General features: G+C 38.6%; 1 long non-coding RNA gene across 1 annotated transcript; it reads left to right on the forward strand.

Moving 5' to 3' along the window:
• The first annotated feature begins 9997 nt into the window (after positions 1-9997).
• On the forward strand, positions 9998-51275 carry LOC140510663 (uncharacterized). Its single transcript, XR_011969326.1, has 3 exons — positions 9998-10090; positions 47235-47363; positions 51087-51275. It is a non-coding gene; the product is annotated as an uncharacterized lncRNA (long non-coding RNA).
• Positions 51276-72089: the final 20814 nt, after the last annotated feature.

The following is a 72089-nucleotide window of genomic DNA, read 5'->3' on the forward strand; positions in this document are numbered from 1 at the left end:
CATCATCATGTCATTGTAATAATTATAACAACTGACATTGACATAGGCTTTAAAGTTTGCAAAACATTCTCCTCCATTACTTAAGTTAAGTCTTACAACTCTCTGAAGTCCGTGGTTTGTTCTTGGTCACATAGCAAGCATCATAGATGGGATTTGAAACCAGGTCTTCCTTACTTTGAGTCTAATGCTCTACCTGCTAGGTCTTTCTGCCTCTGTATTTTCATAGCTTAATAGAAGGCAGAAGAAATTCCTTCTCTAATTTCTCTTAGATTAATATGTATATTTGAACAGTTTGCTGTTAATGGTGATTTAACTCTACTAGAAATACAAACATATCTAGTATCTTAATGCTTCCCTACAATTTCTTTATTGAATAATAAATAGTTCCATATATAAAGATTATGCTATTGACTCACCACACATAGGACTTCAAGTGGTTTTTCCAGTAATAGTGATGGATTATGCTGAACCCATCATATGTTGATTGCCTGTTCCTTAATATGACCAATGGCATACATTGCATCAGATAGCTAGTTTATGTTTTAGGTCTGTAGTCTCCAGCCATGGACTATTTTTTTAATTACTAACATGAGATTTGACTAGATGATCCCCTAAAATTCCTTCTGGCTCTAAATACCTAAGTCTCTGAATGTGGAGGAAAACAAATCTAATTGACCCATATGATAATCAAATCCATAATCTTTGGTTTCATTAGTCCTGACTATAAGTTTCTACTAAATGTTTAGATAAAATCAATTCAGGGATAAGAGAAATAGACAAACTTGATTTGACCATATCCTTTACCTGTTCTTCTGGAAACTGCTCCTGAAAAGAACAACAGGTAAATCATGTCTTTTAGGAATCCTTTGTTGTCATTGTTGCTTGGTAATTTTTTAGTTGTGTTCAACCCCTTTTAGGACTTTCTTGGCAAAGAGCGGTTTGGCCTTTCCAACTCCAGCTCACTTTACAGATGAGGAAACTAAGGCAAACAGGGTTAAGGGACTTGCCCAGGGTCACATAGCTATTAAGTGTATGAAGCCAGATTTGAACTCAGGAAGATCTTCCCTATTCCAGACCCAGTACTCTATCTACTCCTCCACCTAACTACATTTTGGTGATCTTAGGTTATTGTGCTATAAGGGATGGCTGGAAAATAAATCATACAATCTCTTATTCCAAACTCTTCTCTCTCAGGTTTTTTGCTAAGGTTGATCCAATCCTCCCCAAAGATGCTTGGTTGCAGATTTCAGTGGCATAAGCAGCTTTATCATCACTGTATATCTTGCAGGTAAATTGAGACTTGAAACCTTGAGACGTGATTAATTGGACTCATCTTATTTTCAGTGACAGGATTGAGTTACAGGATCTTAGGCTTTTGAGCTGGAAAGAAGAGCCTTGTAATAATCCAACTCCCTCCTTTTTAGATGAGGAAAATGAGGCCCAGTGACTAGAGTGACTTGTCCAAGGTGATTAAATTTTATTTTTTTTTAGTATAGGTGCGTGATAGATTTTGGTCCCATCTTAAGTGAGACCACATTGCCCTTCCAGAGTTAGAACTGTGTTTGACACCATACTTTTGTGTGGCTTCTAGTTACTTGGTCAGTGAGTAATGTCTCCCCTAAAAGGGATCATATATTATTTTTTTAAAATTAGTTCATTAATTTCTTTTTAGTTTATGTTTAATTATGTTGTGTAACATTCAAATTTTCACCCCTCCCCTTCCTCTCCGCCTCTTCTCTCCCCTCTCCTCCCCCTCTGGCATGCAGTCCGATATAGACTCTACATATAAATTCACATTAAACATATTTTCACCTTAGTCATCTTGCAAAGAAGAATTAAAACCAATGGGATGAACTATGAGAAAGAAAAAGCAAAACAAAAAAGAGAGAGAGAAATAATAGTGTGCTTAGATCTGCATTCAGACTTTATAATTCCTTCTCTGGATGTGGATAGCATTTTCCTTCATGAGTCTTTTGGAGTTGTCTTAGAACCTTGCATTGCTGAGAAGAGCCCAGTCTATCAAAGTCAATCATTGTACAATATGGCTGTAACTGTATACAATGTTCTCCTTGTTCTGCTCGCCTCACTCAGCATCAGTTCATCTAAATCTTTCTAGGTTTTTCTGAAGTCTGCCTATTCATCATTTCTTATAGCACAATAGTATTCTATCACAATCATATGCCACAACTTGTTTAGCCATTCCCCAGTTGATGGGCATCTCCTGAATTTCCAATTCTTAGTCACCACAAAAAGAGCTGCTATAAATATTTTTGCACATGTGGGTCTTTTCCCTTTTGTATGATCTCTTTGGAATATAGCCCTAGAAGGTATTGCTAGGTCAAAGGGTATGCACATTTTTATAACCCTTTGGGTGTAGTTTTGAGACACATAATAAAGAAGAGATTCTCACAATTCACTATGTGATAGGGTTTGTAGGAATATAGGAAGAAAGCTTTAGATCTGGATGTGACCTTGCAGGTCATCTGGAGCTGAGGTCTAGACTAGAAATAGTCACTTACTATAACTGTAACTTACCCAAGGTAGTCAGCCACAGAGCCAGGATTCAAAACCAGTTCCTTCGACTCCAAATATAATTTTCTAAAACATATACCATGCTCCCTATCACTGATTAAGCTGCATAAAGATAGATGTGCCAGGAAGGATTAGAATGCATATAAGTTTCTAATATTTGTGAAGTTAAATGAGCTCTTCAAAAAAAAGTCTCCATGTTTCAGTATTACACTCTGTAAATTAATTTTGTCATGTTTTTCTATAGCAGTCCACAGGCAAGTAACTCATGGTTATTTATGAGACTTTTGTGCTTGTTATAATGATGTATGGCTCATTTTCTATACTTACAGAAAGGCAGGAATACAAAGATTGCCTCCATTTCTTGTTTCTATTCGCTTATAAATGTTTTTTAACTGACAATAAGAAAAGACATGTAGTCCTTTAACAAAGTGCGTATATATTGGCAGTGTCTGACTTGAGCCTAAATGCTTCCAAGGAAAGACTCCTGCTGAAATCATTGGGGAGTTTTCAGACACAAAGATTATGGGGTGAAGCCCCATACAGGGCTTCATATGGGGTAGCAAATACATGAGGGAGAAACTTCAGGTTACACATGCAGTCTGAGTTCTAGGCTTTCTTCAGGTAGGGTGTTTTGGGGCTTTTGTTCCCCTTAGTGGAAACAGTAGAATCCTTCTAATCCCAGGAAAGTCTTATGGTACGTGACAAACATGTAAGGATGAGGCCCTCCTGTCTGCCTTTGGGAGTAGGCTCTGTGTGTTCAAGACCCATTGATAAACATGAAGAGGGTAACCACAGAAATGCCTGCTGATAATACAGTGGGTGAAACAAACCAAGGCATTTTTGAACTGTGGTTCCAGTTCTCTCCATACATGAACAAACTAAAGGAAAGAGTTGCTTTTGTTTGTTCTTGGAAAAGACACTGGAGTGGTCTGCCATTTTCTTCTCCAGCTCATTTTATAGATGAGGAAACTAAGGCAAGATGGGTTAAGGGACTTGCTCAGAGTCACACAGCCAGTAAGTATCTGAGACCTGATTTGAACTCATGAGGATAAGCATGAGTCTTCCTGATTCCATGCCCAGTGGGCTATCCATTGTGCCACTTAGCTGCCCTCTTTATGTTAAGTGTATATCTATATGTAGAGTTCCTCCCTTCTGGTTCCTACTCCACCAGCAGGTATCACCTTTCCTTCCACCCTCAGTGTCTTCCAAGAACTCAAAATCATCACTTGGTCTCTTTATCGCCTCTATAACAGAAGTCTGACATTTGTTTTCTGCAATTGTCTATAACTATCTCTTTTTTTAAAGTAAAAATTTAAAAAAAGGGGCAGAAAATGCATTGATCTGGGAAGGAGGAAGAAAATCAGTATTTATTAAACACCTCCTATTGCTAGGCCCTGTGCTGAGCCCTTTATAAATATTATATCATTTGACCCTTATAATCACCCTCCCTTACACATCCTAGTTCTTTTTCCTTCCCTGGCATATCATCTCCTGCAATGATCTTATGGTCTACTTCAATTGAAGAATCTTTGTTTCCACAGGGCAATGTCTTTGAGATTTCCCTCGTCAAAGCGTTCAGTGTCCTGAGGTCCAAGGTCACTCTTGGAGATCTCTGTCACTGAGACTGAATTTGTCTTAGTAATTACCTTGGGCAGGAATATTTTGTAGTCCTTTCCCTAGGTGTCAGAATTGCTAGTTTTTTGAATTCTTCATATACTTATATATGTGTGTACATATCTACAAACATGGAAATTATTTTGGGTAAAGAACTGGTGTCAGAGTTAGGAAGAACATATACTGACTGTGTGACTAAGTCTCTGTTGGAGTAGGTGCACACCTGATTGGTAGAAGGAGCTTCCTCACTGGGAATCCCTCACTGGGAATTCCTCACTGGGAATTCCTCTCTCTCTCTCTCTCTCTCTCTCTCTCTCTCTCTCTCTCTCTCTCTCTCTCTCTCTCACACACACACACACACACACACACACACACACACACACACACATACATACAAACACACACACACACACAACACACACACATACAGACACACACACACACACAAACAAAAGAGCAGTTCCCTTCTCCACCCATCCAATTCTTTCAAGGATTACCTAGAATGTTTTGCATTTGGAATTGTAAACCCAAACAAGACAAATGTGTATTCCTCTCTTTCCTCTCCTCAGCAAATTCAGCCTCGGTGAATCCTTGTTTAGTCAAGTGATACACTTTCCACGTTAAATGCAAGAAGAGAGTCCTGTATATCTGGAGCTGTCTCTTCTATTCATGCTTGGAATTGCCAGTTGGCTGGCTTACTTTCCAATTGCATGGTTTGCTCCAGGGCATTCTCACCCCTAAACATTCGTCCATCAATTATGCAGTGCCTCCTCCCTCCACTAATACCTCTAGGGGTTAAGGCAATAGCAGTAGCAGTACTGGGGTTGCTAGGTGGTGTGGAGGAGAGAGTGCCAGGCCTGGAGTAAGGACAGCTCATCTTCCTGAGATCAAGCCTGGCCTCAGACACTTAATAGCTGTGTGACCTTGGGCCAGTCACTTAACCTTATTTGCCTCAGTTTCCTCATCTGTAAAATGAGCTGGAGAAAGAAATGGCAAGCCACTCCAGTATCTTCACCAAGAAAACCCAAAATGAGGTCACAGACACAGCAATGACTAAGCAGCAGCATCAGTGCTATTGGTGGATTTGACCATATGAGACTTATTTCACATATAAGGCTATCCTAGTAATTCTTTGAATCACCCATATAACATCATTGTTTTTAGAAAATGGGCCAGAACAAATAATTGTAGTTTCTCTAATTTTTATTATTTCAATATCATTGTCAATAGCAACACAGACAAGAGCAAAACAGGCTGGTTTAAACTAAGGATCACTTTTCATCTCATAGCAGGGGAATCTGTCCTGTTTGTTGAAAGTCTGGTGGAAATGAAAGGTTGTGATCTCACTAGCTCTGTTCAGTCAGTTTTTCCTGGTAACGGCTTGATCGCTAACATTTGCAATGAACTTTCATGATACTAAATTTAGTTTTCAAAATTTCAAAGTGGTATCCATCTAAACAGCATTATTATTCTTTTTAAGAAATAAATTTTATTGAAGAAGGTTTATTTTTGCAACACTCATTTCTGGATAAACCAACTCCTGCCCCATTCCTTACCACACAAATGAGCCCTCTCTTGTAAAGAAGAAAAACATTTCAGCAAGATGAACAAGCATTATGTCTGACAGTTTATGCTACATAGATCCCTACCTCTCTACTGAAAAGGGAGAATTTCTAATTGTTAGAGTTGGAAGGAACTTTAGGGGTCATTTAGCCCAATTTATTCATTTTATAGAGAGAGAAACTAAGGCTCAGAGAGGTGACTGACCTACTCAAACCATATAGTGAGTAGTTGGTGGAGTATGTGTTTGAACCCAGACACTATGCCTGTAATGCCCTCCCTCCTCACCTCTGCCTCTTGGAACCACTAGCTCTCCTCAAGGCTCAATTCAACTATGATTACCTCATTTACTCCTTTTCCAAATTACGGAATATTATTTATAATAATGATAATAATGGCTAGCATTTATGTAGAGCCTTATGATTTGTAAAGTACTTCACAAACACCTCATTTTATCCTCAGAGCAACTCTGAGTGCTGGAATTATTATGAGGAAACCAAGGCAGAGAGAGGTTAAGTGACTTTCCCAGGTTTACACAGATACTAAATATGTGAGACTGGATTTGAACTCAGGTCCTCCTGACTCTGGATCCAAAGCACTATCCCCTCTGTTACTTAATTGTCACTTCTATATAATTCTGTTATATTGTAAACATAGTGTATCCCTTTAGTAGAAGTCAGCTAGTTGAGGGCAAAGATTGCTTCTCTGTCCATCTTACTCATCCTCCTCCTGCCAGAACCTGGACTCTGTTCCTGGGACACAGAGCTTTGCCTCATCTGAACCAGAACCTGGTTTCCCTGCACCATAGGAGTAATCTATCTTTCTCTTCCCCTTTGGTAGTTTCACTTAATTGTTTTCCCCTGTTAATATGTAAGCTACACAAGGGCAGGGGCTATTTCCCTCTAGCTGTCCCAGCAGAACCTGGTCCCTGTCCTTGAGATACTGGGCCAGAACCAGGCCCTCCAAGCTGTATGTACCTCCTATACCTCTTTGTCTCTTGGTCAATACCCTTTTATATTTTCTTCCCCATTAGAATAGAAACCTCTTTGAGAGCTGGAATGGTCTTGTTTGTATTTGTATTTTCAATGCTTAGGAGAATGCGCAGCACATAGTAGGCACTTAATAAATGCTTTTTCATTCATCTATTCACTTTTGTGCTGACATCCAGCATGATGCCTGACACCTATTAAGTATGAAACCAATGTCTGAAGACTTGAGTTGAGCCCTTGAGAGAAGAGAATGTTAAGCTATATCACTTCTGTTACAAAATTAACCAAGGCAAGATGGAGGGGTAGAACAGGACTTCGTGGTTCACAGACTGGGTTTCTTTCTCCTTTTACATAGGAGGGATTGTGTTTTGTACTGGTCTCTTTAAATAGTCTTGGAAACAAGGTAATCATTATTAGTGGAAGAAAATGAGATTAACATTGTACTTGAGAGCCAAGAGGAAGCCAGTGAGAGTCAGAGAGTGGGAAAGTGCCCCAGAGGTCTATGAAATCTCACCGATATGGTTTTGGCAAAACCCAAACCAGCCTGGACTCTCCTGCTTGCAATAGGGTTTGTTAGTTTTTCCTGCCTCTGAGCTTGGAATCAATGAGGGTTCTCACAGCTGAGCTGATTGCTATGGTTACAGGCAATCTGTGTGTTACATCTCCTAGAAGCAGAAATGAGGGTAGTTTAAGGTAACCATGACTTCCTCTTACAGGGAAAACCTCCCTCTCTCCTTACTGCACCCTCTGGTTGCTGTTCCCACTGCAGACTAAAGATGTTAAGGGGTGATTGGGATTCATCCCTGCCCTCCGTGCAAAATCTTGACCCTGACTGATCCCACATGTCCATTTCATCTTCAGAAATCTAGTTAACTTTAGTCCCAGGTGTGTGGTGGCGGGGCTGGGAAGGTGTGCAGGTCTGGTCTAGACAAAGAAATCTGTGAGCCAGGCAAAAGTCTTATTTGTTATGATAAAGCATCTGGTGAACACTGGTATTGTCCTTGGCACATTGAAAGCAACTGAGTCCTAAATACTTCCGATGTTGTAATAGCTGCCTTTTGGCTTCCAGAAATACTACAATTGCCCTTCCCTTGGTCATTCTAGATTTTAGAAACTCCTTTTTTCAGCCTTTGCGGGGATTTGGGTCTTTCAGTGCTGGTGTTGAGGGGCTGATGCATATCCTGCCTAGATCAGTGAGGGAGAAAGCCTACTGTGTGGATTGATTCCAGGGTGGTATGGTGGAGAGAGCTGCTGGGTTTGGTAGTCCAAAGACCTGGGTTCAAAATCACTCTCTGCCTTTATTTCATGTGCTACATTGGGCTTGATCTCCTTTCTAAAATGAGAGGAGGGGAGAGAGATGATCTCCAAGATCCCTTAGAGCAAAACTTCTGGTGCTATTAAAAGGAGGCAGGGTGATTGTAAATGGAACATTCCCTAAAATTATATTTGTTTGAGATTTCCCTATAACTTTATTGGGGTGGAAGGATACCTCCAATTGGTGTAATTAAGAGAAGTGTTTCAAATATTAGGAGTTGATGATAAAATTTACTTTATAGAGCTCTGGACTTGGAGTCAGAAAGACCTGGGTTCTGATTCTAGGATGCATGAGATGTATAGATATATACATGTATAGATGTATAGATGTATGACTCTGGGTAACTCACCTTACCTTTATGACCCTCAATTTCATATGCAAATGAAGGAATTGAAACAGATGACTTCAAGGTTCTATGTAGCCATCTCTCTCTAAGCAATGATCTGAGTTGGAGGCTGGTAACTTCTTTTATTTTTTTATTCTGCATTTTATAGATTTCTTCCTAGACATTTGACCTTAATTCTGTCGGTTTTGTTTTGTCTCCTTTTACTCTTGTACATTCTCTTTGCCTTGTGATGAAGTGCTAGATTTGCACCTTTTTCAGATAGGATTATTGAGGTAGACCTCGGAGATCATACAGCTTTCACATACAGTGGATAAAGTGCATTAAACCTCAGATCAGGAAAACCTGAATTCAAATTCAGCTTCAGACACTTGGTGTCTGTGTAACCCTGGACAAATTATTTAACTTATCTAAATTTAATTTCCACATCTCTAAAGTGAGGCTAATAATATCACCTACCTCCCAGGGTTGTTGTAAGGATCAGATGAGATAGTATTTGTAAAGTGATTTGCAAATCTTAAAGCAATTTTTAAAGACTTGTCATTACTGATGAGGAAACAGACTTACCAAAGGGGAGCTTTTTGTTCAAAGTGGTCCTGGGATTTAAATCTGAGTATTTTTGTAAAGATAATCCTCATTCCACATTGGCTGTTCTAAATTAAATTAAATATGAAAAGGGAGAAGTCAATGTGAGCATTTGTTATGAAAGGGTTAATACTTAGGTTTGCCAGAAAATTATACTAAATGACAGGCACCTAGCTGCCTGCTTTGCTGCCTGTAAGGGAGGTTTTTTTTTTTCCTCCCGAGGTCTCAGATTCGATCTTAGGGCTGAGTTTGCTATGTCTTTTACAAGCCCTTTTAAGCCTAATTCTGTTGCTGTTCAGGAAGTAATCCAAGGACAGCTAAGGCATTGAGGTTTATTCTGGTCAGTACCATATCTGGCTTGAGATATAGTTACAGTTCTCATTGTTGGTTAGGGGAAGCATCAGACAGATAGTCTTAGAGCAAACTGTCATACTCCAGATGTTCAGAAGCTGGCTGATACTATCTGGAATCTCATGCTTTCTTTCTGCCTTTGGAAAGTCTCATATTTTAGAAGCAGGAGACTTTTTACATGTCTAGAAGAATGTCAGATGTGAGACTATACACAGGGTTTATAGTCCTCACACCTGGACTTTCCCTTTGCTAGAGCTAGGCAGGTTTGGATATTGTGGAGAAATAATTCAAACATAACGTTGGTGTTTTTTTTTGCTGATTGTTATAGCATGTGAGTTTCACTTTCCAAGGCAACCCAATGTAGTAAAGGGAGGACTGGCCTGGGGGAAAAGGGAGACCTAGAGTTGAATTCTGCCACTGATACAAGTTGTGGGACCTTAGACTCAGTTTCCCTTCTGTAAAAGAGGAATACTTAACTCAGGACCTGTTGTGAGGCTTAGAGGGAAAACATGCCTATAAAGAATTTTGTGAATATGAAAGTACTGTGGAAATATCAATTGTTATTACTATTATTATTTTCTGTCAAGTTGTCTACAGATGCCATATTTTTTTTTTAAAGAAATGCTTTTTGATGTATTTTTGTAGAGATGCAGAATAATATTGTATGCAATGAGCAGACTGTTTTCTTTTATTCCTTCTTTCTTTCAGACATTGTTTGGGTCAGCAATAACCTCTGCCACTTAACACCTGGATGTCCTGGGGCAAGTTACTGAATATCCCTGGGTCTTAAATCCATCATGGGTAAGAATGGAGATAAGGGAGGCAGTGTGGTACAATGGAAAGAGAACTAGCTGTGGAATCAAAAGAGTTGGACTCAAATTCCGCCTCAGATATTACCTATGAGAACTTTGGCAATCTTCCTGAACATAAAGAATATGGGGATTGATCTGAGGTCCCTTTACATATCAGTCAGTCACTACACATTTATTAAATGCCTGCTATGTGGCAGGCACAGTGCTAGGCTCTGGTGATACATAGAAAGGCAACAGATGGCCCCTTACCTTAGGGACCTCACAATCTAATCTCTTCTCAAGATGTAATAATCAGCACTGATTTCATTACAACTGGCCCTGTCAGTTAGAAAATGAAATATTTGCCACAGAATAGAAAGGGAGAAATCCTCAGAATATGGCTACTTAAGACTATAGAGTATACTTATTTAAAATATCTTTTAACAGTAATAGTAAGTAGCAAACTTCAAAGAGTTAGACCAAGCTCAGGATTCAGTCAAAAATTGAAAAGAACATGATAATCCATTCCAAGAAAGGGCACAGGGATATCATTACAGTATGATAAACACTAAATATGCACTATGTGCAGGTAATGGTAATAGGTTGAGGAAATAAAAAGTTTAGATCACATACCCAGGCAGTTTCCTATCCAGTAAGGGGAATAAGACACCTAAAGCAGTAGCTCTACTACAAAAACATTAAATGATAAATGCATTAGACAGGTGCAAAACAAAGTATTATGTGACAGAGACAGAGACACAAACAAGGACGGATGATTTGGGCTTTGCCTCAGTGATGGAAAAACAAACAGAAAAACCAAAACTTTAAAGGTTGGTGAAAGCATTGTCCTAGTGATACATTTGTCCCTTTCTTTTCCTATAAGAATCAAGATGGGGAGGTGGAGCCAAGACGGTGGAGTAGAAGGATGCACCACTAGAAGCTCTCCTCCCACAACCCATAAAATACTTGTAAAAAATGACTCTAAACAAATTCTAGAGCAGCAGAAGCCACAAAATGACAGAGTGAAAGAAATTTCCCGCCCAAGGCAGCCTGGAAGGATGACAGGAGAGGTCTATCATGCTAGGTGCAGAGTGGAGCACAGCAGAGCACCACGGCAAGTACAGGATTGGAGTGGACTTCAAGGTTCCACTGACAGCAGCTGTGGGTCCCAGATTCCACAAATCACAAACTCCAAAGACAGCTTCAAAGGTCAGTGAGAAAGCTCTTTCACTTGGCTAAGAAGGGAACACAGTGGTCTAGCCCTGGCCCCAGGCAGCTGCAGCTTCCGTTGTTGGAGCCTTGGCCTAAAGCCCCTAGGGGAATTGAGCAGCTGATCTGGATCTCAGGCCTGAGAGGTGGCCCTGGGGTGAGGAGGAGTGTTGGCATGGTGGAGCTGGTGGAGGCTCTAGAGAGGGAATCCTGCTCAAAGACCAGAGCACAGGCCAAGAGAGGAATAAACTCCTCTCTCTTGATTGTGCCACCTTGGAGGAACTGAGAACTTACAAGTGCACAGAGTATACCCTCCCCTTGACAAAGAACTCAAAAGTCAAGTAACTGGTTGGGAAAATGCCTAAAAAAGGGAAAAAAGAATGAGACAATAGAAAGTTACTTTCTTGGTAAGGAGGTATTTTCTTCCATACTTTTGGATGAGGAGGAACAATTTATATCTTCAAAGGAAGACCTAAAAGTCAAGTCTTCTGCATCCAAAACCTCCAAAATAAATATGCAATGGTCTCAGGCCTAAGCTCAGGAAGAGCTTAGGATTTTGAAAATCAAAGTAAGAGAAGTAGAGGAAAAATTGGGAAGAGAAATGAGAGCAATGCAAGAATATCATGAAAAGCAAGTCAACAGCTTGCTTAAGGAGACCCCAAAAAATGCTGAAGAAATGAACACCTTTAAAAATAAGCCAATTCAAATGGCAAAAGAAACCCAAGAAGCCAATGAGGAGAAGAATGCTTTAAAGAGCAGAATTAATGAAAAGGAAAAGGAGGTTGAAAAGGTCACTGAAGAAAATAGTTCTTTAAAAATTAGAATGGAGCAGATGGAAGCTAGTGACTTTATGAGAAACCAAGAAATCACAAAACAAAAGCAAAAGAATGAAAAAATAGAAGATAATGTGAAATATCTCATTGTAAAAACAACTGATCTGGCAAATAGATACAGGAGAGACAATTTAAAAATTATTGGACTACCTGAAAGTCATGATAAAAAAAAAAGAGCCTAGACATCATCTTCCATGAAATTATCAAGGAAAACTGTGCTGATATTCTGGAACCAGAGGGTAAAATAAATATTGATGGAATTCAGCAATCACCTCCTGAAAGAGATCTGAAAAGAAAAACTCCTAGAAATATTGCAGCCAAATTCCAGAGTTCCCAGGTCAAGGAGAAAATATTGCAAGCAGTCAGAAAGAAACAATTCGAGTATTGTGGAAATACAATAAGGATGATACAGGGTCTAGAAGCTTCTACATTAAAGGATGGAAGAGCTTGGAGTATGATATTCAAGAAGTCAAAGGAACTAGGACTAAAACCAAGAATCATCTACCCAGCAAAACTGAGTATAATACTTAAAGGGGAAAAATGGTCATTCAATGAAATAGAAGACTTTCAATCATTCTTGATGAAAATACCATAGCTGAATTGAAAATTTGACTTTCAAGCATAAGAATCAAGAGAAGCATGAAAAGGTAAACAGAAAAGAGAAATCATAAGGGACTTACTAAAGATGAACTGTTTATGTTCCTACATGGAAAGATAGTATTTGTAACTCTTGAAATTTTTCTTAGTATTTGGGTAGTTAGAGGAATTCTACACACACACAGACACACACAGACACACACAGACACACAGACACACACACACACACACACACACACACACATATATATATATATATATATATACATATATACTGAAGGCACAAGGTGAGTTAAATAGGAAGGGATGATATCTAAATAAATAAAATTAAGGGAGAGAGGAATATATTGGGAGGAGAAAGGGAGAAATGGAATGGTGCAAATTATCTCTCATAAAAAAGGCAAGAGAAAGCTTTTTCAATGGAGGGGAAAAGGAGAAGGTGAGAGGGAAAAAGTGAAGCTTACTCTTATCACATTTGGCTTGAGGGAACAACATGCACACTCACTTTGGTATGAAAATCTATCTTACATTAAAGAAAAGTAGGGGAGAAGGGGATAAGTGGAGTGTGGGGGGATGATAGAAGAGAGGGCAAATGAGAGGAGGGAGTAATTAGAAGTAAACACTTTTGGAGAGGGATAAAGTCAAAAGAGATAATAGAATAAATGGGGGGAAGCAGATTAGGATAGAGAGAAATATAGTTGCTATTCCATAACATGACTATTATGGAAATCTTTAGCAAAACTATACATATATAGCCTATATTGAATTGCTTGCCTTTTCAGTGGGAATGGGTGGGGAGGGAGGAGGGGAGAGAAGTTAGAACTCAAAGTTTTAGGAAGGAATGTTGAGAATTGTTTTTGCATGTAACTGGAAAATAAGAAATACAGATTATGGATTATAGAAATCTATCTTGCCCTACAAGAAAAGAGAGAAGATGGGAATAAGGGGAAGGAGGGGTGTGATAGAAGGGATGGTAGATTGGGGAAAGGGGCAATCAGAATGCATGGTGTTTTGGAGTGGAAGGAGTGGAGAGATGGGGAGGTAATTTGAAACTCAAAATCTCATGGAAATGAATGTTGAAAACTAAAAATAAATAAATAAATTGGAAAATAAAAGAGATCATGAAAAAAAGGAATTAAGCAGAAACTCCTGGTAATGGGTGGGAAAGATCTGTAATCACATTAACAATACAAATACATATAATGTTTCTAGGTAAAGAAACTCTTATATGTATTTGTATTGTTAATGTGATTACAGATCTTTCCCATCCATTACCAGGCCTGCCCATTAAGGGGATTTGATTAGGGAAGATTTATAGGACTGCCCACATCTTTTGTTAATGAGGCTCTGGTTATGCCCTCTGGCTCTAAAAAGGTATGAATACTCTGAAGATGAGGTTTTACTTTGGGGCTTACATTTTGATAACAAGGCTTGAATGTCAGACGAGGATTCTGGGAAGCCACTAAGGAACTCCCCAGCTTTGAGAACTCAGATGTTGTGCTTTCCTCTCTGCTAAGTCACACAGCTGGAGTCCAATTGTCTGTTGAATTCAGGCAGAGAAAGCCATGTCTGTTGATCTTTTGATTTCTCTGTATTTTCTTTGTAATTCAGGGTGCTGATTCACTGAACTAAATGAATGATATATGTACTTGGTTAAAGGAATGATACATGTGCTTGATTAAAGTTATTGTTAATGTTAAAAAAAATAGAATCAGGATGATCCTTCCTCTACTTCCTCCTCTCCTATCCCTGCACTGAGGAGATATTGTGGTGTTCCAGATCCCTTGTAAGTTTACTCCACCCAGCTGACACCTTATGTAGAAATTACTAGTTAAAACTCTGTTTTAGATCTGTGGGAAAAAGTTATTACCAGTTGGGAAGGTCCAGTGGATGAGGCAGCTTTAGAGCTTTAAAAGATAGGTAGAAATGTAAGTGAAAGAGAAAATTTAAGGAAGAGAGAGCTGAATTCCAGGCAAAGGGAACTATTCAATCAGAGCATACACGTGTGTTCTTGTGGTCAAGGGTTGTTTAGTTTGAATCATGGAGAGAAGTGCTATGGAATGCAGCTGGAATGATAGGTTATAGAGGACATTGAAATTTACTTAGGGAATAGAGAACCATGGAAGATTTTTAAGTAGAGGAATTAAATGAGTAGATTTTAAGAAATATTGATCTGGAAGTGGCATGAAGGATTACATTAGAGGTAAGAACAGAACAGAGTTAGGAAAACCAGAAAGAAGGCTAGTGCAATGATCCAGATAGATAATAATGAGATATGGAACCAAAATGGTCTTTTTTGGGATCATCATATACTAGAGTTTTCCTTAATATCCTCAAAATTATGCCAACTCTAACAATAAATTCCTTGTGTACTTAATCTAGTTTTGCTGTTTTTCCCATCTTTGTTTTATTTATGATTATTTCTACTTTCTCATGTAACACATTTGGGACAATGTCTTTTAGAGTCTAAATGTCATGGTTCTTCTGCAGTTGATGGAGAAAATATTTTGTCATAGAAATTATTACAGATCTTTTCCATTTTTTTATCAGTTCATTGTCTGCTTTCCAGTTTCATCATTAGATACCCTCAGGATAATTTGACTCAGTTGATTCTCCTGCCAAACTTTCCTTAAACTTGAGTTCCCTCTCCAATTTCCTGCTGTTTTATAATAATAGCTAACATTTATATAGTACATATTATGCACCAGACATAGGACTAAACACTTTACAATCATAATCTCATTTGTTCTTCACAACAACCCTGGGAGGTATGTGCTATTTTTATCTCCGTTTTACCAGTAAAGAAACTAAGGCAAAAGTGGTTCAGGGGTTCTAGGTACCTAGAGTCACACAACTAGTAAGTTTCTGAGGGAAGATTTTAACTCAAGTCTTCCTGATTCTATCCTGTGCTCTATCCACTGTGCCACTTAGATATAAGAAAATAATCTTCACAAACTTTTACCATCTGTAAGGTTAAAACAAATAATGTCCTTTATTTTAAATTGTATTCATTTCTAGACATAACACTCCCTTTCCCCTTCCCATTGGGTCATTACTTGTAACAAAGGTTAAAAAAGAAAAGAAAGGACAAGCAGTTTAGCAAAACCAATGAACATATTTATCATATCTGACAGTGTATGCAGTATTAGGCATCCTTAGTCTTCCACCTCTTTAATGAAGGGAGAGAAGTACCTTTTCTCAACTCTTCTTTAGGTCCAAGATGGGTTATTATAAATATACAAAATTTGAAAGGTGGTAATATTTTATTTTTCTTTTGTATTCCTCATCATCTAGTGAAGTCCTTTGAATATTGTAATAGACTCTTAATAAATGTTTTTGGAATTAATGGTGAGTGCATTCATTTGGGGATCTAGAATTGGAAGTGGTCTTAGTCCAACCCCCTCATTTTACATATATACTGAGGACCAGAGAGATTCAATGACTTGGCCTAAATTTACATTCTAACTAATGTTATGCCCTCTTCACTTTGCCAAATCACCAAAGGTTAGTGGTGGGCATGAGCTAGCCATGACATTAGTGAATAAGCATTTAAGTGCTTACTATATGTCAGGCACTTTGCTAAGCACTGGGTATGCAAAGAAAGGCAAAAATAGTCCCTCCCCTGAAGGAACCCACATCCTAATAGGAAAGATAACCTTTAAATAACTAGGAATATACCAGATATTTACTGAGTAGATAGAAGGTACTGAATGTATAAACAATGAAGAATTGGACAGGGAAACAATATAAAGGGTATCTTAACAGAGACATAAAGGCAAAAGGAAGTGAGCTAGTCATTCAATAAGAACAAGTGATAACTGATGGACATCTTGCCTGTTGCATAGGCCTCCACGAAATGTCAAGGGATCCTGTGCTTGGCATATAATAGCCAATATAATTGCTGATTGACAAAATGATTGATCTAGAACGAGAATGGGAAACCTGAGAGCTCGAGGTCACATATGGCCCTCTAGGTCCTCAGGTGTAGTTCCTTGACTGAATCCAAACTTCACAGTCAAAGGGCTGTGCTTGAGGATCTAGAGGGCCACATGTGACTTCTATAGCACAGGTTCCTCACTCCTGATCTAGAGAAAAATCCTCAGCAAGTTGAATGGATTCCTTCTGGAGGATTTATAGGAAGTCTTGACCAAGAGCCACATGAGAGGAGAAGGTGTGGATGAGTTGTGATCAGCATTGTCGGGGGAGTCTGCATTAATGAGATTACAACTTCTTCAAATTAGACTTCTCCAAACTCATGGGCAGATATCTAATCTTCAGGAGGGGGATTTAAAGGATTTAGTTTTGTTAGGACTTCTAAATCTTACAGCTGTCCTGTTAGGACTACATAACCAGAAAGGAATTGATATTGACTCAGTCTCAGAGGAACATTATAAAGATGTTTGGATTTTTGTGGGAAATTGAATTGCTTGGAAGTTTTGTGGAAACTGTTACAGGGAAAACATGATAATTAAGAGTCAGCGTGAGTTCAAAGACCTCAGTTTCCTCCTTTGCAAAATGAGAGGATTGGACTTGACCAGTTGGATCCTTTCCATTTCTAAATCTATAATAATAATAAACTTGGTGGTGTCATCATGTGCTTAGCCAAATGCAGTGTCTCAATTTGCTCATGCACTGTCCATCAACAGTGTGCTTGGCTATACTTTGTAATAAAGTTATAGATCAAAAGTTCATAACCTAGGTTAACTTAACCTGAACTTAATTTTAAAAAAAATTCTGATAGTTGTATTTTGATAGAACTTGTTTCCTTGTAATCCTATATTTTTATTTTATGCACTTAAAAACAATTTTCTTTTAAGAAGGAGTCTGTAAGGCTTCATCAGACTGCCAGTGGGGTCTATGCCTCCAAAAGGTTAAGAAATATGTGATAGAGGAATGCCTACCAAAGTGGGCTTCTTGTCTGCCTTCTTGTTATTTCAGAATCTATTTTAAAATCTAAACCAGAAATAGATTGTCATGTTTTCATTACTTCACTGCTCAAGAAGAGGGGGTACTTAGTTACCTTCCCTGAATATCCAATTCTTTCCAAAACTTTGACAAATAAACTGAGGGAGATTATGGGTTTGGTGTGTTCTCTGGTCAACCAGCTGCATCCTCAAAAGTTCCTTTTAAATATTCTGTTTTTCTCCAGAGGCTTTATTTTTGTCTTGCAACTTTGAAAGTGTGGACATTGGCTAGCTTTCCTGAGATTCGGGGTAGGTAGCTGAGAAATTCCCAAATAGGCAGGCCTGAGAAGCAGTCTGAGCTGTTCTGTTTGTTTCTTAGCTTGATTGGTCTAATGTTTCCACCAAACTCCACCCTACGTGGCTCCCCACTTCTCCTCAGCCCTCCACTTTACAGGGTATTATTGTCCAAAGTCACTTCTCCCCATTCCCCAAAATTTCCAGAAATGTAACAAAAACATCTATACTAAACTAGCCATTGGCAGGATCACTTTGCTGTGCTCCCAAATCTTTTTTTCTTCTTCTTCTTATTTTTGCTACTATTATTATTATGCTTCACATTTCTCTGATGCCACTTACAAAAATATATCTCTTTTAGTCAATTGACAAACATTTTAAAAGTGCTTGCTGAATGCCAGGCACTGTGGAATGCTACAAATACAAAATAAAGGCAAAGGCCTTATCCTCCAGGAGCTTAGATTCTAATGGGCGAACAATAAATAAATCAGTGCAGACAAGATAAGTAGATAGAAGGTAATTTTTGAGCAGCTGTGTGTGCGTGTGTGTGGGGGGGTGGGAGGGGCGGGGTGGTGGGGAGGACCAGGAAAGACTTCCTGTAGACGCTGAAGTTGGATGGAAAATGGAAGTTTTTACACTGGCTAGTTCGCATCTGACGATGGAGTTTTCAACTGTAGAGTACAGCCTTATTTTGCTCTTAGTCAGTTTCAAGAGAGCAAAATGGAAAACCCATCCAAGGTCTTTCAAAGAGATAGTAAGACATGGTGGAAGGAACTCTGAAGGAGGAATCAAGGGTCCTGGCTTTTGTTCCTGGTTTGGCCAATTTCTGCCTTTTAGACCTTGGAAATGGGAGTAGGGGCCTAAACTGGTTGAGCCTCAGTTCTTATGTGTAAAAGGAAAATTTTGCATTGGATTGTCTCCAGAGTTTCTTTCAGGACTAACGTATTAGTATTTAGAATCATTCAAAGGACTCTACTATCGTTTTTACACCTCCTCCCAACCTCTCACCCCCTAAGCTATCTTTCTATTAGCTGAAAGAAGCATGCATTTATGAGAGAAACATTTTAATTCTGTTTAATTAAAGGTGTCATAATGGAGAAGGGCTATTTCCTACTTCATATTTCATTTTGAAAACAGATTTTAACTGAGCTGTAGGGAAGAACATTGTGCCAATACTTTTATATGTTTGCAATCATCTGGAACAAATTCTCTCCCACCTTCGATTGCTCACAATTCATGGAGTGGCCCGGACTCTCTTGATTGTTCTGTATAGCAAATATGTTTACTTAACATGGCCCACGTATGCATTCTTCTTGTCCTCAGAGCCATGGAACTCCACTGCTGAAATGTAGTTACAACCAAAGAAGATACAGTGAAAAATGCAGCTCTTTAGCAAAAGATTATTACAATGCCGCTGGGGGAAGGGTGGGGAAGAGAACTTTTGTTATTCAGTCATTTCAGTTGTGTCCAACTTTTTGTGACCCAATTTGGGGTTTTCTTGGCAAAGATACTGGAGTGGTTTGCCATTTCCTTCTCCAGCTCATTTTACAGATGAGAAAACTGAGGCAAACAGGGTAAAGTGACTTGTCCGGGGTCACACAGCTATTAAGTGTTTGAGGCTGGATTTGAACTCAAGAAGATGAGTCTTCCTGATTCTAAATCCCAGTGCTCTATCCACTGTGCCACCTTAAGCATTTATATAACCTCTACAAAGTGCCAGGCAGAGTGCTAAGTGCTTTCCTTTACAATCATTATCTCATTTGTTCTTCACAATGGTCCTAAGAGGAGGGTGCTGTTAATATCCCCCATTTTACACTTGAGGAAAATGAGGCAGAGGTGAATTGACTTGCTCAGGATCATGCAGCTTCTAAGTGGCTGAGGCACAGTCTGAACTCAGGTCTTCTTTACTCTGGGACCTGTACCCTATCCATTGTGCCACCCAGCTGACTCTCTCTCAATACAACACTTCAGAATCAAATAAAAGATCTTAAGTAAAGTAATAAATACTATTGAAGAACCCTGGGGATACATGCTCATGCAGGCATTGATAGTAATTCACTTTTACGTTTGTCATTCAGTTATATCCAATTTAACACATTTATTCAGTCCCTACTCTGTGCAAGGCACTGTGTTCTCCCCTGGAAATATAAAGACCAAAACAAAATAGCCCCTGCCCTCCAGGAGCTTACATTGAGAGAGGGGGCAGCAATATAACACTGCATACAGCAGGAAATGTTTCTTTGTCAAAGCTCCAGTATTACGCTTTTATACAAACTTGTATTTTAATTATAAAATTATATATGACATGATATAATATACTTATGTTAATTATATGTTATATAATTCTATATTAATTATAAAATTAATTATTATTTCCTGACAACTGGGAGTGGTGTGGTGATGGTAAACAGCATGAGGAAAAGCCTGATGTATGAGGGCATCCTCAAGCTGGGCTTTGAAGGAAATCAGAGAATCACTAACGTGGAAGTAAGGAGAGATGATATTTCAGACAAAGATATGGAGGTGGGAAATCATCAGTCTTCACTCATTTAGATTATTTTTAGGGAAGTCAGAGTAGATTTTGTGAAAAGCCTATGAGAGCATGCCTTAAAATTTAATGTCAGTTTTACTATTTTCAAATAATAGCTAAAGGAAGAGTTGTTCCATAGCATGGCACATCAGCCCTTGGTAAGGTTTTCATTTTAGAACATAGTTAAGCAAGGCCTAACCTCAACACAAGAACCATCAACTCTTTCATCTTTCACAATGCTTCCCTCTGTCCCCACTCTTAGCTTCCATTCTGCTAACTTGGTTCTATAGAAGAGACTGAAATAAAAATGCTCTGGAATCTGACAGAGTGCTTTCCTAATAAACCATTCCCCATTTTAATGGCTTGGTCACTTAGTTAGACTATCTAGATTCAGAGTTGCATTCTTCTATAACTTCTTGGATTCTTCTCATTTTGTGGTTTTAGTTCCATCTCCTAACCAGTTTCCCATTTTTTGTTACAAGATGTCATGTGATCATCTCAGGACTTACTGATATTCTCCCTTTCATTTCCTTTCATCTGATGCTGTTGTAAGAGATTGTCTCCAATTCAAAGCTTGAGTCTTTTCAAGAGAATACTCAAGGGATATAAGATAGTTGCTTCAACTGCTTCAAAGGCTGTTCTGAGGAAAAGACTTTCTGTGCTAGTCCCCCAGGATAGAAGAAGGCATGGAGGGATGGAAGTAGCAGAGGGGTAGATTTCAGTTCTGTGTGAGGAAAAACCTTGGAATCATCAGGGCTGTCCAAAAGAGGATGGGTGGATTGCTTAGTGGGGAGGGATCTTCTCATCAATGGAAGTTTTCCATTCAAAGCTGCATGGCCATTTGTTATGAGTTGGATTACATGACTTCTGAGGTTTCTTTCAGCCCTGAGACCGTGGTTTTGTGGATTACATGCCATGGAGGAGTGGACTGACCAATGAATCCAGTTTTTATGAGATGCAAAACTCTGTGCTGATACAATCCCCTTGGGGACTGCAGAGCATAAGTAGATGCTGCTACCACCAGAGGAAGCCTTTCAAATAGCTGCTGATCTTGAATTGAGAATGTATTAAAAAGGTACTAACCAGTAAGGATATTCTCTCTTTGCTCTATGGCTGAGTTCCAGTCAGGAGATGAGGATTGTTGTAAGCCTCCTGGTAGAGAGACAGAAATGCTCATGTGGCTTAGTTGATGGATGATACTTATTCTCTTGTAAAAATAATAACAACAAAAAAAAATAACTAGAATTTACATATAAATAACATTTACATAGAGCTTTGCCATTTGTAAAGCATTTTGCATGTTATTTCAAGTGTTTTTTTTCACTGCAACTCTGTGAGGTAGGTACTACTTAAAATTTTTTTAAATTATAAGCTTAGATACTAAAACTTGAATACATGATAAGAAAAAAACAAACATAAATACTAAAACTTAAATGCATGTTAAGAGAAAAAAAGAAGATTATAAACTTAAATACTAAAACTTAAATGCCAAATTAGAAATGAAAAAAAGCAAGTCTAAAACTATAATTTGTGGAACTGATCTTCATTTGTAGAAGTAATTACCTCATTTTGAGTTCCATATACAAATGAACTTAGGTATGACCCAAAAATATACATGAAATAACAACAACATGCATTTAAGGTGTTAGAAAATACAGCATAGTGGATAGAGAGCTGTCTTGGGAGTCATGACAGCGTAGGTTCAAATCTTTCTTCTGACCGATGTTGGCTGAATAACCATGAGTTCAAATCATTTTATCTTTTAGTGTTCCTGCCAAGGCCCCGTAGGCTAGAAATTGTAGAGGAGCATCCCATGCTTTATGATGAATGGAGTTTCCACACTGAGAGTTATTCATATCTGTGAAATTATAGGAACAGACCTAAAATGTTCCAGGTGCTACGTCAGATTATGGGGATATAACCGACCAACCAAGTAATGATGCAAACAATCCCAATACCTTCAAAGAACTTCCATTCCACCACAACATTGTGACTTGAAGTTTGTGAATTTTCCTCTCTCTCCTATTCTGAGGGAGGGAGTATAATTTCAGATCATTCCAGATTGATAATTGTGAACTGGGAAATGCTCAATAAATACCACTACATTCTAATTTTTGCTGTCTTTGGCATGGTGTTCATGATCTTTCAAACTTTCAAAGTAAAGATGGAATTGCTGGTCCATGACAGGAAAACTGATTGATTTAGTGTATAGCAAAGTATATTGGTATACCCTTAAATATTCAGCATCTCAGTACCTGGAGCCAATGATATTTAGCAATGCCGAAGTTACATAAAATGCCATGGAAGACAGACGAGAAGTGTATTTGAAGGAAACACACTGTAAACCTGTTTAATTAATGAAACAGTTTTAAATGCCCAACCAGGTGTATGCTGGACCCTGCTGGGCTGAGTGGCCCTCAGAGGGAAGGATGTTCAAGGAGGAAAGTCAAAGCTTCTTATGTCAAAAATGTCTGTACTGAATATTGAGACTTAGTTTCTTTTCCAGGACACATATTCCAGGAGGACCTGAACCCCAGGGTAGAATATGCACTCAGCACTGTGTATATTCCCAGATCCCTGTGTGTTCATCCTTTGTTGCCAAAGAAGACCATGCCATCAGAGAAATAATGACATGACTTGCACTTGACTTTGTTTTGAGTGAGGGAGGGCTATGCAGGTGTGGAACGGGGGTAAAAAAGGGACATGGTAAAAACCAAGTTTCTAATAAAAGATGAAAAAAAAAACCCTAACAACAACAAGAAATAACAACAACTAAAGTCCCAGCCATGAGAGAAACGGTGTTTAGGGTTGTTCTGTTGACTGAGCCTCAGACACCTCTTAATTAAATGTGATTTAATGGAAACAAACTCATATTCACCAGCACACTCTAATTGTAGCCTGGCAGCTGGGGTAGCGCCTGCCAGGAAGGAGTGTGAGCTCTCGCTGGGTCCGGCCACTGAGGATGAGCAAGGTGGAAAATGGCATTTTCTCTTAGACTTGGCTGGTTGCCACCTGGACCAGAGCTGAACATAAACTCATGAAGCAAGCCGCTGAGCTTACCCAGTGAAGTGCTCCATACTGGTCTGACTCCCTGCCCCAAGGACTTTGTGGGGCTTGGTCACAACCCACTCTTTCTTTTGGTGTAACTCTGAGAAGGGACCCTTCTATTAGATTCTCTTAGAAGGAAATGAATTAAAAAGACCACCCCGGTCGCAGGTAAAGCTTTCCCATTGTCAGAATCCCCTGAAAACTCCCTGACAATTCTATCTTATTTCCCAGGAAACACCTGCATCTCTAGTTAGTTCATTTGCTTGTTAATGATAGCGAGTCAAGGGGAAATTGTATTTCCTCTATGTTAGACATCTCTTTGTTAGAGCTGTATTACTTTCAAACAGTTTTCTTTTCCTCTCTTTTTTAAAAATGGAAGGAAAAAAAAGCAGAGTGCTGAGAAAACCATGACTGACATTGCCAGATTACATTTGAATTTCACGACTATTCTAGTCAGGAGACTAGGATTTAATATTCCCTGCAATATGTAATTGAGAGTTCTCTCTTCAAGCTTCTTTCTGAAGGATAAAAAAATTAGAGTTAATTGTTATAGAAATGATTCTCTAGAACTCAGCCCCTACTCAGCAGGATGGTCCATTTCATGAAATTCACAAAAGTTGGACCAATACTTCAAGGTAATATTGGACAGACTATCACATTCATGGGAGCATATATTTAGTTTTGGGAAGGACCTTAAAGATCATCTAGTCCCCTATCCCCATGGTACAGATGCAAAGACAGAGGCTCAGGGTTAAATGACTTGTGGTATCTGAGGAAAGATTTGAACCCAGGTTCTCCAGGAATCAAAACTATACTCTATCCACCGTACCATGCGGCCTCCCTAAGGGAGATGTCAGGAGTGAAAGATGAACTCACACCTCCAGGGGAAACTGTGAGCTGAACATAACACCTCTGATTGCTCAGCCATCCTGACCAAATATATTTCCCCCCACCTTTCTCATGCCCAAGTATAATATCTTTTTCTGAGTTTCAGGGGATTGACTTCATTTCATTTGTTTTTAAACTACAAAAATACACAGGCTTAGGCATTTTTGTGATGCTGTTACCAAGGCTTCTTCTGTACAGTTAAATTTCAACAGTGCCTCACAAAGAACTTGGTGAAGAAAAAGGTCATTAGAAGAGAAAAAAATGCTAGATGCAGCTTTTCTAGACTTATGTATGCCTTTGTTCTGGAATTTTTCAGCCACCTCTTCTCTCACCATCTCCTCCTATCATCTGCTGCTAAAATTCCCAAGATTTGAATGGGGTGACTAATGACTAGTCATCCTTCCAGTTCTGTTCATCTCCCAAGAACTTCCATTTGTTTTTCACATTTAGTTAATAGGTAGCAAAAGATGGGCAGGTGGGATGAGAGGCATTATAGTTTAAAGCAGGGGTGGGGAACTTATGGCCTTGAGATTGCATGTGGCCTTCTAGGTCCTTGGGTGAGGCCTTTTGACTGAGTCCAAGTTTTACAGAATAAATCCTTTTTTTAATGGGATTTGTTCTGTGAAGTTTGGATTCGTTCAAAGGGCTGCACTTGAGGACCTAAAGATTCACCTTTGGCCTTGAGGTAGCAAGTTCCCTAGCCCTGGTTAGAGAAATACTCCAGAGGTAAAAAACATTTTCAAAAGAAATCACACAGGCCAAAACACCTTGCCAAGGAGTACAGCCCCCAGAGTGCCCACTTCATGACCCTCTGACTCGAATCAGCATGTGTTGACAAATTGCAAAGCATCACTACTTGATAACAATCCTATTAATATCTCCATTTCACAGATGAAGAAACAGAGACACAGAGAGGTTAAGGGACTTGCCCAAAGTCACACAGCTAGTAAGTGTCTAAGGCAAGATTCAAAGTCAGCTCTTTCTGACTCAAAATCCAACCAAAATTCTATCGCTGTGCCACTTAACTGCCTGTGAAAATGAGTTAAGGCCAAAGTGAATACAAGATCAAAATCTAGATGGCACAGTGTAGAGAACACTGGACCTGGAGCCAGGAAGACCTGAATTAAAATCTAGCCTCAGGTGTTAGCTGTAGGACCGTGGTCAAGTCACTTTACATGTGTTTGCCTCAGCTTCTTCATTTCTAAAATGAGGAGAGTCATAGCATCGGCTTCCAAGCATTCCTGTAAAGATAAAATCATATGTTATTTGTAAAATGTTTTACAAACCTTTTGCTAACTGTATTATTGTGAATGAGGGAGGTTTTCCAAGGGACATGGACCTCACCATGACTTCTAGGCATCTGCCCAGTTGATGCAGTGAATGACACAGGACAGATTGGATTTAAGGAACTAGGGAATCTCAGGAATTGGTGCTTTGGAGCAAACTTGGTTTCAGTTCGTTCAATGCACCAACCAACAGACAGGTAGATGGATAACTAGCTAACTAACCAGCTAGATGGATAGATGGACTGATGATGATGATGGACAGAGATATAGGCACATGGATAGATAGATAGGCAGAGAGATCAATAAATGATGATGATGATGATGAAGAATGGAAAGAGATATAACCAGATGGATGCAGACAGATGGATAGATAGGTAGATAGATAGACAGACAGATAGATAGGCAGGCAGACAAACTGATAGATAGATAGTAGGTAGGTAGACAAATAGACCAAGAAAGCATTTGTTAAGGCTTAATATGAACAAGGCTTTATGTTAAGTGATGGCAAATACAAATACGAGAAAGAAAGTTAGTTCTTGTGCTGTAGGAGCTTATGCTCTGTTGAAAGAAGATAACACATAAAAGGGAGTTGAGGGGGTATGGGACATAGTTTAGAAAAAGTCTCCAGGAAGGGATGTGGAGATCTGTTTCCAGGCAAAATAAAATGAAGATCTGACATCCGAAGGGCAGAGTCCAAGGTTCCAGTGTGTGTGGATATGTGTGTGTGTGTAGAGGGCTGGGGAGGAGGGTCTATCAGGATGATGGGCAGAGCACAGGCAGTATGTTTTGGAAATGCATTTATGGCATTTTTGCATCTATCAGTGCACAGAGCATTGGACCAGGATTCAGGAAGACCTGAGTTCAAACAAACTCAGACTCTTTCTTCTAGCAGTGTGACCCTTAGCAACTCATTTTACTTCTGGCTGCCTGACAAATTAGATCCACTGGATCTGTGGGAGAAGAAAATGGCAAACCACTCCAGTATTTTTGCCAAGAACACCCCAAATGGAGTCACAAAGAGTTGGTTATGATTGAAATGATTGAGTAATAACTAAGATAAAGCCAAGCATCCACTTGACTATACTCTAAGTTCAGCCCATTTTTGTCTAGTTTTTCTAATCATTTGTTTTATTGTACTTCATTTTGATTGAAATTTCTTCAGTTGTCATAATGGGAAGAATGGCATTTTTTCCTCATTTGTTATCAATCAGTTACGGTACAGACCATTTTTTACCAAATCACTGTCTCATTTGAATAACATCTAGAATATATATATGAATATATATATATATACATATATTGACTTAGAACATATATTGATTTTGCTGGGGAATGATGAGAGAGAAAAATGAAGAAAGACAAAAAGGCTGAGGGAGTGAGGAAGTCAAAGATAGGAAGGAAATTTTCATGTATGTCAAAATATTTATGGAAGCATCTTTTGTGTTTCCATGCTTTCTTTGCCATTTTAATGTGAGATCCTTGAGGTTAGGGTCTTTTTTTTTTTAACCTTTCATTGTATCTGAAAATGCTTAATGTTTAATAAATGTTTGTTGATTGATTATTGTAGCAAAGAACTGGAAAAGTTGTAGGAATGAATAAAGTATAGAGCATGAATTATTGGTGTCTGACTGCATCATAGGAAATGAAGAATATAAGGGATTTAGAGCATGATAGGAAGGTGACTCAGAATTTAACAAGTAAAGGAAAAAATATATATATTGTGACCACAACAACACAAATAGACTGAATAATAATATGAAATTGAAAGTTTTGTAGTTATAGTGATCAAACTTGGCCCCAGACAAGAGATGAGAAATAACCAGTAGGCTAGTTGAACTGTGATAGGGAGTATGTGGAGGTATAGGTAATGATTAGGACTACAGAGAGCTTTAAATGATAGGGTGAAGATTTTTTAAAAATTATTTTAAAAGTAATTGGAAACCATTATACATTTTTAATAGGGGAGTGACAATGGGATTTAGAGGCATCCTAGGTAGCATAGTTGATAGACCACAATTCTTAGAACTTGTAATACCTGAATTCAAATCCTACCTCAGACATTACCTAGCTGTGTAACTTTGAGCAAATCATTTAACCTCTATTTGCCTCAGTTTCTTTATTTGTAAAATGGGGACACTACTAGTATCTAGTTCCCAGGCTTATTGTGAGCATAAAATCTGATGTTTGGAAAGAGCTTGCAAACCTAAAAGTGTTATATAAATGATAACTAAACCCTTAAGAATGTCACTTCAGCAGCATCCATTTCTATCCCCCTGCCCCAATTCATAAATCCTCTATTGTAACAAAGCAAAACAACTAAGCAAAATTAGCAAGCTAATGCAAAAACCGTATCTGACAGCATACATAGCATTCAGCAGCCATGATCTCTGGCCTCTCTATGGAAGGGAGAGAAATGTTTTCATCTCTTCTGCTTTCCTTCTTAATTGCACATTACTATTTTTCATGTTTGCTATGCATCAACTCAACTGGACTATTCACTGGTGTCTATTCTTGATCTTCCTCTATGTTGGTGTGCTGGAGCTAGCTCCAATGAGCTAGTTGTTAAATTTTTAGTGTGAACATTTACATTTTGGAAATCAGAAAATGTTATGAATCAGAAAATATTATGAATTTATCATTTTGATGATTGTGTAGATTTAAGAATGTGGTAGAGAAAATGCTGATGCAACTTAAACTTAAAAGTATATTGTATATACTTATCTTCTCAGGTAACCTGTGGTTAAACATTTACCAGCATACTCCTTGACCTCCCCTCACTTTGTGCATCTTCACATGCCATCTCTCATGAGTGGAATGAACTCCCTCTATATCTCCTCATATTGAACTCATTCTCATCCTTCATCCATTCATTTCAATCCTGAAATCATTATTTCATGATCCTCTTTTTACCATCTCCTGCTCCCAAATACCAGAAATTGTCTTTTTGCTTTCAAATGTATTATGCAGTAACTGAACCTCATCCAAGCACTTAATATATTCTAACTTGTGTTAACCTTTATTTGTTGACATGTCTCTTCCCCTTTACTCTATTATAAGATTTCTGATAGCCACTTTTTTCATCTTTATATTCTTAGAACCCGTGTTTATATAATTTATCCCCAACCTGACTTTCCACATGTCTGTGGTAATACTGGATCAACTGCTTGGTTAGCCTGACCTACTCAGATAATTCTTATAATTTTAAATCCGATGGAGACAGCAAGATGGTTTTAGTCTGACCAAAGGAAAAATGTTCTGAGAGTAATGAAGTGGAAGGATGAAAACCTGGCAGTGCTAGACAGTTTTTGGATTTTGTTATTGTTGTTGTTTTAGTCCAGACCTATGACCTCATCAGTCTGAAAAACTCCAGGCATGGAAACTCTTTCCACTGATATAGATCAACAATCCCTTGGTAGCTTTTAGTCCTAGAGGCAAGGAGAGTGGTTTTTCCATGGTCACCTAACTCCTCTTGTGTGTCAAAAACAGGAGCTTTCGGCCTCCCAGACCAGTTCCCAGACCTGTATCCCAGACCAGTATACATGTATGTACCCCATAGAGCAACCCCCCATGTAGATCAGGCATTAATGCTTTCTGTTTCACTTGGGAAATAATGAGATCAGCTTTATCACTGCCAATATAAGGAGCCAGCTTTTTAGCAGATGACCCTCCTTTCCTTCCCTCTTAGTCACTTTTAGTTAACATTAACCTATAAATATATTTTCTAGTTCAGTAGTGTTATTATAACAGGAAAATAAACTAATTGTTAAAACTTAAATATACAGTAAGGAAAGAAAAAGAAGCATATAATCTTAAATACTAAAACTTAAGTACAAAATAAGAAAAGAATAAAAGCACTGCCATGTACATAGCAGAATGTAAGAGAGGATTCAAAATATACAGCAATAAATTTCCATTTCAAGAAAGCCTATATAATAAATACTACACATTGTGTTCAGAGCTGTCCATCTTTTTCTTTTTTGCTTCCTTGTAAATTTTCTTTTGTTCTTTGCTATGCACTTTTTACTCCCCCCACCTTCCTTCCCCAAGAGGGCTACAATTAAGACTGGATACACACACACATACACAGACACATACACACAAAAGCATATATATATGTATGTATATGCATATATACATACATACATACATACATACATATACACTTACATACACATACATATATATATATATTTAGATATTTATAATCACACACATATAGAGACATATACATTCAGATACATATGTGTAAGACCACACTATGTTTATCTCTGTATTTTCTGAAGGTGATAACATATTCCTTGGTAAGTCTGAGTCTTTCCATATTTTTCTAAGCCCACCAACTCATCATTTCCATACTGAAGCAACATGCCAACCTTATACTGTCTAGTTATTTTAAATAGTCTAATAAAACAATATTGATTAATATTGGTGACTGCAGTTTTCTCATTTTTCTCTTTTGATCAAATATCTATTGTAGCTTTAACTTCATCTGGAGAGTAATGCAAATTTTAGGATAAGTATTCTTGAGCTAATTTTTAGAGCAATATACTTTCTTTTTCTTTTCTGGAGAACATAGCATTTTAATGCTTAATAACAAATGCATTTATTTACGAATAACAGGACTGGAGGAAAATGTCCACAGATTTCTTCAGTGATGCCAAAAAGAAATATTGAAAAGAGCTTAAATAAAAATCAACTCAGTGTTAAACACCCAGGGTAGGTTTCCATAATTTTAGAGTAAATGGGCTGAGTTCTGTGTGCTATGTTTAGGATCACTGCTCAAATATTAGAGCTCTTCTTTGGTGTTTGTGACACATGTGTATGAATGCGATTCACATTTGAATCACTGGAGTGGGCCACCCAGGGCATATTTTCTATTGAGATTCTTCCATGGAAAGTAGGGTGAGGCATAAAGGATTCAATAGCAGACTATGCACTCAGAAGTACAAAAGTTCCTTAAAGGAAGAGACTGCTCGTTTTTGTCTATCACTAGCTATTGTGCACATTGGCACACAGTTGATACTAGATTATTCTCAAATTGAACTGAATTGGTGTTGTAGAAAATGTTCTGCCTCTGGAATGGAAAGGATATCATTTCAAGAGACAGTGGAAAGATACCGCACTTGGAGAGATGAGCCTGGGACCACTGGACATTAAAAACCCAGCTTTGCTGATTGCTACTTGTGTGACCTTGGGCATGTCACCTACCTAACTTTTCTGGGCCTGTTTCCTCCTATGTAAATTGTAGATATTGGACTAGCTGACCTGCTCTTCCAGCTCTAGGGTTATGACACTATGAATCCTGACTAAATAAATACTTGAAGACTTGACTTGTCTCAGACATATTAGCTGTGTAACCCATGAGATAGGTCCTTTCACCCTTCTCAGCTTCAGTTTTCTCATCTATAACAAATAGGATAATAATACTTTACAACCCATGTCAATGGTTTGGGGGGGAGGGGAAGAATTGTGCTATTGCCCTAACAGGAAGGCATGAGTTTTGTTTTTTCCCAAGAGTGGGGAAGGGTATGTACTGAGCCATCAACATCCTCACCAGAAGCACCTATTAGGTTGTTTTAAAATGGAGACTTTTTGATTTGACTCAATAGACATCCCAACAGAAAGCCAGACAAATTCTCCTCCTCTACCCAAATGCTTTGAGGGATCTGTGATCTTATTAATGTGGTTATATACCTTACCCTAACCTGTCCACATCTTCTCATCCAGTGTGACTCTTTTCCATGTCGTCCTATAAATCTTCCACAAGGGGTCCACCTAATAGACTTTCTTTGTACTTCTAATGCTTGGTACATAGTAGGCACTTAAATCTTAGTCAACTGACTATCATCTCTTTAATATTACCCTGCTTTTTATGATTCTTAAGTGGCTTCCATAGCATTCCATGACATAAAGCCACCAGCCTCATAGGAAAAAAATATTATTATTAAAGAAAAAGGACCTTTTCCAGGTAGAAGCTTGGGGGTCATTACAAACACTGTACAATTTCTCAAAGGCAATTTACCTTACTCTCCTCTCCCTGTTTAATTGTTGACCTAGTTCATTGTTCATTTGCCATATCTGTCTGACATATATATGCATGTACGAGACATGTACACACACGAATGCATAAGATACATACAAGATACACAAAACACAATCACACACAAATTCCTTGGGGGAGTGGGACATGATGCCAATGTCTGTTCTAATATCCATTTCAATACAATACCTTGTTTAAATCAGGCATGTTGTTGTTTCTTCATTTGCACATCATATCTTCTCATTTAAAATTTTTTTCTTCTAATTTGCTATTGATTTGATTTTTGTTATAAGAAGTTGGTGATTTGATTTTATAGAAAGCTGATTCAGAAATGAACTCCACATTGGTTACAAGTCCTTTCCAGTCTGTTAAAATAAAATCAATTTAATGTTTTTTGGAAGTAATCTTGGTGATGAATGTAAATATGGTGCTAGTACCTCTCAAGATGCCAGTCATGTATGAATGCTTCTTTGATTCTTTTCTTGAGGAAAATATTTGTAATATATAAACATAAGCATTCTATAGAATAGTCTATATAATTCTATATAAACATATAATATGCACATAATTATGTATGTGATCTAGAATTATATATTTGTATATAAACATTCTATATAATCCATAAAAATTGACTTCTAACATTTATAATTCCTCAAGCATGTTTTCTTGGATATATGCATATAAATATATATATGTACATACACACATACATATTCATATATATTTTACCATCATCCCCTATGCATTGAAATCACCAATTATCAGAGTATTCATTGATTTAATTTGGAGGATCCTATTAATTTTTTATAGAATTTCTCTACCTCCTTATCCTCTACAATAGATGTTGGTACAATTATATTCATAGTGGTGCTTTCATAAATGCTTATCTTAAGCACCATAGTAGTACTTAACCAAATATTCTATGAAGTGATGTTTCTTGTTGCTTTTGTATGTATGCATGATAAAAATTATTTCTGCCATCTTCATTTGCCTTTTCAGGGGGAACTTGAGAACCAGCCCTCCACTGAGTTGTAACTTTTTACTTTCTTCTGGTTTCACTTACAGTGAGAACATCAAGATTGATATGATCCAGTAGAGTGCCCCTGCCTCCCTTCCTCTCTTTCTCTATCTGTCTCTCTCTTTCTCTCTGTCTCTCTCACCACTTGTATAAACAGCTGAATTAATGTTTATAGATTATTTAGAATGTTTATAGACGGTCTCTAAATTGTGTGTTTCTTACTACCCAAACAAACCCACCATAAAGAATTTTTTCTGAAATGAATTAACACTACCTAAAAGATTCGTTGTGAATGATATTATGCTAATTTCTACTTACATCACTTAAGATTAAGTAAGAGAAAAGATGTAAACTTAAACTTTAATAATTTGGCACTGTTGTTGTCCATTTTATTTTATCTAGACTGGTTGCTACTTGGTGCTGTTTTCATTTACATTGTTGTGATCACTACGTTTAACGTTCTTTTCGTTATGCTTTCTTCATGCCTCATCACTCCATGTAAATCTTTCCAGGTTTCTGTGAATCCTAATTCATCATTCTTTATAGCATAATTCCATTATATTCATATAGCACCATTTTTTTCTCCCATTCCCCAATCATCAGTCACATAGCTTTTCCAGATTTTTTTCTTTTGGATTATCAATATTTTTGTGCCTATATGTCATCACCCACAGAGGGCAAAAACAGAATGGTGGGATCATTGGGTCAGAAGACATGAACAATTTAGTGACTTTATTTATTTTACAGAATTCAAAATTGTTTTCTAGAATGGTTGGAACATTTCATAATCTACCAATAGTAAATTAGTGTTTGTCTTCCCATAGGTGTAACAACACTGAATTTTTCCATCTTTTATCATCTTTGTCACCTTGATAGGTAGAAGGTGATAAACCTCAGAGTTTTTTTTAGATTCACTGGCACCTGTATTTCCATGAATATCCTGGCACAATTCTGAATTCCAAAATACAACAGACTCTCCACATAGAAGACAGAACCAAAACATTTATTCAGACATCAGAAAGCCAAATCCATCATAGTAACAAAAATCTATACATAATAACAATACAGAGAACAACACCATTCCCAAGTCTTCCCTCTGTTAGGCTTCCCACAAGCCAGCTCCATTAAACAAATCACAATCAGGCTCCCTTAAGTCCTTCCCTTACTCATAGCCAGCTGCAGGCTTGCCTGTGTCCTTCAGTTCTGACTGCTCTCTCACAAATTTCCCTTCAGCTCTTCTCAAGCTCTGCTTCTTCCTGTTCTACCCTTCCTGCTCTACCCCCTTCCTATTCCATGTGACTTAAACTCATATGACTCAGGATTCCATAGGGTCCAGACAGATCATATGGGCTTATTAATGAATGGGAAAGATCTTCCCATTTAGATAACCATTACAGCACCTTATCTGTGGAACATCTGGCTGGAGTAACAGTTGGAGAGAATGAATGAACTGGTATGTGTGGGAATTCATCTTGCAGCCTTGATCTTGTAAACAGTAAACTCTAATCAACCAAAGTAATCAGAATGGACTATTTTCTCCCCTAGTTATATCTATCTTGATTACCTGAATGAACCTCACCAAAGACCTTAGTCTTTTTTTTTTTTATCTTTTTTTCCATCTGCAGTCATATGAAAAGTATGCTGCATTTCAGAGGCTCATTGGATTTAGAGCCAAAATGGACCTTAGAGGTCATTTAATCCAACTTCTTTATTTGATAGATGGGGAAACTGAGACTAAAATAGATGAAGTGGAAGAGCTAGGAAACAAATCCAAATCTAACCCTAAATTCATATCCAGGGCTCCTTCCATTATTAGATCACTCCACTTTCTAAATAAGAGTCAAATATGAAGTCTATTCCCTGCTCCCTGAGCTTCTAAGGCTTTCTCCTCTGAGATCACCTTCTGTACATATTCTGTATATATTTTTTTTATATGTAACCTAGCTTCCACTCACAGGGAGGGCAAGGGGCAGCCTAGCGTGATTTGCTAAGGAAGAAGGGATATGACTCCTGATGGGCAGAGAAAATGTTGAGCTCCATGCTGTATATCTGTTGTAGATAAGGGACTTAGAGAGTTGGTTCTCAAGCTTTTTTGAGATTATGGTTTGACAAAGGACACTCCAGGATGGGGGAGGAGAAAGAATGGGAAATAGTAGATATGCATGGGAAACTGACTTGCTTGAACTTCTAGAGACTGCTAGAATAGACTTCTTTTGTGTGAGAGATCATTCTTTCTTTCCTGTTTTGAGCTGAACCTTCTCCTTTTCCCTCTCCGCCTCCTTCTCTCTTTCCTTCTCTTTCTCCCTCTCCCTTTCTTTCCTTCTCTCTCTCTTTCTCCGTCTTCTCACTCCTTCTCTCTCCCTCTCCCCTCTTCTCTTTCTCTGTCTGTTTCTCTGTCCCAGTCTCTTCATCTTCCTCCCTCCCCCTTTGTCTCTGTCTCTTAATTCTCTACCTCTGTAGAAATGGTTTTCTCTCTGAACTAAGCTTTGTGCTTATTAACAGACACATTTGAAGGGGGAAGATAGACATTATTCTTACTCGACACCCCTCTAAGAGAGTGGAAAAAAAGAGTGGTCAATGTCACTATGCTCCTGGGGTCTGCCTATTTGCCACTCCCAGCCAAGCAGCAGAAAAGGTGTTACCCAATCTTGGCTCTCCTCCTCTCCACAGAAGGACTGCGGAATGAGCCTCATATCATATCTGTCCGTGTTACTCTTGGGCTGCTTCTGTATATTTAGATAACCCATATATATTTTTTCATAGGGATATACTTGCCTATCTAACATATGTACCTAGTTATTGTTTCCTTAATTAAAAGGTGAGGATTTTGAGGATTGTTTTTTTAACTTTCTTTTTATATCTCTAGTGCTTAGCACAATGCCAGGCATAGAGTAAACAGATATAAATGTTTGTTGACTGAATGATTGACTGAAAATGAATCTATGCTTAAACCTTCTCTGGGATCATTGCGTAAAGGTGCTAGGAGACATTTTGTTTATTTGTTTTTTAGTTAGAAACCTGTCTGTTCAAGTTGGAGCCATTTGAAGTTGTATCTGGATAAGAGCCAATCTGAGATGTACCTCAATTTCCTGGCATGGAGGAGTGGAGAATAGAAGGAAACAGAAGACCACCCAGTGATTTTTAGTATCATGGGGAAAATTCTGGTTGATCCTGTTTGGAGTTTCTCTCTCTTTCCTCAGTAAAAATATACGTGGGCTTCCTTTGAAAATGAAAATGAAATTAGAGTCTTTAAACTGAAAGATAGAAACATGAGCAAGAGCAATGATGTTGACATTTTTAAAATGTGGATGTTTTTCTTGTGAGAAAGACAATTTGCAAAGCAATCAATGAACTTCCAGACTCAGTTAGAGTGAGACCTTTACAGATTCTACCAGGTTTTAGTCCACTTACCCCTAGATGACTTTGTATTTATCTTGTTTTTAATTTATATTTACTCCTTTGTGTGCATATGGTACCCCTCCCCTCAAATACAGTAAAGTTCAAGTTTCTTGAGGGGAGGGAATATTGAATTTTTTCTTTGAACCATAGAACCATAATACCTAGAACAGTGTCTGGTATGTAGTAGGTGTATAATAAATGCATGTGGAATTAAATTTAATTCCATGGCTCACTGGTATTTAAAAAAACAACAGCACTAAAGTTCTTTGTTGGAATAGTAACCCAAGAGGAATGTTTTCTTATTGGGCCCTGATAGTAGAATCATTAACCATATTGGACTTTGTATTTAAAAAAAAATACAAAAATTTATGGACATATATTCTTTGTTTTGATGGAGGTTTTTTTTGGAGGGGTTGAGTTTGGGGCCAGTTTTGTCATTTCTTTGCTATAGGAAATAGCTATAGCTATTAGCTATAGGAAATAGATGAGGAAACTCCCTCTGCCCAAGCAGATTGGCACCTACCCTGGAAAACACTGTCTTCGCTGTTCTATGTATCTCTGGTTTTGAGCATATCACATAGCACAGTGGCACCTGATAAATGTAGATTGACTGACTTACTAACATAAAATCTTAGAAAATTGCACAGGTCCCTGCAAAGTAAGGTGGCTTAGTCAGTCAGTCAGTATGTATCTGAGGCAAGACTCAAACCCATGTCTTCCCAATTCTAATGTCAATTCTCTGCCTACTGTGTTAGATCTGCTCTACTCTCTGTTGTTGGTCAGACATTTCAGCTGTCCCTGACTCTTAGAGACCCTCTTTGGAGTTTTCTTTGCAAAGACACTGGAGTGATTTGCCATTTCCTTCTCCAGTTCCTTTTACAGATGAGGAAACTGAGATAAACAGAGTTAAGTGACTTGCCCAGGGTCACACAGCTAATAAGTGCCTGATTCCAGGTCCATCACTCTGTCCAATCTGCCATCTAGCTGCCTCTATTTATTATTTGATGAAATCCCAGGACAATACTGTCTTCCTGCTGTGCAGTATTATAGATAGAGTAATTAACTTGGAGCTGGAGAATCTGCACTAGAACCTACTGTGACCCAGGATAAGTCTCTTAGGCTCTGAGGGACTCCGTTTTCTCATCTGTAAAATGGAGATAATAATAGCATCAATTTACTGGATTGTTTGAGGATCAAGTTTGTATATGTTTGTAGAGCATTTTGTGTGTCTTAAGTGCTTTATAAACATCATTTATTACTTCTAGTGGTCCTGGTACACTTAAGTGGCTTATCAAGGCAGCTAAGTGGCATAGTGTATAGTGTAAAGAATGTGGAGTCAGGAAGACCTGAGTTCACATCCTGCCTCAGACATTTATTGGCTGTGTGACCATCAGCAAGTCACTTAACCTCTCAGCTCTTCAATTTCCTCATGTAGAAAAAGAGGGGCTTGAATTCAATGGCCTCGAAAGTCCCTCTGTGATCTCCTGGTCCTAGTAGTGTTCTTCTGGGAATTTTCTTCCTCTTTCTGAACCTGCCTCCTCACTACGCTGTCTGTTTGTCTCCTTCTCTTCCTCATAGAGAAGCCTGTTATGGACACCTGGAGCACTTCCTGGGTTATTCACTATATAAACAACTGCAGCAGGTGCAGACCTTGGCTCCAGGAATCCCATGGTGCCTTCCAATAGTGAATCCACCTTTCTGGGCACCTTCCTTTGTTGGGAGGGGTGGAGCAGGAGGGTGGGATCGGTCTGAGTTTGAGAGAGGGCTTTGAGGATGCTGGGAGGGCTGGGAGGGGCTCAGAGGCCAACGCCACGACAAGCATGAAGAATTTCGGAGCTTTTCCCCTAATTTCCCATGACCCATGGTCCTCCACAGGGCAAACTGCTGAGGGCAGAGATTGGATAAAGTAAAACAAAACAAGACAAATGATACTACCATCATAAAATAAAGTAAGGGATGTTGAAACCCAGCTGGCCACCTTCTCTCTGGGCTTTGTCCAGCCTCTTTTCTTCTTGGGATTGCAATACATGCCTTACTCTGCTTGGCTCCCAGAGAGAGAACTAGAGACAATAGGTGGGATTTAGAAAAGAGAGATATTTATGCTCCTAAAAATTATCCAGAAGTAAAATGGGCTTCCTCAGGATACAGTGAGTTTTCCCTCAGTGGAAGTTTATAACTTGATCCTCAAACAACCCTATGAATTGAATGCTATTATTATCCCCATTTTACAAATGAGAAAACTAAGTCTCTGAGAGCCTAAGTGACTTAGCCTAGATCACACAAAATTTGAATGCAGATTTTCCATATATAACACTTGCTATAAGCAAATATTTGTAACAAATTTATTTTTATAATTACATTTATAATGAATTTAATTTAATTTTTATATTTATAAATATATAATATATAGCCCATATATAACAATCCCCATCTAACATTTATTGGGTCTGTTGTATTGTGACTTTTTTTTTTCAGGTATTGGCTAGGCTCCACAATAGCTGATCTCTTCTAATTCTGAAATTCCGTCATTAGTGGATAACATTTCATTTGAATAAACCTTTATTAAGCACATATGATGTGAAAGGTAATTAGGTTCAAGTTAATTCAACAGGTATTTATTAAGCTTTTACTATTTGCAGAGCACTCTCCTAGGTCCTGGAGATCCAAAGGCAAATTAAAAATAACACATGCCTTTTGGGATTGTACATTCTTCTTGGATAGTAGGAAAAAGAGAGATAGGTAAATAGTTAAATAAATGCAAGCCAAATTGACCGGGGCGGGGTGGGGGTGGGGGGAAGTTGAGAGCTCTAAAAGATAAGTGAATGAGGAAAGCTTCCTGTAGAAGATGGAACACAAATTAATTGTTGAAGGAAGCTAGGTGTTCTAATAGGTGGAAGAGAGGACAGAGTGAAGTCCAGGCATGGAGCACAGTCTATACAAAGGTCAGATGGTAGGAAATGGATGTGGCAAATGGAATGGCAACTTTAGTGAATAAGAAATAAGCAAGTTGGTTTGGAATATGTGACAATGAAAAATGTAAAATGTGTCTGGAAAGATGGGCTGGAGCCATACTGCTCACAACTTTAAAGGGGAGGCTGGAGACATTGTTTTTCATGGTAGTATCAATGGGATTCTTCTCTTGAGAAAGAGAGTGACATGATTAAATCCGTGTTTTAGGAAGGTTGTTTTAAGATAACTGTGTGGAAGACTGATTGGAAAGGGGAGAGACTGGGAGGTGGGAACTCAGTGTGGAGACTTTGTTAAGAGTCTGGAAGAAAGATGGCAGGAGCCTGATCTAAGATCATGGCTATGTGGGCAGAGAGGAGGTAGGATGTCGAGGTAGAATCTGCAAGACTTTTCAACTGATTGGGCATGAGCAGTGAGGGAAAGGGAAGAGCTGAAGATGACCCTGACTATGCAAACATAGCTGAGAGGGTAGAAGTAGAAATAGGCAAATTGAAGGAAGAGCAGGTTTGTATTGGCCATGCCAAAGGGAAGCCACCAGGCATAGGAAAGACAAGATAAGGAAGTCCTTGACTTTAAGGAACGTACATCCTACTAAGACTTTCTCATATGTATATAGTACCGAGAATACATCTAGTATTGAACCTTTGTGAAGTAACATTGAGCCTAGTCTGTGCTCACCATGTCATGACAGTATAGAGAAAACAACTTGTTGCCCTCTCAAGTTCTAAACCTATAGGGAGTGTTTGGCATTTGCAGTGTATAATAACCATCACAACTATTCTTGAGGCAGTGGCAAATTGATCCATGACCCTGATCCTTTAACTTGTTGGTTGAATAGTGGCCATACCTTAACTGGCCAATGCAAGAAGTATGTGTGTTCATCGTTCGTTGTCAAAGAAGACCATGCCATCAGAGAAATAATGACATGACTTGTACTTGACTTTGTTTTTCCGAGTGAGGGAGGGCTGTACAGGTCACTAGCCTCACTTCTCCTCCAGAGCCATCTGAATCCAGTGACCAGATTCATTAGTTTGACTGGAGATGACCCAGGAAGAGGCAATTGGCGTTAAGTGACTTGCCCAAGGTCACACAGCTAGTGAGTGTCAAGTGTATGAAGTGAGATTTGAACTCAGGTCCTCCTGACTCCTGCACTGGTGCTCTATCCACTGCATCACCTAACTGCCTCAGTGCAAGAGGTATTAGAGAAGGGAAGAGATATCAATGTCTTGGTGATTGGCTAAAAGTCCTGAGTGGAGCAAATTTGTGGGAATACTTAAGTTCTTACTAGGTTATCAGTTCTCTACAATAACAGGCCTAAGTACAGTTCCCTTGAGAAAGTTTTAGAATTGTTCTTTCTTTGTGATTTTATAGGTTATTTTATTTGTTTTCCATTTCTGGAAGGATAAGAGGAATTGAGGAAAAGGTTACTAGATTTTTTTTTCCTACTACTATTTCTCACTGAAAAATTTTCAAGCTGTAATAAGCTTAATGTCTTTAGAAGCTTTAAGTTCTAACAGGGCTGTAACTAGGAATTCTTGGGCCTGGGACAAATTCTTCTGAAAGGGGTGGAGGGCAGAAAGGCATGCCTTGGGAGAGGGGTGCCATGGTGTTAAGCAAGCCCAGGGCTGGACAAGGGAGTCCAGAGCAACATTATGGGGAGGAAGAGATCCCTGGGATGTTAGTTCTCTGGGGAAAATCCTTGTTGTTTCAACCTAGTTTTGGCTATGACTCCTCAATCTTCCTTGTTTTACTGAAATCTTAGCTAAATGGGAAAACTTTGACCTTGGCATTTTCTAGTTGAAGAATTCATTTAAGTAAGCTTATTCATTGTAAATGATTATCTTTTAGATATTTAGCGAAAAAATTAATTTCAATTCAACTCTGTTCTATAGTTGACAATTTAACATTTATTAAAGACTTACTTTGTGCCAGGCACTAGTGATAAAAGGACAAAATTGAAACTGTTAGCTCTTAAGGAGCTTAAGTCTTCCTCTTAAAACTGGAGTCTCAGTATCACTGAGGAGTATTTAGTCTTTAGTCATGGAGTGCCCTCCTGGCTCAAGACCTGCCTGGTATTTATGGGTAAACGCACACACACGCACACACACACACAAATCCCACATCTGAGGCTCTACATGCCAAGCTGAAGAGCTGAGTGAGCTATAGCCTTCTAGTTGGTATTTTCCAAAGCAGAAGGTCAATGGGAAATTTGACCTGTATTCTTCTTTTTTTTTTTTCAAAACTGAAGAAAATCTCTTCAGAAGATTGAATCTGGGGGCATCTTACTTTCAAAGATCAAGTTATAAAGGACTAACAAATGATCTGAGAGAAACCCAGCTCATTTAGAACACAATTCCTGGATGAGTCGTTCTGCCCCAGGGTTTTGGCATGGAGCAGGCCTTTGATAGTAGGCTTGACGTTTCTCAAAGAGGCTCTTAAGGAGTACAATCTGGGTGGCTTCCCTCTCAGGATATTTTATTTCATTTAAAAATTCCTCACTCACAAGAGCATTTCCTAGCTTTTCTAATAGCTGGAGGGTGAGGATAGAGTAAACAAAAGAGTTTCTGGGAGACCAAGGTAAATTCCCTCACTAACTGTAGGATCCTAGAATAGGAGAGCCAGAAGGGATTTTACAGGTGATGAAAAGTGAATCTGGCAAGTGATTTGCCCAAAAGTCACCCATAGGTTACAAATAGCAAAGCTTAATTCACTTATTGTAGTGGAAAGAGACCTAGGTTTTGGGTCAAATGACCTGAGCTCAAACTTTATTTGTGCTCTCTATAGCACCTTGTGAATGGGTAGGTGAATACTGAGTCTAGAGGAAAAAATGGAAGAAAATCATGTATTGAGTGCCTACAATGGGTCAATCACTGTGCTCAGTGAATTATAAATGCTATCTTAATTCACTCTCCCTGGGATAGGTGCATTTATGACCGCCATTTTGTAGTCAAAGAAACTGAGGTTGACAGAGAACAAGTGATCTGCTTAACTAGTCACGTAACTATTAACTATCTGAGGTCACATAACTAGTAACTGTCTGAGGTCAGATTTGAACTCAGGTCCAGGGATTTATTCACTGTGTCTTATTGCCCTGAGGTTCAAATTGCCCCTTAAATACTTGTAAGTTATAGTAAATTAGGAAAACCACTTAATTTCTTCAGGCCTCAGTTTCCTCATATGTAAAATGGGGCTATTGATCTAGATGTTCTCTAAGGCCACCTCTAGCTCTAAATGTATAATCCAAATATAATGGGAAATGAGGAGTTGGATCAGATGATTTCTGAGGTTACTTCTAAACTCTGAGTTTATAAACTATATATTTTTTAAAATGTGTTTCAGAATCATTTATCAGTGCATGCTTACCTCTCATACAACGTAGAAGGTAAGGAGGAGAAGGCAAGTTCCTTGAAGGAAGGGGCAATTTCTTTTTTTCCTTCTCACATAGGTAATCCTCCATAAATGTTGTTGATTTCAAGTTAATTGAATATTTAGACTGTGCCTTTTGGAAGATAATATTTTGGAGTGAGAAAATTTGTTGTTCTGGACATGATGACGTTGTCATCCTAACTTTTTTTTCCCTCCTTCCTAACCTTGTACACTGGAGGAATGGATAGAGAGTAAGACCTGGCATCAAGTCTTATCTCTGGAACCTTTTGGCTGTGTGATGCTGGACAAGTCACTTAACCTCTCACTGCTCTAAGTAAATTTACAACCTGATCCAGCACAATACAATACACTACAATATGTGTTTGTTACGTGCCTTCTATGTGCCAGGTGCTATACTAAGAACGGGAGATAGAAGTAAGAAAAAGAAAGATGGTACCTACCCTCAGGGATCTTACAGTCTAGCAGGTGAAGACAAACCCCCAAAGGAAGCTGAAAAGGTGGGGTCAGTGGGGTGAGAAGGACAAGGAGAGAGATGGTAGGGGGTACCTGTGCTAGGGCATGATGGTGGTAGAGTTGAAACAAAGTAAGGGAGCTTGTGAGAAGTGAAGAGTTAGCAGCATTTCTGGACCCTCTTGAAAGGGAGACTTTGCAAGGAGGATTTTGTTTTTTTGTTCTGCCCTCCAGCGTTCCAATCAGAGGGACAGAAACAACTGAGGGTATTGATGAGGTATGAGTACCAAAGCTGAGGCAATGTCCATGTTGATGAGTTTCCTGGTGATGAGCTTATGTTGAGGAGGGCATGGAGATGGAAATGTCAAAACAAAGCAATTCACCTTGTGGGAAATGAATTTCTAAGATCATAAAATGCCAAAAGGAATATACGACCTAGACATAAAGAGAGATTTTACAAGAAAATCAGAAGAACATGGAACATATTACTTATCAATTTTATGGATAGGTGAACAATTTATGAAAAAAAGAGACAGAGTAAAGTTAAGTAAAATGGATAATTTCGATTACGTTAAATTAAAAAGTTTGTGTACAAATGAAATAAATATAGCCAAGACTGGAAGAAAAGCAGAAAATTGGGAAAAAATTTACAGATAATTTATCAGATTATGTTCTCATATCTAAGATATATAATATAAAATATATAATATAATAAAATAAAATATATAAAGAACTTTTTGTCAAATTTATAAGAATAGGAGTCATTCCCCAGTTGATAAATGGTCAAAGTATATGAAGAGGCGGTTTTCCAATGAAGAAATCAAAACAGTTTATAGTCATATAAAAATACTCTGAATTGTTATTGATTAGAGAAAAACAGATTAAGATTCTAGATGCAAAGAATCTGCTGATTTGCACTAGTGGAAAGAATTTGCACTCCTGGGAGTTCCCCATACCAAGGAAGTCACCCATTGAGTCCCTATTCTTGTCCTTATCCTAACCAGAGCCCATGTTTCTTTGCAGAAAACCCTTGGTGCATCAGGGCTGTATTGAGGAGAAGCTTATGCGTTGAATCTTGCCCAGTATGGATTGTACTGTCTGTGCAGTGCTATTTATCTAGAAATTTTCAGTACTTCCTCTTCCCCCTTCTTCTCAACCCCCTCACTCAATAGGAGAGGATGCGGAGGGAGAGAAAAATGAATACTTGTTCACTGAAAAAATTAATTACAAAAAGAAAATACTCTCCATATTATGACCTCAGACATGTAAACCTCCCCAATGAAAAGACCTAAGCTTCCTAGAAATGATTTGAGTTAGAAGAAAAATTTTCAGTTGTCTCATAATCTCCATGTTTTGGTCTCTTAACCTCTGGCATATTCCCTCAGCTCTGAATTATTTTATTAGAAACTAGATTATCAGCACATCCCAGCTCCTTAGATCTGGATGGCTGAGGACACTCCCTCTGACCCTGCATTGCTTTTAGATGGCACCTGCTTTCTTCCCATCTTGGGCCTTGCCTCTCCTGCCCCAGGTAATGATTACCTTTCCTTGGCCCTGGGTTTTTCTTTGTTATGGACGTATGCCAACCATACGTTGGGTGGTGCCCAATGCTATCTCTGCCATCTTATCTTCTATGACTCCTCTAAACAAACCCTCCACTCCAACCAAACTGGTCTCTCAAAAAGGGTTTTTGTGCCTCTACCATATCTTTGTTCCTCATATTCTCCATCCCCACATTTTTGATCATATCCTCTCCAGTCCAGAATCCTTTCTTAAATGCTTCTAGCCCAAGGAAATGGGTCCTTTCTCTAAATTTTTTAAAACACTTCAAGTCACAGTGGTCAGATTGCTGTAAGGAATCTTAGAGACCCTCTGGTCCAGCTTCTAAATTATACTGACTTTTGTGGTTGTTCAGTTGTGTCTGACTCTTTGTGACCTCCATTTGAAACTTTCTTGGCAAAGGCACTGGAATGCTTTGCCATTTCCTTCTCCACCTCATTTTACAGATGAGAAAACTGAAGCAAACTGGGTTAAGTCATTTGCCCAGGGTCACATAGCTAGTAAGTGTCTGACACCAGATTTGAACTCATAAAGATGAGTCTTCCTGACTCCAGGTTCTGTGTTTTATCACTAAGCCACCTAAATGCTGATTCAGACTTTTAGCCCCTACTGTATGCTACCTTCCATTGTTATTAGTGTTGTTTTTTTAATGTGTAGATCTAGTTGGATTCATGAACTTAAATAAAACAACTGTAATTTCAAGATAATTGATTTTTTTGGTAATTGTATATGTTTCATATTGTGTATTTAACATATTATTATGAAGAATCTATAAACTACTCAAGGGACTTATGACATAAAAAGCTAAAAACCTATAGATCACAGTCTCTGCTTTTGGAGAACAGGGAATACACTTAAAACTTCTTTGAATTTTCAGTCTCTAGCATAGTTTTGTGCATATAGTTATTCTTTATAAATATTCAAGAATAATAATGGTGATGATGTGGAACTTAAAAATGAATTGATTTTCTCTATTAGCAAAGTCAATCAATATGAGCTTCTTGGACCTCTCTGATGGGCTGATTTCTCTTGAGGAGATTCTTAATGGGAAAGGTTATATAGTTCATGGAGGCTCCCTCCCTGCCCCTTCCCCGGCACTCACCTCCCATCTTGAACTAGTAAAGGAGAGAAGTATTGAGGCATGATTCAAAGAACGATGGACATGGAGTCAGCAAGAAATTTGATCCCCTTCCCTAAAGCTTACTGCTAGCCATGTTGTTGTTCAGGCACTTAGCTGTGGACCACTCTTTGGGACCCATGGACATTTCTTGGAAGATAGTGAAGTGGTTTACTATTTCTTCCTCTAATGTGTGCCCATTTTCCAGATGAGAAACTGAAGCAATCGGTAAGTGATTTGCCCAGAGTCACGCAGCTAGTCAGTGTCTAAGGCTGGATTTGAACCTAGCTAGTAGACACCTAAAACTGAATTAGAACATAGGTCTTCCTGACTCCAGATCCAGGACTCTATACACTGGGCCACCTAGCTCCCCACTAGCTATGTTACTCTTGGTGAATTGCTTCATCTCTTTGAACTTCAATCCGCAAAACTGGGGAGATCTACACCATGTCACAGGTTTGCTGTGTGAAAACCATTCTGTAAACTGTAAGAGTTCTAGAAATATGAGCTATGATTAGGACTCCCCTGCTCCCTACCTTGAGGTTTCAACAATTTGGGAAAATAAACGGCGTCCAATCATGGAAAGGGGTTTCCCTGATGGGAATAAACTATATACAGTTCCTCTTTTTTACCCCTATCAAAACTAAAATATCTATGCCTTTTTCTCAACTGGCTTTATCTATCAGTCTCTGATTTCACAAGTATTTGTTAAGCACTTACCAGGTGCCAAGGCCTATCTTTGCTAAGAGCTGGGGATGCAAAGATAGGCGAAAACAGTTCCTTCCCTCAAGGATCTTATAGTCTAATGAAGGCATAAAAGAAATATGTAAGACATATATACTGAAGAGATAGAAGGTGACTTTAGGGGGGAAGCTCTAGCAATGAGGGATCCTAGGAAAGTTCTCTTCGAGAAAGTGATGTTTGAACTGAGTCTTGGGGGAAGAGGTGGAGGCAAGGAAAGTGAGACTTCTAGGCATAGAAGACCTCAAGGTCAAAGGAATGGTGGTGGGAGATGGAATATCCTATGAAAGGAATGTCAAGTAGACTAGTATCTATATCTGTATTTGTATCTGTATCTATCTCTATCTCTCTTCCCCTCTCTCTTTCTTTTCCCTTTTCTCTTCTTTCTCTACCTCTCTATTTTATCTCTACCTCTCTACCTCTACCTTGCTCCTCTCTTTTTTTCTTGATGCTTATCTGTCTGTCATCTATCTATCATCTATCTATCTATCATCTATCTATCATCTGTCTATCCTCCCTTCTCTCTCTCTACCTCTCTACCTCTGTCTTGCTCCTCTTTTTTTTCTCTTGATATCTGTCTATCATCTATCTTTCTATCTCTATCTCTTGGTCTCTATATCTTTTTTATTTTTATCTCCCTCTCTTCCTCCCCCTTCTCTCTCTCTTTTGTAATAAATGTGCATTCTTTTTTATGTTTTATGCCTCCACTCTAGAATATAACTCTCTTGAGGGCAGGAACTTTTCACGTTTTGACTTCAGTATTCCCAATCCTAGTACAGTGCTTAGGATCAGATATGCACTTAATAAATCTTTGTTGGATTGGAGTAGAGTTTCATCTTTGGTGCCAGATGTTCTTGTGACCTTCTATGTCTCTTCTTTGAATTAGGTGTTTGCTTCTTCATGGCTCCATCTAATATCATGATACTCTCACTGGAGAAAGACTGAGGACATGCCAACTCTGTGCTTTACTGTGATCTTCAGACCAACTCAGCTTGGAAAGATTGGTTCTACCTAGGTCAGTTGAAAACTCCTTTAGCCAATTCTACATGCAGCATCCTAGGTAGAAATGAGTAGAAAAAATAATTTTATGTAGAGAATTAGAAGGTATCTAGTCGAGGTATCTGGTTCAGCTTTCTCACTTTACAAATGGAGAACCTGAAGCATCAAGAAGTTTAAGTGACTTGCACAAGATTATGCAAGTAGTAAGTCTCAAAGCCAGGATTTGAACTCAGGTCATCTGTCTCTAAATGTGACACTCTTTCCACCACACCATTCTGCTTTTCCAGAGTAGGTTATATATCAAGGAAATTGTTGACTCTTCCTTCACCTGTGTGATGTGATAGAGCTACCTTGATGTGGCACATTACAGGCACATAGCCATCGTGACATTGGGGATGAAGACCAGGAAAACATCTGAATGAGACATGTGAAGATATTTTGTTTTTCAGGTGCCAACCTCAAGTCCTACAGTGATTTGAGCTGCAAATACTAGATTTTGTGCCTAGGATAAATGTGCCCTCAAATGAAGGTTTTAACTCAAATGAACAAACAGAAGAACTCTGTATCCCCAGTGCTGGAGAGATTGAAATATGGGCTGAGGTGGAAGAATGTGTTGAACCAGACTAGGAGGGGACCTCACCGGGGGCTTAGCCTCCGTGGAGAGTAAGTGGCCATCTGGAAACTTCTCTACCGAATTATTCTTGCTCAATAGAAATTGTTTCTGTGCCGCTATAGATCTAGTGCTTTTAGCATCCTGGGAATTGTAGTGGACTAGGATGAAGCTGACCCGGGTTATGGCTTTATATGTTTTTATTGCGTGACATCACTGGTTGCAGGTGCCGTGGTCACATTTCTGGTTACATGTGACAGGGCATTTACTAGCTTTGCATATCCCAATGATGCATACATTTTCATGCCTGTAGCCAAGAGTAAATGCAGACATTCAGAGGGTGTGTGCTGCGTGGAGTCAGCAAGTCTGTTTAAAATGTCTTGACTTTGACCTTTGCTTTTTGATGAAGAATCAGGGTCTGACTCAGAGAACCACCTCAGGTGCCCTTGGGTGTGGGCCTGTTTTTTCATCCCCTGCCCTTTGGGATGATTGTCTTTCTCCCTTCTTTCTCCCTCTCCTTCATTTATAAACACAGACTGGGGATGTTGTTTAAATGTCCTCTCTCTTCATCCTGTTGAGAGGAGAAATGAACTGATTAGGTGAAGCTATTTTAAAATAGGAGATTGTGGTACAATGGAAAGGGGAGGGGAAGGGAATAAGAATTTATACAGTGCTGACTTTGTGCCAAGTACTGTATAAATATTATCTCATTTGTTCCTTTGAAACAACCCTGTGAGATCAGTGGTATTCTCCCCATTTTACAGTTGAGGAAACTGAGACTTGCCCAGGTAACATAACTAGTAAGAATCTGAGGTCAGATTTGAACTCAGGTCTTCCTGGCTCTAGGTTCAGTGCTCTGTCCCCTGTGCCACCTTACAGACAAAGGAAAGGATACTGATTTTGGAGTAAGAGGATCTGGGTTTGAATTCTGGCTTTGCCACTTCCTACCAATGTGACCTTGGGAAAGTCACTCAACCTCTCCTGGGCTTCAGGAAAAGCTATCATAACAGTATGGGCTGAACTTGTCAAGGTCAAAATTTAACAACTGGCTCCGGAGTGTGTTTGTGTGTTTGTGTGTGTTTGTGTGTGTGTGTATACGTGTGTGTAAATCATGTAGGACATACTTTTAAGTCTAATCTGCTAAATTAATATTTTCCCTATCTCTTTCTTAAGTCTAGACAATCAACAAAATAATAAACCAAGCCCTGACTTGTAGCATTGACTAATTTCTCAAGGGGTAAATGCTCATTTTTAACAATTCAGCTAGCTCCAGCATACCTTGAATGAGAGGAACTTGGAAAGTATCCCTTCTCCCCAAAAGGGAAGAAATAATATCTTTCAAGAATGAGAATAAAGATTTGAGAAATGTTTAAAGAAGATTTAAAATTTATAGCCTAATGTAATTATGTACTTGGGAATAACGCCCTACAACAACTAGCCCAAACTCCTTCCTCTTTTAGTATTTCTGTCAAGAGCCTGACCCAGGGGTGGGGAACCTGTGGTCTTGAAGCCACATGTGGCCTTCTAGATCCTTAAGTGTGGCTTTATCTAATCAAAAGGCCACACTTAAGGATCTAGAAGGCCACACCTGGCTTCTAAGACGTGGGTTCCCCTTCCCTGCCTGGCCATTCAGCTTTGGCTTGAGGTAGTTTGGTGCAGAAGAAAACCACTGAATTCAGTGTCAGAGGACCAGAATTCAAATCCCAGCACTGCTAGTTACTATCAATGTAGTTTGCAAGCAAGTTCTCAGAGTTTTAAATCCTAGCCTATTATGAGAAATATAAACTGGCAAAAACTAACTTGGTTATTTCAGGAGATGGGGGAACTCCCGTCTCTATGAAATATTTCATTCCGTCATTAATTATTCCTTCTATCAACTGCCATCCCCAGGGCAGGTTAGCCAACTTAGCTCAAGCAGACAATGGGGCACTCATCAGAGGCACCAGGTGTCAGCCAAGCCAAACCTCCACCATCATCTTGACCATAGTCACCCCTTAGACCCAAAGGGGACAACTCAGGACCCTGAACCTGGGAAGAGTGACATGAAATGACATCAGACAAGAAACATTACTATTTACTTTGCTGTTTCATGCTAAGGACCATGAGACCTTTCCTTCTAACTTGCACTTGAAATCTTCCATATGTCTTATTTCCTCCATTAGGAGGAGAGCTCCTTGAGAGTAGAGACTGTCTTACATTTCTGTGGATAACACTGGTCCTTAACATAGAACTTTGAAAATCATAAACAATTAATAAATGCTTCATTCATTCCAAAATACTAGCCAGTATATCTATAGGGCAGTTAAAAGTCTTAGGCCTGGAGTCAGGAAGATTCACCTTTCTAAGTTCAAATCCCCCTCAGATACTTACTAGCTGCGTAGCCCTGGGCAAGTCACTTCACCCTGTTTGGCTCTGTTTCCTTATCTGTAAAATGAGCTAGAGAAGGAATTGGCAAACCACTCCAATATCTTTGCCAAGAAAACCCCAAATGGGCTCATGGAGAGTCAGAAATGACTAAGACCGAACAACAACAAACGTTAATAGATCTGGATTTTATTTTCAAGTCTTCCCAAAATTAGATTTGTGACTTTGGGTAAGTCATTTCTCCTATCTGGGCTTCAGTTTTCCCTTCTGAAAAATGAGGAAGAATTAAATAATTACATGTTAAAAAGAGCTTGGAAGAGAGGCAACTTGGCAATAATGGACACAGAGAGGCTGGTCCTCAGAGTTAAAAAGCCTGGCAGTCTAAGACAAGAGGTAGGAGTCAGTTCTATCTCTGACACTTGGTGTGTGGAGGATCCAGGGCAAAGCGGGTACTCTCTCAGTGCCCCAGGCTGAAGCGCTTTAGGCATGTAAAGTTTTCAAAGTTTTGGGAGTTCCATCTCATTAGGAAATTACCATCAGCACTAAAAACAGAAAACAAGCAAACCCACAAAAACAAAACAAACAAACAAACAAAACCTTCCAAAACCAGACAAAAACAAGAAATTGGAACTGAGTTATAGATGGATATTGTGGATTTTTCTTCTCGGAAATTTTGAGAAATAGGATAACTTGTCTAAAATGGTTTAGATAAAATGTACCTTGATGAAGGAAGACTAATCATATATCTTCCTGACTTTTCTTCAGATTCTACAATTCCCCATTATGCCAGTTCAAAAGTTAAAAGTCATCATATTATACTAACACATTTGCCTCACTGATACCCCTATGCCTTATGAACAGAGGAAGAGGTTGGAGACAAAGGGAAAGAGCATTGACTGTGTATTGAAAAAACATGGCTCAAATTGTCCTTCTGATTCTTACTACATGTGTGATCTTGGGTAAGTCACTTCAGGTCCCTTGGCCTCAGTTTCTTCATCTGTAAAGTGGAGGGGTTGGAGTAGATGACTTCTGAGGTCCCTTTCAGCTACAGATCTATGATCTTACATATAGTGAATGAAACTTATGTTTTCAAAATCTTTTTCTTTGAAAAATCCTTTTGTGGAGTAACTAACGAAATCCACAAGACATCCTCTGAGACAGGAAGATACTATCTTCATTTCACAGGAGGAGAAACTGAGGCAAAAATAATTTTTAAAAAATAATTTGCCTAAGGCCACATGATGAGTCAGTAGCAAAGTGAAAATTTGCTATTGTTGTAGACCAACAGCCTACCCTCCTTCTTTCCCTCCTTCTTTCCCACAAACTTATGCCAGAGCCCTAAACTCATTCTTGAGAAGTGAGAAAAAAAAATTGTGAATTTATGTTTGAGAAGTAAAAAATTATAAATTAAATTTTAGTAAAGATATTTAAAAAAATATAGGTACACATATTTGAGGCTAGGTAAAAAAGGAGAGAGAATAAAGAAAAATGAATTTAAAAGTACAATGCAAGTTAAAACATAGAGAACCAGGAGTTAAATTGCTAAGAGAGTTAAGAGTTGATATACAGAACACATGAAAGGGGGGGAAAGGAATGCAGAGAAACAACTGTGTGATGAGAAGGTACTTAAGAGGGGGCTCAGCTTGCTTTCTGGGAAGTCGAGGGAGTGAAATGTCAGAGCCGGATTCATACCCGATGCAACTCAATGGGAATTTTCCTAGAGAGGTATGTAAGCTATACAGAGTGTGGAATTCACCCAGAGATTCCATCCTTCTGAGATAGGCTTTTGTACCCATGTCACACTTACGCATTACTTGTCCAAATTCTTCCATAGGCCCATGATGGATGAGAAGGCAGACTTTGGTGCATTGGGCTCCAGTATAAATAGCCTTCTAATCTTGTTCATTACATTAACAATACATTTTGGCTCAACAGTTGAAAACCCAAGGAAACCATGTTGGCAAATAAAAAAGAATGAACATCTGTAAATTAAAGAAATTTGGCTGCTATGAGAAAACATGGTTAAAAATGTAGACTCTGTAACTTTCTGTGGGGCGCAGCTGAGGACCATGTTCTTTGTGTATTGATGACATAATTCTCTAGCACGAATTGTATGCCAAAATCAGACCTAGGTTCTGGGTTGCTCCATAGTAGCCTATCTTAAAATCCTAGTTAAGAAGGGGAATCAATTCCCCATCAGAGACCAAAGGAGAAAAAATGTGGAAAGTAGGGAGTTAGGAAGAAATCGCCAGTTTTTAGTATTAGGAGATTCTGAGTTTATCCAGATGTTTTCACATCTCCCCTAAGAAAATCCAAGGTCATTTCCGGCCAGGATGGAATGAATTATGTAGTGTATATGTAACATTGATTCTGTCACTTATGAAAAATTCCACAGGTTTTGTTGATAACAAAGGAACATTGTTCATTCTTGGAAGATAGCAACAAGGCAGAAAAAAGTCAAAATCACCTGGGGCTTTGTTCATGCATAGTTAACTAACTTATGTAGAAGACTTGATTTCAATTTATCTGGAATGCCCCTTTCTATCCCTTGAAGAAGCTTCTTTAAGAGAGCATTTTTGGTTTTTTAACCAAGGTAGATGAAGAAATCAGAGAAATGGAGTAAGACATACTCATATGCTGCAGCCACAATAGCTGTAACATTTTGTTCTCTCTATAAAGGTAGTATGGTACATGAAAAAGTGAGTTAAATTGGGAGTCAAGGAATAAGCATGTGTGTAGCTCCTACTATATGCCAGGCACTGTTTTAAGTGTTTTTAAACATTATTGTTATTTTAACTCATCCTCACAACAACTATAGAAGGTAAGTGTTATTGTTATTCCCATTTTACATTTGAGGAAACTGAGGCAAAGTGACTTGCCCAGGGTCATGTAGCTAGGAAGTATCTGAGGCTGCTTTTGAACTCAGGTTTTCCTGTTGCCAGTCCCAGAAATCTATCTATTGCCCTACCAGCTACTTCTACAGGAAGAGAAAACACAAGAGATAGTAGCTCTCTTCAAATATTTGAAAAGATTTTCATGTGGGAAAGGGAACAGACTTATTCTAGGTAGTTTATCCAAGGTTACCTAGCTAGAAAGTATCTGAGGCCAGATTTGAACTTAGGCCTTCCTGACTCTAGACCTAGATCTTTATCCACTGCTTTTGCTAAGAAGAGGGTTTGTTTCCCAGACCTTCAACTTGGAAACTGTTTGACTTTGGGGAGGTCTCTTAATCTCCTTGGACCTCAATTTCCTTCTCTGTAACATGAAGAAGTAGGAGTACATGAGATCTTATAATCCAAAGGGAAAAAATTCCTTTGCTTGGCTTAAAATATGGTGTCACAAGTACAAGATGGAGAACGCATGGTTAGACAGCAGTTTTTCTGAAAAGAGATTGGGAGGGAAGGCTTAGTAGACTATGAGCTCCTTACCAGGTCAATTCTGGGTAATTATAATCTAAAAAATCTAATGTGATCTTAGGTTGAATTAATAAGTTCTCTTATACTCTGGACTGGTTGAACTGTCTGGAGTGATGTATTCAAAAGGTGCCATATTTCAGAAAGTACATTAATAAACCAGAGAGTATCTAGAGAAGGTCAATCAGGACAGTGAAGGACCTTGAGATCATGCCACATGAAGAATGGTCGAGGGAACTGGAACTGTTTAACCTGGAAAAGGAAAGACTTAAGATTATAGTAGGTCTAGGGCTAGAAAGGACCTTAAAGGTCACCTAGTCTAGTACTTCTTAAACTGTGGGTGGAGACCCCATTTAGGGTCGTGAAAAATTTGGCAATAGTAAAAGGTTTCCGAATGTGCAACGACAAAAAAATTAAAAATAAAATGTGTGATGAACTTGAGTTGTTTCTGGCAGGACTTGCCCAGGTTTCATCCAACAACTTCACTGAAGCCTTGGTTTTGAATACAAAATGTGTGCAGTTTGCACTGTGCACTCAAGCCACATAATACTAAGGAACCTGCTGAAACAAGAAAATGGTAATGAATAGAAAAAGTTTCAGAAGCCCTGATGTAGTCCAATCCCCTCATGTCACATGATAGAATCTGAAGAGTGAAAGAATGGGCTCTATTTGGGTCCAGGGAGCAGAAGGGTAGAATGGATACAAGTGACCAAAAAGCAAATTAAAACTTGATATCAGAGGGGAAAAGCAAAAACCAAAACCACCTTCCTAATAATTAAACCTATCCCAAAGCAGAATAGGCTGCCTTGGGAAGTGGGGAATATCTTTTTATTAGATGTTTTCAGGTGATGGCTCCATGACCACCTGTCGGATATGTTATAGAAAGGGTTTCTATATTATATATTAAACTATATATTATATTTTCTAATATATTTCAGGTTCTGGCGGGACGAAGTGGTGACCATCGTCTCTATCAGTCCTGAAAATGTGATTTTGTGAAACAAAAGAATGAAACTCATATTCTACCCCCCATTAAATCTTTTTTGTCTTTTAAACTATGTGACCTATTGCAAGTCAACTCATGTGCAGTCACTTCAAGGATACACACACACACACACACACACACTCACAACTTTCTCTTGCTTTTTGTAAATTATAATGAATGGAGTTAAAGCAGGCCATATAACCCCTTTCTTCCTCATCAGCTTTTTAGACAGCCAAAGCCTTTAATAAGATGTTAATAAGGGAGAAAGGATTGGAACCTCTCTTGAAGTGGATTGGCTATTAAGACAGATATGGGTGAGTCAGTGTTTGAACAGGAGAATGACTTACTTAAATGAAGAAATGAGGACTTTTGGGACTTCAAGGGGAAGGGAGGGTCATAAAGCAGAAGGAGAAAGGGAGGATCTTTGAGCAAAGGAAAAAGTAACTATTTTTAACAAAGGAAGGTTTTTGTGGGGGAATGGAAGTTATGCAGAGGCATTCAATATATAGAACTTACTCCAAGATTCCATGCCTCTGAGATATGTTTGTGGATCTTGGGACATTTATATACTGTCACCTTGACGGAGTGTCTGGTCATCTTTATATACCCCACAATACCTACAACAGTGAGTCAGACAGAGAAGATACTCAGGAAATATTTATTGAAAGAAATGAATGAATGCATAAGAAAAACCCTGAAGAGCTGGGGTTAGGACATTGTTCCAGGTGTAGGGAATAGTTTCAGACTCCAGTGTAGAAAAGGTAGATAAGGAGGCTACAGAAAGTCACTTTACTGCAACAAAATATATATATATATAGGGATTATGGTGTGTGGATGTGTGTGTGTGTGTGTGTGTGTGTGTGTGTGTGTGTGTGTGTATGTGTGTAAGTGGAGGGACAGATAATGGGAGCACAGATTTTGAGATGGAAGGGACCTTGGAGGTGATGTAATTTACATTACTCATTTTGCAAGTGAGGAAACTGTGGTCTAGAGAAGGCAAATCCCTAGAGTCATCCAGGTAACAGGGGCTGAGTTGCCAACACCAACAATTATTCTCCTGCATTCATACTCATAGTATGGTCAAGCAAATGGAAGAAACATCCTTGGTGTCAAGACAAAGGCTTCCTAAGGCAATAGGTTTAGAGCTGGAAAAACCTTAGAGGCTTTCCAGTCCAATTCCTTCATTTTACAGGTGAGGAAACTGAAGGCCAAAAAGATGAAAAGATTTGTGCAAGGTAATATAGATAATGACAGTTTTGTTGTTGGTAACAAAATATTACTTATGTAACCATATCACAACATATATTTCCTACCCTGATAATATCACATGTCTGGACTATTTTGACATTTCTTTCTACTTCTTGATACCAAAGCCTTCAAACATACACATTCTCATCTTCTCCTTATAACAGCCTTCGAAAGTAGGAAGTGAAAATAATTGTCAGCTTCATTTTCTTGGTTAGATCCCCTGAGGGGAGAGGGAGGGCAGGGACTAGACTTTCTGATTTGCTTTTTGTTTTGTTTTGTTTGTAATCTCAGCCTTATTTATAGTAGATTCTTAATAAATGCAGAGTACATTGAATTAGATTACAAAGCTGAGGCTCAGAGAGATTGATTGACCTTTGAAGAGTCACTCACCTATCACCTAGTACATTTTTTCCTTTTTTTCTGCTACCATTTAAATGCTTTTTTTTCTCATCTGGCCTTATCCAGCCACCAATGAATTTATAAGAATTTATTAAGTACTTACTAGGTGCTAAGGTCTGTGCAAAGTGCTAGGCAAAAAAGTCCCTACTATGTGACAGAGTTGAAATTAGAACTTTCCATTTCCAGAACTCATAACATTGTGCTATAATGCAGTGATTCTCAAATTTTTTGGTCTCCAAACCCTTTTACATTCTTGCAAATTGTTGAGAACCCCCAGAGAGCTTTTGTTTATATAATATTGATACTTGTTAAATTAGAAATTAAAACAACTTAAAATATTTATTAACTCATTTAAATAATAAACTCAAGTTAACAAAGTGATATTTTTTAAGAAAAATATTTTCTAAAAATATTAGTGAGAAGAATGCCATTTGGCAAAATATCTGACTTAATAGAAGGTAGCTATGTGTCAATCTGCTTTTGTATTCAATATGTTGGGATGTGTTGGTTTGATTGAAGTATATGGAGAAAATTCAGCCTCACACGGATGGATATGCAATTGGGAAAGGAATAAGTATTTTAATAGGTAAATAGTGTCTTAGTATTCTCTAAATTTTTTAAATTTTACAGACCTCACCCCCTTCCCCTGGAAGGGACTTAGGGATCCCCAGGGGTTCACAGACCATACTTTGAGAAGGGTTGACATAATGGATGAACCCACTGACCAACACTAACCATCCATCTCCTCCAGGCTGTGAACGAGGTTATCATTCCCTCAAGCCTATTGACCACTCTGAAACTGGGGAATTTGAGGGAGAAGAAGGAAAAGAAGAGAAAAATCAGGGCAATGTCAAAAACAGAGGGCTAGAAAATATTCTCTAAGGTGAACTGCCTCCAGTCAGAAGGTGGGCGTGGGGAGAATCCGCTAAGATAATAATTAGAGCATCTCTTCTACCCTACCTCTAAAGTTCTCAGTACAGTTTTGATCATTCATCTTTGCTCCAGTCCCAAAGGAGGAGGTTGATCTTTTCCTCAAAAAGGTAAACTTCTCTATTTGTCCTTTTGCTCCTTCCCTTCGTGGCTGCAAATTTGTTTGCCACATTAATCATATCACTCCGTTTCTCCGTCTGTATCTCTGTGTTTGTCTGTCTCCTCCCTGCCCCCGTACTAGTTCCTGAGAATCACAGATAGCACTGGATCTAGTCAAACCCCATCATTTTGCAGTTGGAGCAACTAATCCGTCATTCAATGTTACTCCTTAAGCCTAAAACATAAGCTATCCTCTTCTCCACCTCTTAGAACCCTTGTGTTACTTCAAGGCTCCACTCAGGTACCATCTTCTCTCTATAGACTTCCTTAAATCAGACCCCCACCTCCATACCTCACAACAAAGTAATCCCTCTATCAGTTTTCTTAGAGTACTTTACCTGGATCTTTATTTTGACTCCATCACTCTGTATCTTGTAGAATAATATATGTATCTGTACATGTATATGTGTGTGTATCTCTATATCTATATCTATGTATCTATACGTATCTATATCTATATTTGCATCTATTGGCAAGCTCATGATAAACCTTGTTAAAGGCAAGACTGCTACTTTTTTTGTCTTAATGATTTCAGTGCCTAGCATAGTGCCAGGCTCTTACTTTATAAATATCTGTTGAATTCAAGTCTAATGTGTAACTCAGGCACTGAGTGAGGTGGGAAAGTGGAAATATCTGGCTGGCTCTTTGTCATTGACTCAGTGGATTCACCTTGAGCAGCTAACCTCTAGTAACTTCTGTCATGCTTAAAATGGATAAGAAATAACTTATCTCCCAAGGAAGGAAGTACTCTAGAAAAAAGGCATCTTCACTAGCTTCAGGAGACAAGGCTCTATGCAGATGTATTAGTTGTGGAACTGAGAAAGTCAGAAGGACTGGACATAATTTAAACTCAAGTATTGTTGGGATTGGAAGCTCAATTCCGTGTGGACGGTCTCGGGCGGGTAAAAGTGGGACTTCTAAATCTTAGAGTCTTACGAGGCCCTCCATGAACAGCGGGGGTTCGAGAAGGTCAGACCGAGCTAGCTCGGCTAGCTCGGGTATTTCCGCCTCTCCCCGGGAGATACGTGATGGGTGGAGTCTCCCTGCCCTCGAGGTCGTCCCGGATTGGAGCACACCTAGTTACCTAACAGCACGGTATTGAGATGCAAACTGTGCGGCTGAAGGTTAAGTAGGATTGAGGAAGCCTGAAAGTTCTCCTTTAGCACGTGTGGAGCCAAGAGGACAGTAGGCTCCGCTCCGCTTCTTTTCTTTCTCTCTCCCCTCCCCCTCTCTCCCCGCTTGTACTTCTACTTCCAATCCCTTAAGCTTAGCCTCCTTAGGAAATCTCCCCCTCTTCCTCCTAAGGAAGAACCCCTTGCACTTGTAACTAGACCCTGTAATAAAGCTCAACCCCTGTTCGACTCTGGAACGTCCTTTCTCTCATACGTTTATCCGGTTTGGCCAGCCGAAGACCTGGGACAGGTAAGAAAGACTCGGGTAGCCCAATACAGGCCTCTAGGCCTGGCAAAGTATGATGGTTTATTTCTCTGTACCCTAAGGAGTGTGTGTGTGTGTGTGTGTGTGTGTGTGTGTGTGTATGTGTGTGTACATGTGTGTATGTGATACTTTCAAATCCATGTCAAAACTTGATGACTTCACAGTCTATCCTGGTTCTCTCCAGGAAATGCTCATAACTTAAAAATGACCCCTCTGAGCCTCATTTTCTTATCTATAAAATGGGAATAATAATGCCTTCTTTGACTCCCTGACAGGCTTATAATGAGGATTAAATACGGTTTTTATAAAGCTTTAGATAAAAGGCAGTAGGTTATGTCATGGCTGTGATCAACATGTTACTGGATCAAATAAGTAGAATGTTTCCATCAGCATCTGGCTCTGGATTGCAAAATCACTAAAACTCCTGGATAGAAGATATATTTGACTTTCTCTAGTATGACCCATGCCTGCATAGGAAATTCCTATACAACATGCTTATGAGAGGTTATTCAGACTCCACATTGTGGATGTGCTAGGAACCCACCACTTCTCACAACTGAATAGATTTTAGAAACATTTTCCTCATATGAGCCTAAATCAATTCATGTAATTTTTAACATGACTCTGCCTTCTAGGACTAAGTGAACCAGTCTCTTTCCCTTACATGACAATAGTTCAAAAGTTTGCAAACATCTATTATACTCCATTCCCCCTTGTCTTCTTTTCTTTGAGGCTATTACTTCAAGTGGTCCTTGAACAGTATGATCTCTAGTCTCCTTCTCAGACCAATAATTCTCTCCAGAGTGTATTTTTGTTAGCCAAGGTCCATCCTAACATATGGACAGAACTGCACAGAATACTGAAGACATGACATGACTATCACTTTCCTCTTTCTGGGCATCGTGCTTTTTATAAGTCAGCCTCTGTTGACCACCAGGTCATAATGAGTATAAGAATCTATTTTTTTAAAAATCACAAATCAGCATTTACCAGGTCTTTCCCACTCTCTTCTTATGCAATTGATTTTTTGAACCTGTGTTAGAACTTACATTGGTTCATGCAGAATTTCATTCTATTTGATTCTCCAGTCATTCATAGCTTTCTACACATTTCCCTGATTTCTTCCTCAACTCTTTGCTCCTTATTTGTCCTCTTGTCTGACTCAGGAGCAGCCAGGCAATGGAGCACCATGGGAGAAAGGTTAAGAGTTAGTCTTGGTAATCAAATATGACTGAATGAGACAGTTATTAAGAAACAAATGCAGGAACAATGTTGTTAAAAATGTAAAACAAAATAAAACAAAATCCTTTAAAGTTATTTCAACATAAAACAGGATACACATGTTTATTGTAGCTTGACTTTGGTTTTAGATTTTTTTGTTTCACTTAGGCATTTTGTTTGTGTTATTATGTGGACGTCAGAGTATGACTTTAAAGAAGATCCATAGACTATATCTGCTGATTCTTTTTTTCCCTTCATATTTCTTTAACAAACAAAATTTAACTTGAGAAGAGACAGAAAAGAATGAGATATTTTCTTCATTATTTAGACAGTTTTATTCTAATCAGGAAGAAAGCAAGCATTTATTAAGGGTCCACCATGTGTCAGGTATTTTATAAATATGACCTCATTTCATGTTAGTATGTAGGGGCTATTATTCTCCCTATTTTTACAGTTGAGGAAACTGAGGCAGACAGAGGTTAAGTGAGTGACATACTCAGGTCATAGTGATGGTAAGTGTTTAAGGACATATTTGAACTCAGGTCTGCCTGATGCCGGACCTAGCACTCTGTCCACTACACCAGATGATTCAAAATAAATCTATTTATAGTACATAAGAATAAAATATTTTAAAAATTAATTTTAAAAATATCTGCATGTAAAATCAAATTCATATGCTATGAGTGAGTGTTAATAGTTACCTTCAGGAGGAAAGGAAGAACTTTAAATGAATAGGAAATCATTAATGATGCCAAGTTCACTGTTGCTCCAAGGTCACCACTGAAGCAAGATCAAACAGTATGGGAAGGGAGAGGGAGAAGAGCCTCTGCAGCTGTGGAACTTCTGTGTAATTCAATAGAATTTTAATGAGCTTATGAAACACTGTCTTCCTATTGTCCCCCTGAGAATCTGGACAGCCTCCTCCTGGCTATCTCTCGTGCACTTGCTGGATCTTAGGGAAGAAGATGTTTAGACTTACAAGAAGGAGAGTGATCCAAGTGATGACCTCCCTATCACTCTTAGGATGAAGATCATGTAAGCTCTCAAAGCTTCCTCCCAAATCCATACTCCTCATTCTTCTTATAAGGTGGATCTCATTCCAAAGTCTCCAAAAGCCTGAGCTTCCTGGATGAGGTCCTGTAATTACAAATTTTGGTGTTCTTATTTTTGTGTCTAACTGGCTGTTGTAAATTGCTTTGCTAGTGGAACATAATAGACATTGAGAGGATTCAAAAAAAAAAAGGTGGTAAGGGATTTACGACCAAGGCAACTTGGGTTCTTCCAACATTGAATTGTTCTTATTTTCTTTCTATAATTCAATTATTCACTCCGAGACATTCAGCAAGCATTTATTAACAGCCATTACTGTATTACAAGTCTCTGTGCCAGGTGATAGGATACAAAAAAAAAAAAGTGAAATAATTCTTGCCCTTGAGTGCTTATATTCTATTGAGTGGATATAACATGTCAATAAGGTTCTGCCTCTGACACATATTGATTACATAACCCTGCATAAATCACATAATCTCCTAGTATTCTAGAACATTCTGTAATACTCTAAGTTGAAGACCTATTATTGATCTGCATTGGCAGACAGGATTTCTTCACTAGGTGTTCTGTGCACCAATGAAATCACAGATTCAGATCAATCAAACCAAACTAAACCAAATAACCAACCATACACATAAAATAACACAAAAATAATTTTAGAAGAGAAGCAATGGTAACTCCTAGGGGAGAAGGGATTAAGAAAGACCTTATGTAAGATGTGCCAAGGTGCATCTTAAGTAAAACTAAGGACTACCAATAGTAAAGGTGAAAAGGGAGTTTATTTTAATCTTAGGAGCCTCCCGTGCAAAGCCATAGGGTTAGGAAATGGGATGCCATGTCCAGGGTATGGTTAGCAACCAAGTTGACAAGATCAGGGGACATGTGAAAGGGAATAATGTGGAATATGACAGGAAATATAGGTAGGGCTTTAATGGTGGAGGTCCTCTCAAATGCCAGGCTGAGGATTTTGTATTTTATCCTAAAGGCCATAGGGAACCATTAAAATTTTTTGAGCAGAGGAGCTGCCATAAGCCAGGTGAGTAGTGATGAGGTCTTGAACTATTAAAGAGATGTGAACAGAGAGAAGGAAGAGGGAAAAAATCTGAGGGCATGGATTACACATCTAACTAATGTAACTCTTTTGATGCTAGCTACATGTGACCAAATCACGAAATGGTAAATTACCCATTTTTTTCCTTGGTATCCCCTGTAATAGAATTAATCATAATGAATCATTTTGTCACTGATGAGAACATAATAAATAATTCCACTGGGGATTCTAATATAATTTAGTATTAATTAAAGTCCACTAAGTAGAGAAACATTCTAACAGCTTCAGAATGATGAGATATAGAGGTTATCATTAAAGTATGGGATAAAGACAAACTGATTAACTAAGACACTTCATAGAGTAGAAAGACCTAGAGTCAGAGGACAGAGGTTCAAATCCTCTCTCCTCTTACTATGTGACCTTGGCAAATCATTTAATTCATCTAAGCCCTGGGTTCCTCATCTCTAAAGCAGGAACTTTGAATAGATGATTTTCAAGTTCCTTCTTGTGTTCAATATGTGGTCTTATTCTAACATTGAGTAATAATTTCTGAGCACCCTAATAAAAGGGTTTGTTCTGTGAAGTCTGGATTCAGTCAGAGGGCCTCACTTGAGGACCTAGAGGACCACATTCAGCTTCAAGGCCACAGGCTTCCTACCCCTGATTTATACCTTACATTGTGGCTTATTTCTCTTTAAAGGGAGAGAAGGAGAGTAAAAGATATTCAATATGCAGTATAAGTCAGGTATGGTACAGGTGATTATTTGTACACATAAATGTTAAACATAAATGACAGAACAAATTAACAGAATGACTTGAAAGATTCAGTAATTTAACCCATAACTACTGTTGTAATCTGCCAGGACTAGAACACTTAATTTTCATGGGAACATAACAGCATTTTTCAAGCCTCTTTAGGAGCTATTTCATATTTCACCTCAGGTTTGTACTGTTCAGACATGTCTACTGGACCAGTCTTCTTGATGGTGACCATCCTAAGAGCTTCAGAAAGTTAACTGAGGATTGCTCTCCTGCTACCATTCAGCTATCACCCAATGGCACCCAGGACCTTCAGACCCCTTGAACTCACAGCATAATTTCTAAATTTGGATCCTAAAAATGATGAGAAGCTGATAGATTTTGCTAAGAAGTGGTGGGATGGGAGTCATGATTCCCCTACAACTTTAGTGAAATCGCTTTGGCAGCTGTGGAGATGGACTTGAGTTAATAGAGGCCAATTAAGAGGATATTGCAATTGTCTAGGTGAGAAATGAGGGCCTGAGCTAGGGTGGTAGCTATGTGAAGGGAGAGAATGGGACATAGATGAGAAGTATGTAGAGAAAGAATTACAAGATTTGGTAACTAATTGGATATATGGAAAAAGTGAGAGTGAAGATTTGAGGATAATATTGAGATTATAAACTTGGGTGACTGGGAGCATGGTGGTTCCTTTAAATATGGAAGTTCAGAAGATGAGTGAGTTTTGGGGAAAAGATGAATTGTCCTTTGAATATGTTGACTTTGAGCTGCCTATGGTATGTCCAATTTGAAATGTTCAAAAGACAGTGTCATGGGACACTGGGTCTGGATATATATCTGGGAGTCATTTTCACAGAGATGATAAATTCATCCATGGGAGCTGAATTCAGAACATGAGAGAGCACAAGAGTAAAGATAAGTGAACCCAGGGCAGAACTTTGGGTACAGTTAGTAGAAGAGATATGAATGAAGACACAGCAGAGGATTCTGAAAAGTAAGGGTCATAGGGGGAAGAACAGAAGGGGGAAAGTAGTGTCATGAAAATCCAGATAGGAAAAGATATCTAGAAAGAGAAAATAATCAGTTGTGTCAGATGCTACAAAGAGATCAAGGATAAGGATTGAGAAAGGGCTATTAGACATGACAATGAAGAGTTTTTTGATAACTTTGGAGAGAATAACTTCACTAGAATGACGATGTAGGAAACCAGATTGCAGAGGTTTTGGAAGATTGTAAAAGAAGAGGAAGTATAAACACTGAGTATGAACTGCTTTTTGGAAGAGTTTAGTTAAGAAAGGGAGGAGAGATAGCAGATGATAATTAGTGGGAATGGATCTGATAAGACTTGTTCTTAAGGATAGGGAAGACATAAGTGTATTTGAAGGTAGCAGGAAGGAATGCTAAATAGGGAGACACTGGAGATGAGAGAAAGAGGGGAGGACAGTGAAACAATCCATCAGAGAAGAAGATGGGACTGGAGTAAGAACCAATCTAGAGGGGCAGACCTTGGCAAGATGAATAGTCACCTTTTCATCAGATACTAGAATGGAGGAGGAGAGATTGAGGAATGATGTAAATGGATTGATTCCTTTCCTGGTAATAATTTTGGAATGTAGGCATTTGTATCTTTCCCCATGATATTTAAACACTGAAGTAAGTTATTCTGTAGTAAGCTGATAGAGTGAATGTACTTCCTAAGAACATGACAGTAAGGCAGAAACTCTGCTGCTGGAAACAGTTGGACTTCTTATAAATGTGTTGCATTTCTTACATGGTCAGCCAAGATATGAATTGCTTCTTTGCTCAATTTAAGGTATTTCTGTTTGATTTTTCTTTGTGGTGAGATTTTTATCTCAATTCTTTTATTGAGAAGCAGCAGATTTCAAGCTTTTCCACTGGGATGTGTTTTTTGGCAGTTCCTCTAAACATCAAATGTACCATCAAATGTATATCTATTTGAAAATTAAAATGATTCAGGCCCAATCATTGAGAAAGGGTAAGAGAATGTGGTATTTTTTTGTCAGTAAAGTGGGGTGTATGATGAGAACCAAAAGGGATAATACATGTAAAGTGTTTTGCAAACTTTAAAGCACTTTATAAATGTTATCATACATCTTGGGTAGTACTTAACCATACTATGACAGATGGAATCTGAGGAGTCTGAGAGGCAATCTGCCATCTCCTTATTGCCATCTTCGCCATCATTACCATCATCATCCTCATTTTTATCCTTGTTCTTATAACTATCTTACTTTATTTTACCTTTATTTTATATAATGTTTTATAGACAATTGCACAGATGGGCAGAATAACCACTATTGAATAAAAGTCTTTGTAACTGAATAGAATTATTAGAATAAATATTTATAATTCATAAATTAATTAAATAATGCATTGATAATTAAAATTAATAATAAATATTTGTAGATAAAATTGCAATTGACTAAAAGTATTAGTCTTCTATCACCTCACTGAAAGCAAACGTCCTCCATGTTCTTCAACTTTTCCTTGTTTAGATTTTAGCTTAGTTTTAGCTTTTATTTCATCTAATCTGAGTTAAGTTATGAAATTATTTCTTCAAGTTGCCCTGCCATGATATGCAACGCATTTGCTTTTGGCTGGTTTGAAGCTTAGGTGCAATTGACCAAAAGCGGGATAAATTCCTTGCTTGTGATGAGTAAGGTCCATAACCAGTTGTGTCATGATAAAGCACTTGCAATGATAATATCATTTATTTATTCAGTCTAATTCATGATGCTCCACACAATCCACCCTTATGAATGAAAGTGAGTTTATTGGCATTTTTTATTTTTTTGGAGGTTTCTTACCTTGTTGTCATTCTGGAACATGAAGTTGCACTATTTGTTTCACCATTTTTTCCATCAAGTTAATTATAATATATTTTTAGTAGAGTCAACCTGCAACCCAATGCTAATTGTCTATTTCTCTGACTCTTAGGAGCATTGGATCACTTTGGAGTGCTAGTCTAAATGGTAGTATCGTCAGAGTCCAATTCAGCAAGGGTTTAGGGTGCCTTGTGAATGTCACAGCTACCATAATCCATCAACAAATAAACCAGTCAACAAGTGCTTATGAAGTGTGCACACCTGCCAGGCACAATGTAGGTTTTAGGGATATAAGTAGAAAGAATAAAGCAATCCTTATTCTAAATAAGCTTCCATTCTATTAGAGAAGACCACAAATAATGAAGTATTAGCTTAAGGGCTCAGGAAGTCTCAATTATTTATCATCCTTGCTTGAGTTCTCCTACTTTTCTGTTGCTCTCTCACATGCTAAAAGAGGTTAAGTGCCAACCTAACTCCAAGGAGTTATTACTATTATAACTTTTGTGAATGCAGAGGGAATTATATTCTAAATTAGCAGAGCAGGGGGGTCAAAATTTTATTATCCCTGAGGAAACTGTGAGTATGGAAATATTTCACTTGTCATCTCTTTTCTTACTTGGGTTTCTGAAATTGAACATGTTCCAGGTCTTCATTTTCTAGGCTTCCACCTTCATTTTCAGCTAAAATAAATGGCTTCCTGTCTTAAGCTGCTGTACAGTGATGCTATCTGTACCTGCTGTAGAGGAAATTACCCTGCGTTGTTTGTATATTGGTTCACATTTATTATCTACTTTGAGATAAACAACCTATATTAATTTAAGGACATCAGACTTAGACTCGACCTCCATATAAAGACTGCATTTGATCACTGTTGAGTCCAGTTGCCTTCTCAACTAAGATATACTTTGTGTACTTTACCCTTGCAACATGCTGTGAAGTCACACTTAAGGACCCAGAAGGTCACATATAGCCTGAAGGCTGCGGGTTTCCCATTCCTGCCTTATACCAGTGAAATCACAGGTCTAGTACCTATCCCATCCCATCCCCCTTAGACAGTCATGTATTGCATTTGGATGCTTCTGTTAAGCTCTGGTAAAGAATGTTTCCTAATGCCAAGGCCACAGGCTTTGAATGCACAAATCATGGATTTCCCTCTTTTGTTATTGAGGGGATAGAGACTCTTGTTCCTGTCCTTACAAAGATTAGGCAGAATGTGATGCTCGCTGGGGCAACAGAAGAGTGTGACTGCTAGAGGCAGCTTACGGGGATTTACTGAGCTTCTGACAGTGGCAGAAGAAGCAGCACGGCCATTGAATAAGCTCATAAATATTTTGAAAGGACCCTGTTTGCATCTTCCAGGGATAGCTAGTTTTTTTTTAAAAAAGCATGGCTAAGGATGAGGAAAGCAAGCCCAAAGCAAAGTACCTTGGGATTTTCTACACATTTGGATAGAATCCCATCCACACAGGGTTCTCTGTCTCATGTCCCAGAATTCCTAGTGACTTGATCTCTATAACATCTCCCTATAAAGTTTTTATGAGCTCTGCTAAATGTAGTATATAAAAATTAAATTGTATTGAAGGTCAAGGAAGGAAGGACATTCTGGTTAATCTTGTAACACTTGTCATTTTTCATACCACACAGTTAATGGTCCTCTCTTTGTGCAGGCACAGAGTTATTTGTGTTTACAGGCTGAAGGGCTTCTAGCATAGAAAGGTTTTGATGATTAGTATTGATTTGTTGGGATATTTGCTACTCAATTCAACAAATATTTTATAAGTACCTACTGTGAGCAAGGTTGTTTGCTGGGTGCTATGGATACCCTGACAAAAGATGAACTGGTTCTGCCTATGAGTTATATTCTGCTTAGGGTGGGCAGGGGAAAATACAGTGCTCAATTGTATACTCAATTGATCTCTGCTGAATATTCACTCCAGCGATGAAGAGGATAATGCATCTAGGCGCACCCATCCTATGTGAATCTTACACATGCTCTCCACTAAATTTGCCACAGGAGGTCCATCCAACATGGGAACTTTCTTCACCGTCTCTTGACATCAAGGAAATGACAAGACACTTTTCAGGGATTCTGCATAAGAGATTCTTGGTCAAGTGCAGGTTAGCCCAGATGGTCTCTATCTGGAGTCCTGAAGCCACACTGAAAGCTTTATTGAGCAGCTCTTCTCTACATGTGAATGACTTTCTATTATACTTTGCCAGGGGCAAGTTTTGGCTAGGAAAATGATGGAGGAAAAATGGGGGCAAGCACTAAGCACATGAAGGAGAACCCTAAGGGTTGAATGAGGAAAAGGAGGAAGGAAAAGTCTACAAAGAGGAGGAAAGGATATGGGATGGATGTAGGGGATTATAAGCAAACTTTGCCTGTTTCACAATTTGGGGGTTCTCCAGTTTTAAATAATGCAAATACTTGGCTGGACCAATGGACCTTGAAGAACTACATGCATAGCTCTTCTGAGCCACCCCTTCTACCTTAGAGGAGAGAGGGAGGTTTCACTAAGGGAAAAGTCAGGGTAAGAGTGACATTATCAAGGACAAGCAGGAAAGAAGATTTGTAATTTGGAGGTCTGTTTTTTAAAATATTTTTTTCTTCTTTCTATCATTTTTCATAGAGGAGGTACCATCCAAAGACGGGTATCTTTGGAGATGTTTTCTTACTTCACAGGAAAAACTAAATGTTCTAGAGGGAGGAAGGTTGGCACAAAATTGAGAAGAAAGGGAAAGGAAAATATGGACAGACAGATAGACACTGTTACCTTCCTTCCTTTGATTGTCAATGAGACTCAAGAACAGGCAAGATTTGGAGACCAAGGCTATCTCCACCATAATTAGGTACTTAGGATTGGAAGGGATGCTAGAGATCTTTCTGTCTCTCTGTTTCTTTGTCTCTCCTCTCCTCTCCTCTCCTCTCCTCTCCATCTCTCTCTCTCTCTCTCTCTCTCTCTCTCTCTCTCTCTCTCCTGTCCTCCTCTCTGGCTCTGGCTCTCTGTATTTACCCCCCACATGTGTGTGTATATATATTATATATATTATACATATATATACACATACACATACATATATATGCATATATAACATATATAATATATGTGTATGCATATATATGCATGTATACATATATACACACATGTATGCGCAAACATATGTGTGTGTGTGTATATATATATATATATATATATATGACTGAATCCAAATTTCACACAACAAACTCCTTTAATGAAAAGATTTGTTCTATAAAACTTGGACTCAGTGAAAAGGCAACATCTAAAGACCTAGAAGCCCACATGTGACCTCAAGGCTACAGGTTCCCCACCCCTGCCCTAGACTAATAATATTTTCAATACTATTTTATTTTTTCAGTTACATGTAAAGATATTTTTTAACATTAATTTTTAATAAAATTTTGAGCTCCCAATTTTCACTACACTAATATAGTAGATTTAGAGTTTGAAGGCACTGTAGAGGGAAGGGAATAAGCATTTATTAAGCTCTTACTGTGTGCTGGATACTATTTGCTAAGCCCTTTATAAATATCTCTAGATTCTCACAACAATCCTGGAAGATAGGTATTATTATGATCTCAAATTTTCAGTCAATGAAACTGAGGCAGTCAGAGGTTAGATGCTCTTTCCTTGTACTACACTGCCTTTCGGCAAAAGCTAGGTAAAGAAGAACTAACTTCTTTTCTAGGGAAGAACTTTGAAGATTTTGTTCAAATCAATAATTTGTATTTAACCTGGAGTGACTGGAGCTCTGATTAAAGGAACAATATGGTATACTGGAAAGAACCCTGGATTAGGAGTCCTGGGAAGAAAGTCCTGCCTCAGGCACTTAAGTTGTAAAGTCACTTGACTTCTCTGAAGATTAGTTTTCCTTTGTGCAAAATGGGGATAGCAATAATGCCTGAAGAACCTATATAGAGATGCCGGTAAATGCATGTCAAACACTTGGCAAGCTGGAAGGTCCTACACTGTATGGGGTGGCTTAGTTAGCTAAGGCTTTTGAGAAACTCTGTGGAAGAATGAGTTATTACAGAGAAATATCCTTAAAGCGATAGTGACAGAGAAGCTTTTTTTTAAGGTAGGTATGCTAAATTATGCCAAAATTATGGGACCATTTGGAGGCTTAGAGTTAGGAAAGGAGATAATAGCAGTGTAGCTGTGAGATATGCTGGTACTGAATTTAATTCAGCAATGTTTACTTAAGTTTGTTAAGTTTATTGTTTATTAAGATATTTGCTTGGCACTACAGATTTTTGTTTAATCATTTTTCCCATCTTGTCTAACTCTTCCTGATCCCTTTTGGGGCTTTCTTGGCAAAGCTAATGGAGTAGTTTGCCATTTCCTTTACCAGCTCATTTTACACATGAGGAAACTGAGGCAAATGGGGTTTAAACAGAGTTAAATGGGGCCACACAGCTGCTAAATGTCTGAGACCACATTTGGACTTAGGAAGATGAGTCTTCTGGACTCCAGGCCTTGAGCTCTGTGCATCGTGGCACCACCAGGCTGCTCACAGGCACTGGAGAGAGTAAGAAGAATAAAGTTCTTTTTGACCAACATGAAGGACTCATATTCCACTAGAATTCTATCACTAGTCTCGGACCAAGACCCATTTCAGTGGAAACAAGATGACAAAGCGATTGCTATAACCAGGGGTGTGCTAGAGGATGGTTAAAGGAGAGCTGGTTGTGAAATTTTCAGTATGAGCATTTATATCTCAGAAATCAGCAAATGCTTCAAGTAACAGCTCGATTTATTGTTTTGTTGATGGTTTAGATTCAAGAAAACGTTGAAGAAAGTTTTAATCACAGACTATACTTAAAAGTGTATCAGGCCTAAATTTTTTCCTGAGAAAGCCCATTGTTGCACAATGGATAGAATGTCTGGCCTAGTGTGAGGAAGACCCCTCTTCCTGAGTTCAAATCGTGCCTCAGACACTCATTACCTGTGTGACTCTAGACTAGTCACTTAACTCTGTCTACCTGTTTCCTCATCTGTAACGTGAGCTGGAGAAAGAAATAGCAAATCACTCCTATATCTTCGCAAAGAAAATCCCAAATGGAGTCATGAAGAGCTGGACATGACTGAAAAGACAACTGAACAAAACCAGCACAGTACTGGTGCACAAGTGATGTTGCAGGCAAAAGCAATTGAGAATGATGAGAAAATAACTGAGACTTTTTTCTAGTACTTTTTTCTAGAAATGAATAGGAGTTATAGGCTCATAGGAAGCACAGCTCTAATTTCCTTTGAGCCAAACCTGACCATTAATACAGTTGTCAATATGAATACAAAGTAGAAGCCTCAAAGGATTATTAACATGCAAAATGAATTCTGCAAAAAAAAAAAGACATGAACTAACTCTACTTTCCTTACTCTAGGACGTGCTACATAAATGTTCTGATAACTTGTGGCTTAATGGGAAGAAAAGGCATTGAAAAAGGTTGTCGTCTCTGGAGGGCAGTTTTGTGAGGTGTATTTGGTGAGAATTGAACACAAGCTAGCTGAAAGTAGATAATAAAATGATTTCTGAAAGGTCTCCTGGTTTGCTTTATTTGGGGAGTTGAGTGGGATGCTGATAAGCAGAACCTTGTTTTTGGTGAAGCATTATATCAGTCCATGAGCATTTATAAAGCACTTATGATGTGTCAGACATTGTGCTAAGTGCTGGATGCACAAAGAAAGCCCCCCAGAAGTGGTTCCCACCCTCAAGATACTCACTTTCTAATACAAATCACTACAGGGAAATCAGGTCTGCTGCAGTTCAGTAAAACACTGAATTGATAAATTTTCAGTGTGAGAATTGATGCCTCAAAAACTGGAGAAAAGCTACAAATCAGGGCTTGATTGTTTTATTATGGAAGAGGGAGGAGCCAAGAAGGCAGAGTAAAAGCAGGGACTTGCTTGAGCTCTCCCCCAAACCCCTCCAAATACCTGTAAAAATGACTCTAAACAAATTCTAGAGTTGTAGAACCAACAAAATGACAGAATGAAACAAATTTCCAGCCCAAAACAACCTGGAAGATCTACAGGAAAGGTCAATTGCACTGGGCTGGGAGAGAAGCACAACCCAGTGTGGGCCATACAGGCATAGCCCAGCCCAGAGCAGGCCTCAGGGCACAGAATCATTGGCAACTGTATTGGTTTCCAGACTTCTCAACCCACAAACACCAAAGACAATTTAGAAAGTCAGTAGGAAAAGTCTGTCAGATCTGAGTGAGAGAGAATGAGCTCTGGCCCCAACCCCAGA

The sequence above is a fragment of the Notamacropus eugenii genome, chromosome 6, assembly GCF_028372415.1.
Source record: "Notamacropus eugenii isolate mMacEug1 chromosome 6, mMacEug1.pri_v2, whole genome shotgun sequence".
Classification (NCBI taxonomy): Eukaryota; Metazoa; Chordata; class Mammalia; order Diprotodontia; family Macropodidae; genus Notamacropus; species Notamacropus eugenii.